Genomic DNA, 72,089 nt, shown 5'->3' with positions numbered 1-72,089 from the left:
GAAAAACTTGGCCAACATCCTTGATCAGTTCAGTCCAGTTAGCACTCATCAACTGAGTTTGAGCACACATTCCAACATTTTGCGAGTAATTGCTTTCACTACCTTGACTAATTTCCAACAGAACCTCATTATGCAGTTGTGCCCGATTAGACAAACATGCTACACTTGATGCCACATCAGCAACACCTCCCTCTCTTTGTTTAACATTCACTTCAACACGATCAATAGACATTTGACGTGCTAACGACAGCATGTAAAACACATCGTCATCATCACACAACACACCCTCCCCATGACCAACAATTGTGTACGTGAGAGATATGGTGTTCCGGTGCAACGTGCCCCATTTGGCCCTTACGAATCTAACCAACTCTTCAAATCCAAAAGAAGTAACACAATTTCTCACACCAAATAATTCTCCAAACCTCATTATTAGTACAATATTTGTAGACATTCTGCAACTAGAAACAAAAAGGTGAAACAAAATAAATAAGTATTGTATATGACTATTGTAACATATATTTAACTACTCTGATATGCAACAGGTCTATGATGTTAAACATGACTACTCTGATATATATCAACACAAATCAAAAAGCATACACATAAAAATCAAAACGACAATTTCAAACACATAAAAAACTCTGAAAAAATCAAAAAACGATATAATATCGAAATGCATCAGCACAAATACATTTGACCAATAAATACCCAAAACTGTACAAAAACACACGAAAATACAAAATCACAATTGTAAATTCAACAAACACCCAATCGCGCATCCTGATCATAAATAAAAAACGAGCTATGAAATCTCCGTAAAAAATAAAAAAAAAACGAACATTAAAACGCTCTATAAAACTGAACATCGACCGTCGCAAATCAAGCTAAATCACCCAAATCCGGCAAATCTGAAACCCTACCCAATCGTATATAACAGCTACTACCCTAATTGAGATGGAGAAAGCGAGAGAGAGAGAGAGCGCCGTGAGAGAAAGGGATAGAGAGAGAAAGAAGGTGCTTCCTTGTAAACCGTTAAGGAATTTCCTTGTTCAATAAAATAGAATAATAAGGGTAAAATAGTCATATCACTTGCCATTAGGGGGGTCTACCTAATTAAGTTCAGAATTTGGGTTTTTGTCTAAGAGAGAAAAAAACATTGGGCCTCCTCATATATATTTTCAAAACTAGGGGTTATCCCATATCTATATATATATATATATATATATATATATATATATATATATATATATATATATATATCACTTAATATGATGGTTGAAGTTAGAGCATATTAAAATGTGAGGAGTTATTTTAGTCTTTTACAAACATCTGAACAATGTGTGAATTTTTTTTGTTTGGACCCTTTATGAATAAGTACACATTGATGCGCTAATTTGTAAAGCGACCTAAATGATACTCTTTTGATTATCAATTGATTAATAATTGAATGGTCGGATTTAGTAAAATTTCAATCTAAATAAGTTTAATCGATATAATTCGGATTATTATTTTCTATTATATATTTTTGCTAAGGTTTGAAAGGCTTATTAAAATTAATTTTGTATCCTTAATCACAACTTATCTTCCCGCAAAACTTAGTCGAACAAAATTTACATTGAGTTAAAAATATTAATTATATAAGTAACAAAATTTTCAAAATTTCGGAAACTGGAATAAACTTTCAATTTCCGAAATTTGGAATGGGAATCCGAAAAATTGAAAAATTTCAAAAACTGTATATATAAATCCCGTCTTGTCTGATCCGCCCTCACTGGAAAACCATCCACCGATTGAACTTGGTGAATCGGCCCATCACTAAAAGTCCAGTCTTTTTTTAGAGTCTTTTAATCATGTTCATTGATATTAAGGGATTAATCTCAACCTTTGATTACATATACTTAAAGTTTCTTTCTCTCTCTCTCACACACACTCCCTAAAAAATTAACCACCACCGCTGCTGTCTTCTCTCTCTCTTTCTGTTCACATGGGAAAGTATTTGTTTTTCTATTGAAGAAAAAATCTGATGCCTTCGACAAATTTAAAATCTGGAAAATATTGATTGAAAATCAAACTAGAAAACGGATAAAAATACTTAAGACAAATAATAGAAATGAATTTTGCAACCTTAAATTCGATTTTCTGTGTTCTGAATCTGGAATTAGAAGGCATAAATCTGTTGTGCATACCCCACAACAAAATGGTGTGGCCGAACAAATGAGCAGAACCCCTCTCGAAAGAGTGAGGGCTATGCTAACTAGTTCTGGACTGCCAAAATTATTTTGGGGTGAAGTAATTTTGACTGCTACTTATTTGATTAATCGTTCTCCTTCTGTGTGGTGTGGTAAGAAAGTAGATTTGTCAAATTTGCATGCCTTTGGTTGCGCTGCTTTTGTTCACCATAAAAGTAATAAACAAGAACCCCGTTCCGTGAATTGTGTTTTCTTAGGTTACCCCAATGGGGTTAAGGGGTATATGCTTTGGTTGAAAGGGGACTTTGATTATAAAATCATAATTAGTAGGGAAGTTATTTTTAATGAATATGAATTTCTATGTCTTGTTGTCCCTAATGTGGTTGTCCTTCAATCTACTCCAAATGAGTGTTTACGATGTAGTGCGTGTTTTTTTTTTCGTGTGTGTTTTTGATGTACTGCGTAGTTATTTATCGAGTGTGTGTTTTCCAATGTAGTTTGTGTGTTTCACGGTGTAGTGCATTTAATTCAATATGTGTTTTGGTGTAGTGCATGTTTTTTTAATGTGTGTGTTTTTGGTGTAGCGCGTGGTTTTTTTCCGAGTGTTTATTTTCTGTTGTAATTATTGTGTAATTCAGTGTATGTTTTCGATGTAGTGAGTATTTTATTTTATATTGTATGTTTTTGGTGTAATATGTGTTCTTTTTCAAGTGTAGGTTTACGGTGTAGTGCGTGTTTTTTTATTCAGTGTGTGTTTTTTATGTACTGCGATATTTTTTTCCAGTGTGTGTTTTCCAGTGTAGTTCTTGTGTAACTCAACCCAAAAAAAATCACACACTACACCAAAAACACACACTTAAAAAAATACGCACTACACAAAAACACACATTGAGTAAAATGCACTACACCGTGAAACACACATTGGAAATTCAGTGTACTTGTGTAAAACACAGACTACATCAAAATCGCACACCCAATTACACAAGAAGTACATTCAATTTCCAGTGTGTGTTTCACGGTGTAGTGCATTTTATTCAATGTGTGTTTTGGTATAGTGCATTTTTTTTAAAGTGTGTGTTTTTGGTGTAGTGCGTGGTTTTTTTTCAGTTGTTTATTTTCTATTTTAATTGTTGTGTAATTTAGTATGTGTTTTCGATATAGTGCGTGTTTTATTTTTCATGTGTGTTTTTGGTGTAGTCTGTGTTTTTTCTCCAATTAAATGTTTACGGTGTAGTGCGTGTTCTTTTTTCGGTGTGTGTTTTTTATGTATAGCGTGGTGTATTTCCAGTGTGTGTTTTCCAGTGTAGTTCTTTTGTAATTCAATGTGTGTTTTTCGATGTAGTGCGTATTTTATTTTTCAATGTGTGTTCTTTGTGCACTATGTATTTGTTTTCAGTGAGTGATTATGGTCTAGTGCTTGTTTTTTTCAATATGTGTTTTTGATGTACTACGTGGTTTTTTTCCAGTGTGTGCTTTCCTGTGTAGTTCTTATGTAATTCAACCCGAAAAAACACCACAAACTACACCAAAAATACACACTTAAAAAAAACACCCACTACACCAAAACACTCATTGAATAAAATGCACTACACCGTGAAACACACACTGGAAATTCACTGTACTTCTTGTGTAAAACACATACTACATCAAAAAAATGCACACTCAATTATACAATAAGTACACTCAATTTCCACTGCGTGTTTCACGGTGTAGTGCGTTTTATTCAATATGTGTTTTGGTGTAGTGCGTGTTTTTTTTAAGTGTGTGTTTTCGGGGTAGTGCGTGATTTTTTTTCGGATGTTTATTTTCTATTGTAATTCTTGTGTAATTCAAGTGTGTTTTCGATGTAGTGCATGTTTTATTTTTCATTGTGTGTTTATAGTGTAGTGTGTGGTTTTTTCCATGTGAGTGTTTACGGTGTAGTGCGTGTTTTTTTTCACTGTGTGTTTTTTGATTTACTACGTGGTTTTTTTTTCCATTGTGTGTTTTCCTGTGTAGTACTTGTGTAATTCAATGTGTATTTTCAATGTAATGCGTATTTTATTATTCTATGTGTGTTTTTGGTGCAATGTGTATTTTTTCCAGTGTGTGTTTATGGTGTAGTGCGTGTTTTTGTAGTATGTGTTTTTGATGTACTGCGTGGTATGTTTTTCCAATTTGTGTTTTCCAATGTAGTTCTTGTGTAATTCACTGTGTGTTTTCGATATAGTGAGTATTTTATTTTTCAATGTGTGTTTTGGTGTAGTGCGTGTTTTTTAAGTGTAAGTACACTGAATTTCCAGAGTGTGTTTCAGGGTGTAGTGCATTTTATTCAATGTGTGTTTTGGTGTAGTGCGTGTTTTTTATAAGTGCGTGTTTTGGGTGTAGTGCGTGCTTTTCTTTTCGGGTGTTTATTTTCTATTGTAATTCTTGTATTATTCAGTGTATGTTTTCGATGTAGTGTGTGTTTTATTTTTCATTGTGTGTTTTTGGGGTAGTTTGTGTTTCTTTCCATGTGAGTGTTTACGGTGTAGTGTGTGTTTTTTATGTACTGTGTGGTTTTTTTCCCAGTGTGTGTTTTCCAGTGTAGTTCTTGCGTAATTCTATGTGTGTTTTCGATGTAGTGCGTATTTTATTTTTCAATATGTTTTTGGTGCAGTGTGCATTTTTCCAGTGTGTGTTTATGGTGCAGTGCCTTTTTTTTTCAGTTTGTGTTTTTGATGTACTGTGTGGTTTTCTTTCCAGTATGTGTTTTCCAGTGTAGTTCTTGTGTAATTCAACACGAAAAAAGACCACACACTACATAAAAAACACACACTAAAAAAAATGCACTACACCAAGACACACATTGAATAAAATTCACTAAACCTTGAAACACATAGTGAAAATTCAGTGTACTTCTTGTGTAAAACACAGACTACATAAAAAATGAACAATAGATTACATAAGAAGTACACTCAATTTCCAGTGAGTGTTTCACGGTGTAGTGCATTTTATTCATGTTTGTTTTGGTGTAGTGCATTTTTTTCTTAAGTGTGCGTTTTTGGTGTAGTGCGTGGTTTTGTTTCGGGTGTCTATTTTCTGTTGTCATTATTGTGCAATTCATTGTGTGTTTTCGATGTAGTGCGTGTTTTATTTTTCATTGTGTGTTTTTTGTGTAGTGTATGGGTTTTTCCAAGTAAGTGTTTACGGTGTAGTGCGTGTTGTTTTTCAGTGTGTGTTTTTCATGTACTCCGTGGTTTGTTTTTTCCAATATGTGTTTTCCAGTGTTGTTCTTGTGTAATTCAATGTGTGTTTTCGATATATATAGTGCGTATTATATATTTCAATGTTTTTTTTTGAGTTGTGTCTATATTTCCCAGTGCGTGTTTATGGTGTAGTGCGTGTTTTTTTAAGTATGTGTTTTTTTATGTACTGCATAGTTCTTGTTCCAATGTAGTTCTTTTGTAATTCAACTCGAAAAAAATCACACACTACACCGAAAACACGCACTACAACAAAACACACATTGAATAAAATGCACTACACTGTGAAACACATACTGGAAATCTAGTGTGCTTGTGTAAAACACATAATACATAAAAAACGCACACTCAATTACAGAAGAATTACACTCAATTTCCAGTGCGTAGTTCACGGTGTAGTGCATTTTATTCAATGTGTGTTTTAGTGTAGTTCGTGTTTTTGTAACTGTGTATTTTTTGTCTAGTAAAGATTGTGTAATTCAGTGTGTGATTTCGATGTAGTGCGTGTTTCATTTTTCATTGTGTGTTTTTAGTGTAGTGTGTGTTTTTTTCCAAGTGAGTGTTTACGGTGTAGTGCGTGTTTTTTTTTTAGTGTGTGTTTTTGATGTACTGCGTGGTTTTTTTTTCAGTTTGTGTTTTCCTGTGTAGTTCTTGTGTAATACAATGTGTGTTTTCAATGTAGTGCGTATTTTATTATTCAATGTGTGTTCTTGGTGCAATAATGTGTATTTTTTCCAGTGTGTGTTTATGGTGCAATGCATGTTTTTTTCAGTATGTGTTTTTGATTTACTGCGTGGTTTTCTTTCTAGTGTGTGTTTTCCAGTGTAGTTCTTGTGTAATTCAACCACCCAAAAAATCAAACACTACACCAAAAACACACACTTAAAAAAAACACGCACTACACCAAAACACACATTGAATAAAATTCACTATACCTTGAAACACACACTGAAAATTCATTGTACTTCCTGTGTAAAATACAGACTACATTAAAAACGCACACTCAATTACACAAGAAGTACACTCAATTTTCATAGTGTGTTTCACGGTGTAGTGCATTTTATTCAATGTGTGTATTGATGTAGTGCGTATTTTTTTTGAAGTGTGTGTTTTTGGTGTAGTGCAGGGTTTTTTTTCAGGTGTTTATTTTCTATTGTAATTCTTGTGTAATTAAGTGTGTGTTTTTTTCCATGTGAGTGTTTACGGTTTAGTACATGTTGTTTTTCGGTATGTGTTTTTTATGTACTGCATGGTTTTTTTTTTCCAGTGTGTGTTTTCCAGTGTAGATCTTATGTAATTCAATGTGCGATTTCGATGTAGTGCGTGTTTTATTTTTCATTGTGTGTTTTTGGTGTAGTCTGTGTTTTTTCCAAGTGTTTAAGGTGTAGTGCGTATTTTTTTTCAGTGTTTGTTTTGATGTACTGCGTGGTATTCTTTTTCCAGAGTGAGTTTTCCAGCGTAGTTCTTGTGTAATTCAACCCGGAAAAAAACCACATGCATATTACAACAAGAACACAGACTAAAAAAAACACGCACTACACCCAAATACACATTGATTAAAATGCACTACACCATGAACCACACAATGGAAATTCAGTGTATTTCTTGTGTAAAACACAGACTACACCAAAATCGCACAATCAATTACACAAGAAGTACACTCAATTTGCAGTGTGTGTTTAATGATGTAGTGCATTTTATTCAATGTGTTTTTTGGTGTAGTGCGTGTTTTTTTTAAGTGTGTGTTATTGGTGTAGTACGTTGTTTTTTTCTTCGGGTGTTTATTTTCTATTGTAATTATTGTGTAATTCATTGTGTGTTTTCGATGTAGTGCGTGTTTTAATTTTCAATGTTTGTTTTTGGTGTAGTCTGTGTTTTTTTTCAATTGAGTGTTTACGGTGTAGTGCTTGTTTTTTTTCATCGTGTGTTTTTGATATACTGCGTGGCTTTTTTTCCAGTGTGAATTTTTCAGTGTAGTTCTTGTGTAATTCAATGTGTGTCTTCGATGTAGTGCGTATTTTATATTTCAATGGGTGTTTTTGGTGCAGTGTGACTTTTTTCTAGTCTGTGTTTAGGGTGTAGTGCATGTTTTTTCCAGTATGTGTTTTTTATGTATTACGTGGTTTTTCTTTTCCACTGTGTGTTTTCCAGTGTAGTTCTTGTGTAATTTCATGATTGTTTTCGGTGTAGTTTGTATTTTATTTTTCAATGTGTGTTTTGGTGTAGTGCGTGTTTTTTTTTAAGTGTAAGTACACTGAATTTCAAGTGTGTGTTTCACGGTGTAGTGCATTTTATTTAATGTGTGTTTTGGTGTAGTGCGTGTTTTTTTTCGTGTAGTGCACTGTTTTATTCGGATGTTTATTTTCTATTGTAATTCTTGTGTAATTCATTGTATGTTTTCGATGTAGTGCGTGTTTTATTTTTCATTCTGTGTTTTTTGTGTAATGTCTTTTTTTTTTCAAATGAGTGTTTACGGTGTTGTACATGTTTTTTTTCAGTGTGTGTTTTTTACGTACTGCGTGGTTTTTTTTCCAATATTTTTTAGTGTGTGTTTTCGGTGAGTGTGTCTAATTTTTTTCTAGTGTGTGTTTTCGATGTATTGTGGGTATAATTTTTAGTGTATTTTTTTGGTGTAGTGTGTGTAATTTTTTTTAGTGTGTGTTCTCGATATCGTGTGTGTATTTTTCTTAGTCTGTGTTTCAGTGTAATGTGTGTATTTTTTTATAGTGTGTGTTTTCGGTGTAGTGTGTGTATTTTTTTAGTGTGTGTTTTCGTTGTGGTGTGTGTAATTTTTTAGTGTGTGTTTTCGATGTAGTGTGTGTATATTTTTTAGTGTGTCTCTCTGCTTTAGTGTTTGTCTATGTTTTTAGTGTGTGTTTTCGGTATAGTGTGTATTTTTTTGGTGTGTGTTTTTGGTGTCGTGTGTGTATTTTTTTTAGTGTATGTTTTCAGTGTCATGTGTGTATTTTTTTTACTGTGTGTTTTCGGTGTAGTGAGTGTATATTTTTTAGTGTGTTTTCGGTAGTGTATGTATATTTTTTAAGTTTGTGTTTTCGGTGTATACAGTTTTCGGTAATTTTGATTGTGAAAAAGTTTTTTGGACATTCGACCAATTTTACTCCAAATCTATGTATTATAGCGTACAGTTTTAAATAATTTTGATCATGAAAATGTTTTTTGGACGTTCCACCAATATTATCCAAAGTCTGTGTACTATAGCATACAATTATTGGTGATTTTGATCGTGAAAAAAGTTTTTGGGACGTTCCACCAATTTTACTCAAAATCTTTGTACAGTATACAGTTTTTGGTGATTTTGACTGTGAAAATATTTTTTAGACGATCCACCAATGTGAATAAAAAATTTGTGTACTATAGCATACAGTGTTTGGTGATTTTGATCATGAAATTTTTTTCGGGACGTTCCACCAATTTTACCCAAAATTTGTGTACTATAGTATACTGCTTTTGGTAATTTTGATCGTTAAATAGTTTTTTGGACGTTCCACCAGTTTTACCCAAAATCAGTGTATGGTATACAGTTTTATGTGATTTTGATTGTGAACATGTTTTTTGGACATTCTACCAATTTTATTGAAAATCTGGGTACTATAGCATACAGTTTTTGGCGATTTTGATCGTGAAATAGTTTTTTGGACGTTCAACCAATTTTACCCAAAATATGTGTACTATAGCATATAGTTTTTGGTGAATTTGATCGTGAAATAGTTTTTTGGACGTTCCACCAATTTTACTCAAAATGTATGTACTATAGCATTGGTGATTTTGATCGTGAAATTTTTTTTAGGACGTTCCACCAATTTTACCCAAAATCTGTGTACAGTGTTTTTTTGATTTTTATCGTGAAATAATTTTTTGGACGTTCCACCAATTTTACCTAAATTTTGTGTACTAGTGTACAGTTTTTGGTGATTTTGATCGTGAAATAGTTTTTTGGATGTTACACCAATTTTAACTAAAATTTGTGTACTATATAGTATACAAGTTTTGGTGATTTTGATCGTGAAATAGTTTTTTAGACATTGCACTAGTTTTTTGTACTATATAGCATACAATTTTTGGTGAGTTGATCGTGAAAAAGTTTTTTGGACGTTCGACCAATTTTACCCAAAATTTGTGTACTATAATAGTATACAATTTTTGGTGATTTGGATCGTGAAAAAATTTTTTGGACGTTGCACCAATTTTATCCAAAATATGTATACTGTAGTATACAATTTTTGGTGATTTTGATCGTGAAATAGTTTTTTGGACGTTGCACCAATTTTAACTAAAAATTTGTGTACTATATATAGTATAAAGTTTTTGGTGATTTTGATCGTGAAAAAGTTTTTTGGACGGTCTACCACTTTTACCCAAAAACTATGTTCTACAGTATACAGTTTTGGGTGATTTTGATCGTGAAATTTTTTTTTGGACGTTCCACCAATTTTATCCAAAATCTGTGTACTTTTAGCGTACAGTTTTAGGTGATTATGATCATAAAATAGATTTTTGAGACGTTCCACCAATTTTACCCAAAATTTGTGTACTATTATACAGTTTTTGGTGATTTTGATCGTAAATTTTTTTTTTTTGGACGATTCACCAATTTTATAAAAAATTTGTGTACTATATAGCATACATTTTTTGGTGATTTTGATCGTGAAAAGGTTTTTGGGACGTTCCACTAATTTTACCCAAAACGTTGTGTACTATAGCATATAGTTTTTTGTGATTTTGATCGTGAAAAAGTTTTTTGGACGTCCCACCAATTTTACCCAAAATTTGTGTACTATAGTATATATAGTTTTTGGTGATTTTGGTCGTGAAAAAGTTTCTTGGACGTTCCACCAATTTTACCCAAAATCTATGTACTATAGTATATAGTTTTTGGTGATTTTGATCGTGAAATATGTTTTTGGACGTTGCGCCAATTTTAACTAAAATTTGTGTACTATAAAGTATACAGTTTTTGGTGATTTTGATTGTGAAAAAGTTTTTTGGACGTTCCACCAATTTTAGCCAAAATTTGTGTACTATTATAGTGTACAGTTTTTTGGGATTTTGATCGTGAAATGGTTGACATTCCACAAATTTTACCAAAAATATGTGTACTAGAGTACATTTTTTGGTGATCTTGATCGTGAAATAATTTTTTGAACGTTCCACCAATTTTATCCAAAATCCATGTACTATAGCATACAGTTTTTTGTGATTTTGATCGTGAAAAAGTTTTTGGGACGTTCGACCAATTCTACCCAAATTTTGTGTACTATTAGCATACAATGTTTGGTGATTTTGATCGTGAAATTGTTTTTTGGACGTTCCACCAATTTTACCCAAAATCTGTTTCCTATTATAGTATATAGTTTTGGTGATTTTGATCGTGAAATAGTTTTTTGGACGTTCCACCAATTTTACCCAAAATCTGTGTACTAGTATACAATTTTTGGTGATTTTGATCGTGAAATAGTTTTTTGGACGTTCCACCAATTTTAACTAAAATTTGTGTAATAGTATACAGTATTATAGCATACAGTTTTTGGTGATTTTGATCGTGAAAAAAGTTTTTTAGACGTTCCACCAATTTTACCCAATGTCTGTGTACTGTATTATACTGTTTTTGGTTATTTTGATCGTAAAATAGATTTTTGGATGTTCACTAATTTTAACTAAAATCTATACGTTTTTTTTAAGATTTTGCTCGACTAATCAAAAATTAGTGAAATCAAATTTAGAAAAATTATTTGTTCACTATTAAAGAATATATATATTTGAGTGTCAAAAACTATTAAAAAAAATTATATTTATGTTATTTCTAGCCATAAACTGATTTGACTTGTTTAATTTAATGTATTGGGTTGAAATTGGGCTAGGAAGACCGGATTTTCAATCCAGAACATAGTTAATGAGATTTTTCATTAGATTCTATGGTCAGTCTATTGAGTTAATGATCTTTTTCCAGATTTTGGGTTTTCTAAGAAAATGGGTCTATTATTTTCAATTTTTCTACAAAATTAAAAAACTCAATAATTCCTGACGATGACAATTTGATTTAATAAAAATGTAATGCTGCTTAATAAGTAACAGGTTCAACCAAAAGAGTGATTGAAAAGCACACATTATTAGGCAATAACTAAAATTCGAACCAAACACCCACAGTAAAGTGTCCAAATGAGAAGCTCAATTAAATTTTGCAAAAAACTTCAAATGAAAAAAATAAAACCACAATTTTTCTCCTCCAGTCAAAATCCTACAATAATAAAAACGACAGATAGAAGAATATAGCAATGGTCCAGGCTCGACGGGATTGAAAAATGCATGCTCCAACAAATTTAAACTAACTTATAGTCATGCAAAGAAGAAAAATAATATTATTATTAAGCAGTTGCCGATTGGGTAGCCAGCCTTATGCTTGTCACGATTCTTGAGTATTCCAACACGGCCTCTGGTCCTACCACCAGTCACCATCACAACATTTCCGACATCGAATTTGATCAAGTCCAAATCCAGTTTGCCTTGATAAGTCATTAAGTGGGTCCGGATAGCGAATGGTCCTTCCATTGTATGTGTTGATGATGTATGGAATACCCTTCTTTCCCAACTGAACTGAGGCGGACTTTGCATAGCTTAAACTGCACATTAATAAAATGAATACAGAAGATCGCATTACTACAGTTCCAACAACGAACAATAAATTCAACATCAAAAATAAATTATATCGACTGAGTTTTATAGCTAATTCTTAGAGTATTATTTTTCAAGAAATAGCAGTGTACTTAGTATACATGTTAATCATCAGAACAATTAGTAAAAGGTGGTAATGATATACAAACCATGGCTTCCTCATCCCTGATCGAGTGTAGCCTGAACCTTCCTTCCCTTAGTGTCATACAGAAGACAAAAGTTCTCACTGGTCTTTGGGATAGAGACAACATCTACGAAAAAATAAGGTATTAAATAAATCTTAACAAAAAATAAGTCCAAAACTACAAAAAATAAAATTTTATGTGATCAGAAAGCAAATAATAATTCACGTCATGAAGATAGCATAGATTTCTACACAAAGTGCAAGTCCACCGTCCATGCAACATAGCTTTGCTAACATAGACTATCTTTATAACAAAATAATCTCGAAAAGAAAATAAGGGCATACCCATAAAACCAGCTGGATAAGTCTTTCCCGTCAACAAGCTAAGGATGTGACGTTGCATCAGAATGGCAATAACCTCACGGTATGTAAATGAGCATATTTCGCGGAAATGAGAATCAAGGGCAAGGCAAGCATTCCCTTGATTTGCATTTCGGAAGAAGGTTCTCTCCAATCAGCATCATCCAGGGGAATTGAACATCCAGAACATGATCACCGTAAATTCAAATACATGAATTTCTTAACACACTGTTGTTGATCTATTACTGTATTACATGAATCCTCTAAACAACTTTCGATTTAAAATTAAAAATATATGTATATATATATATATATATATATATATATATATATATATATATATATATATATATATATATATAATAGGAAGGGAATTTCTGATATATCAAAGCACACGAGAGACGACGCAATCAACACTAGGTCATCCATTTTCAGGTACATATACAATCACGTATACAAGGAAACTAACTACGATTAGGGGTCTAGAATCACTCCAGAGTCAACTTATACAATGTATTTATATCAATTAATAATTCTGTAACACAAATGAAATACAAATTTGCAGTTATTTTTACACCTCAAATGAGAACAAGATTTCACCAACTGGCATAAATATACATACATATATCTTACTTTGCTTGTTCGGATGTTCATACAGAGCAGAGCATAAACATAAACACCAGATATTACAAAAAGAAAAGAAAGTACAAAATAAAAAATAAACCTTAAAACATTTCAACTTCAAGAACCAAATTTGCATTCTAGTCTAACTTCCCAAACAATAAATCAGAATTGAGCATATTTACCCAAATTAGAAAGCCGAATCTAGAGATTGATTCTTCACAGGTTTTATCATCTTCCAAATGGTGTTACAATTATCTTTTGATGGATCCAACTCAAACTTGTCAACAGCTCTCTTATCTCTCACCACGATATCTGAATGAGGGGGTTAACGAAAAAAATTCTTGGGATTTATGAATATATTGTAAATATTGAAATGCTTTATTACGAATAACAAGCAAATATTATTCTGAAATATATATATATATATATGTACGCAAACTAAGAAGGATACGGCCTGATAATTTGGATTCATCGTCCTCCAAGTCTGGAATGGTATTTGTCACAGAAGCATACATTGAAAGCTTCATCCTGCAACACCAAAAGGAAATTGTATAAGCTGCTGCTAGTTAGTAAACACATTACAGAGCCACAATGTAAAGTAGATCATATCGTTGTGTAAATGCATATAATAATTCATTTCATCAAATTGCAGTTAAATCTGCAACAATAGTTGGAATTGAATAATATCGTTATGCATTGCACATAGTTTATCGGCATCGGACAATTTTCTTGATGTGAAAAACTTAAACAAGAAATCAGGTCACCAAGGTCCAAACAATTAATTATTGAAACAAATTGGGGGGTGGGGGGGTTGTGAAGAAATGAAACAGCTAAATAACAGCATGGCTAGAACATGATTTCTAAAAATATGGTGGTCACCATGTTCTAGTAGCAAGAAAGAGATACCACACTAAGTATAACAGAAATGAGAAAAATATTGAAGTTTCGGATGACTTACTGAGCTCTCAGTTCATTTTGATCAACTTTCTTGATTTTTTGAAATTCTTCTTCGGTATAGACCCTCCGACGGTCTAGATCATCAACTCCATTGGTAATTACTGTGTTTTTTCACAAAAGAAGTTGTTAATTTATAATACTGTTGGCCGGAAGATAAATGGCTGAAAACAAACCATAATAATACTTATCTAATATCCTCCCTATGCTTCCGTTCTAATTGATGTTCCTCATCCAATACTTTCTGCAACGAATCTAACACAGCATCTGCTACAGTGTCAGATTCTGTAACTGCCGCTTCTTGCTTGCATGCATTAATCTTCCTCTTATAGTCTGTGATAAGGATAAACTATCAGCATCAATGTAGTCAAAATCGAGTTCTAAATCGTAAGACTTTAAGATTTTACACACTGAAAAGGACTAAGAGAGGACTAAATCGCAAGTGCCTTAAAATCGTGTGAAATCGCGTTCAAAATCGTTAAAAACGCGATTTTAGTGCGATTTTGGTTTTTGTCAAGAATTTGGCTGAAACTTTGGATTATAGCCTCATAAATTCAGTTTTTTAACTAAAAAAATTCAGCCAATTACCAAATAATCCATAATATATAAAGCTCAGCCGAAATTTGCCCTAAAATAACAATCTATCACGACGAGAAGAAAATACTTCTCCTCTGTTAAAAAAAAACATCCAGCGGCTGTGAGTGTCCAGTTTCAGTTATCTCCTAACACAGCTATCTTTAACTAATGTTAAAACATGTTTTTTTAATGTTGGGATGTTATATATTTGTTAGGACATATTTTATGTATATTATGACTTATTTTATTTGTGTTGCGGATGTTTTCTAAGTAGTAAGTACTAAATATATTTATTTTACAATACATGTAAAATCTTACGATTTTTTACGTTTCCGATTTGACTACCCCTCTCCGATTTCACTTAAAATCCCGATTTTAACTACCTTGATCAGCATAGTAAAACTAAGGAATATATGATATCCATTACACCACATTGCCGCAAGTATGTCGCATATATCCAATTCAAGAACAAGGCAGTAGATTAAGAATTTCAAAAAGCTCATTCCTATATCACACAACCGGTGGGATTTTCAAGAATCAAGAACTCTATTATATAACTACAACCGATATACTTACGTCACATTCTGTTTAAGCAACACGATTGCAGATAGCAGATGATCTTTATCTGCCGGGCTGAGTTTATTATTTTTCTAATATTTAGTCAGTAATGACTCCAAACATACAGAAAGTGCTAAACCAAATGGTGAGGGAAAAAAAAAAAAAAATGTTACAGAACCACCACCCAACCCAATTCCTTTTCTCACACGATGTATATAATTTCGTACCAATATCAATATTGCGCAATCCGATGCGGTAAAATAATGCAATGCGAAACATCTTATACACTAGGAATTTCAAAATTTTGCCCACTCATCAAAATAAGATCAACATAAGATATCTAAATGAAGGCTGTCAAAAAAAAAAAAAAAATTCTAACTACTAAGTAAACTTCCACAGCATCAGAAAAATATTCTACAAACAATTTAAAGTCATCTTCTGTAAAAGAGATTAGATTTGAAGGGGAAAAAGGAAAAGACCTTGAATGGAGGTCGCGACTTGGTTGTGATGTTTGGGCCAATGTGACTGAGATGATTCGGTATGGCGCAGAAAATGGTTGAGCACAAAAGCATCCTTCTCCTCTTTCAGAACTTGTATCAGATTGTTGCTGTAATTCATCAGCTCTTCCATATCCAATTTTCGCCATTTCTCTCCCATTCTGTTCTCTTACGATTAAGATTCAATAATCCGCCGAGGGTTTATAGCAGTGGCGGATCCTTCTGCACACCCTTGATTTTGAATAAAAAAATATTCACTATGTATGCATTGAGCTATATAGATTTTGATGTGTGAACTTGTTGTTAGGGTTTATAGCAGTGGCGGATCCTTCTTGCACACCCATGATTTTAAATTAAAAAAATATTCCTTATGGCGTTATATAATTTTTGATGTATGTTGTGTTTCTAACGTTGTTCTTGCTTTAATGGTAAAGTATACATGTCCTTTTTGGAATGTACAGCGTTCGAACCCCTTACTAGGGCACTGCAAGTTTCTTTTTTCTTTTTTTCTTTTTGTAATATTAATGACTTTTTTTAAATATTTATGGCACTATATTTCAAATATACCTTTAAATTCTTAATTTTCATATATATTTATGGTACTAATATTTAAATACATATTTATATTCTTTTATATATATCTATCTATATAATATATAGAATAGAAGTTGAATTCCACACCTAATTGATTGACATTTGTCAATTTCAATTGGTGACATGTATTCAATTTCATCCCATGTTGCAAATTGATTGGTGAAAATAAATCATCAAAAAACATGTCATCATTTTCCAAAATTAAAAAAAAAAAATTAATTATTTTATTATATATTTATATCATACCATTTATAAAATGCTCTAAATATATCAACTTTCTTGGAAACTCTAAATAGTCTTTTTTTAATTTAATTTTAATACGAATTAATTTAATTTAAATTTATCTAAATTCAATTTAAAATCTTCACTTATTATAATTGTATGATTGATGGTGTTACGAAAATTTTGTATTTTAATTCATAAACTTGGATCTATATAAAAAAATTATTGCAGAATAAATCATTTGATATTATACATTTTACATGAACAGGGCCAGATAATATGTTTATCTTTTTTACTAATTTAATATCATATTCGTAATTACCAAAATTTTCCTAATATTTGTTTCCGTCTTACATCGATCCCCGGTATGATTTTTCACGAATTTTTTTTATTACGTGGAATATTCCCCGAAAAATGCAGATTCTACCCTGCACACGACATTTGTTTATGGTATTTTTTAAAGACAAAAATTACCCTGAGGGGGACTTTACACGAAATATTTATTCTTCTTAAATAACATCTTCACAACTTTTTAGTATTATTATTACCTCCCCTAAGGGTAATTTTTGTATATAAAAAATAAGATAAAAAAAATGTCACGTCTGCAAGGGTAGAATCCACAATTTTTTGGATATTACATTGAATAAGAAAGATTCCGTAAAAAATCACACCACAAGGGGGCCGTGTAAGACATAAACAGACATCTGGGGGATTTGGGTAGTTACCGATAAGTGGGGGTGCTTTCCGTAATTTAGCCTAAGTTTCATGAGATTTTCGTAATTTATTCTATTAACAACGATTATTGTTCTTTTCACGTCTTACCGTTTGCTTATACCCTTATATTATTTTTAATAATTTTAATGTCAGTTTGATAATATAATTAAATATTAATTTCTAATATATTTAATATGTGTTTTTTGATGTTTCACGTACCACACATAAGAAATTTGATATAAAAGTTGCGAGATTGAATAGAATTATTTTTTATACAAAATAATAGATAATTGCAAAAACATTGATGCAAAATCAGAATTAGGATTGTGATTAGTATTAGCATTAGAATTATGATTTTGGAATTAGTATTAGTATTAATACTAGGATTAGGATTCGGATTAATATAGTATTATTATTAATATTAGGATTAGGATAATGATTATGATTAATATTAATATTTGAATTATAATTAAGATTGTGATTATTGATGAGTACTACAATTAGTGACATGTATTAGTATTATGATTATGATTAGCATTATGATTAGTAATATGGTTAGAATTAAAATTAGAATTATAATTAGAATTAACATTAGCATTAGCATTAATATTATTAGTAGTAAAATTATTAGGATTATAATTAATGTTAGAAATAGGTTTAGGATTATAATTATGATTAGGATTAGAATCATGATTAGTGTTATGAATATGATTATGAATACGATAAGGATTTGAATAATATTAGTATTACAATTATAATCAGTATAAGCATAGTATAAGCATATCCAGGTTAACATTAACATTAAAATTAGTATTAGCATTAGAATATGTACATTAGCATTAACATTAACAATATTAACATATTAGTATTAGAAATAGTATTAGTATTAGTATTAGTATTAGTATTAGTATTAGTATTAGTATTAGTATTAGTATTAGTATTAGTATTAGTATTAGTATTAGTATTAGTATTAGTATTAGTATTAGTAATAGTATTAGTAATAGTATTAGTATTAATATTAGTATTAATATTAGTGTTAATATTAGTTTTAGTATTAGTATTAGTATTAGTATTAGTATTAGTATTAGTATTAGTATTAGTATTAGTATTAGTATTAGTATTAGTATTAGTATTAATATTAATATTAATATTAATATTAATATTAGTCTACATATCAGTATCAGTATCAATATCAGTATCGGTATCATTATAGGTATCAACATTAGTATCAGCATCAGTATCGGTATCGGCATCGGTATCGGTATCGGCATCGGTATCGGTATCGGTATCGATATCGGTATCAGTATCGGTATGAGTATCAGTATCATTATCAGTATCAATTTCAGTTTCAGTATTCATATCCGTATCAGTATCAGTATTAGTATCAGTATCAGTATTAGTATCAATATCAACATTTGTATCAATATCAGTATCAGTATGAGTATGAGTATCAGTATCAATATCAATATCAATATTAGTATCGATATTAGTATCACTATCAGTATCAGTATTAGTATCAATATCAATATCAATATTAGTATCAGTATTAGTATGAGTATCAATATGATTGTGAATATCAGTATGAGTATGAGTATCAATATTAGTATGAATATCAGTATTAGTATGAGTATCAATATGAGTATCAATATTAATATTACTATGAGTATCAGTATGAGTATCGTTATTAGTATCAATATCAATATCAATATCAGTATTAATATTAGTATTAGTATTAGTATTAGTATTAGTATTAGTATTAGTATTAGTATTAGTATTAGTAATAATATTAATATTAATATTGCTATGAGTATCAATATTAGTGTCAATATCAATATCTGTATTAATATTAGTATTAATATAACATTATTATGAGTATCAGTATGAGTATAAGTATTAGTATCAGTATAAGGATTTTTATTGTTATTAATATCAGTATTAGTCTTAGTATTAATATTAGTATTACTATTAGTGTTATTTTTAGTATCAATATCACTATTAGTATCACTATAAGTATTAGTATTATTATTAGTATTAGTATTAGTATTAGTATTAGTATTAGTATTAGTCTTAGTATTAGTATAACTATCATTATCAATATAAGTATCAGTATTATTATCAGTAGTAGTATCAATATTAGTATTATTCTTAGTATTAATTAGTATTAGTATCAATATGAATATTAGTATTAGTATTAGTATTATTATTAGTATTAATATTAGTATTGGTATGAGTATGAGTATGAGTGTTAGTATTAGTATCAGTATTATTATTAGTATCAGTATTAGTATTAATATTAGTATTAGTATCGGTATTAGTATTGGTATTAGTATCAATATTAGTATTAATACAAATATTAGTATTAATATCAGTATTAATATTAGTATTAGTATTAGTATCAATATTAATATTAATATTTGTATTATTATCAATATTAGTATCGGTATTAGAATTAATATTAGTATTAGTATTAGTATTAATATTAGTATTAATATTAGTATTAGTACCAGTATTAGTACCAATATTAGTATTAGTATCACTATTAGTATTAGTATTAGTATTAATATTATTATTAGTATTAGTATTAGTATTAGTACTAACCGAATTAGTATCACTATTGGTAGCAATATTGGTATTGGTATTGACATTGATATTGGTATCAACATTGGTTTTAGTACTGGTAGTGGCGTATACAACATATCTTTTTTGCAATATTTATAAGTTTTATTGTTTGAGTAATATGCATCACTAATTGAATGCCATTAGTGATAAACTTGCAGATTATTTGAATATCTATTGTGTTACTTCTCTGCTACCGTGTTTGTTGTTACCTTAGTTATTTTGCAGAAGATTCACATGGTGTAGTAGATTGCAATCCAAGAAATAGTGTTATACCATATGTTTTAAATAATTTCACTTAATCTTGATATCGTGTTTTGCGTGCTTCATGTTTTCTTATTTGTAATATTTAACTTAATTTCATATGTTACAACTCTAAATTAAGAGATAAAGTTTATGTTTTTTATTTTCTTCCATTTTGTTTTACTTGAATTGGTATTGTTATAAAGAGATAGTCGTTTACATAAGTTTATTTTTCTCATTTTGAAACTGACCTCCGTGCAACGCACGGGTGAAATACTAGTATTATATATAAACCTAAAATACCCAATTATTTTTTTTCCAATTGAGGAGATTGAGTCCAAATTGTTTAAATAATTTCAAAAAAACCCCACTTACCATAATCACCAATGTTATTAATTAATTGATTTCATATTAAGTTTTCAAATTTTATTTCTCCTACACGTTAAAATACCGTATTTTTATTGGTTAATAAGTTTCCTTTTTTAATCAATTGTTTGATAGTAAATACGTAAATATATAAATGCACATATGACATAATTCTTCTTTTTGGTTAATGAGATTTTATACACAATATTTATATTAATTGCAAAACAACCCCACTTACAAGAATCACCCATATTATTAATGAAATAATTTCATATTATTGGTTTTCAAATTTTATCACTCTTACATGTTAAAATAGTGTCTTTTTATTGGTTAATGAGTTTCCTTTTTACAACCAATATTTTGACTAAAAAAACGTAGGAGCTATATGCAATATTTATAATTTCTCAATTGAGGAAATTTATACACAATATTTATATAAATTGCAAAAAAAAACCACTTGCAATTATCACTCATATTATTAATGAAATAATTTCACATTAGATTGAGGTTCAATACTAATGTGTCGTGTGATGTGATATATGTAGGTAAGTGTTTTTAACTGATTTGAGAGCCTATCCTTTTCTTCAATTGAGATACATGAAAAGTAGGATGAATCATAGAATTCTCTGACATTTCTAGTGTGTAAGCTGTTTCTCTAACCTTCTGAAGAATGTTATAAGGTCCAAAAAAACTGAGAGTTTGCAATATGTGTGAGCTCTCATGGATTGTTGTCTGTGTTGTTGTAGTTTAATGAAGACCATGTGTCATATCCCAAATGATCTATCACTCCTCTTATTATCAGTTTGTACATTCATCCTATTTTGAGCCTTCTCTAGTGTCTGATTATTCTAATGGTAGCTTCTCTATTCTGAAGACTTCTATCCACAAAGTGAAAGACTTTTATTTAATTTTATGCGGAAAACCTTAATCACATAATTTTGAAATCAAATTCATCTTAAGAACATAAACACATAATTGGGATTATCGACATACCGTTCGCCATGGATTTCGATAGAGATGATGAACAAGGATGTTAGCAATCTACAAGCCGAGCCTAGCCAGGCCTCCTTCGAATCTCCTTGAGAACTTTATTCGTAGCACACCTTCTTCTCTCTGTCTCTCTCAAATCACAACTCACGAAGTATTCTGTAAGTGATGGAATTCTCAATTTGCGTCTGATAGTTGAGGAGAAGAGTTGTGGAATTCTTTTATAGACGAGAGAAGAGGGCCACGATTCTTTGTAACGGCAGAAGACAAATCCCACCCATCATGGTCTTTTATTGCCATCAACGTTACAAATCAATTACCATAAAATCACCTTAATACCATAATTTAATTACCCACAATTTAATTAATTAAAATAAAGATTAGTGGACCAAAAAATAAAACGTTAAAAACGTAAAACTAACATTCTCCCACTTAGTCCACTGAATCGATTAAGAAAAATAAGTTTAAAAAATTATTTGACTCAGTGGGTTCTTCATACAAAACATTTGACACGTGATCACGGTTTTAAAAGAAAATTAAGGTGATTACCATAATAGGTAAATAGAGAACTTTAATACTAGAACTAGTTTGAGTTATTAATGTGAGTCATAGCGGTCATATGATTCATTCATCATATTCCCTTCTATGTATCACGCTACTAATAACCCTTTCTATTCTAATTCATAATAGCCCCTTTAATTTTGTCTTGTTAGGACAAATCATGTTAAATTAATTCCAAATATAATATGTGCACACATAATTGGAAACAGGAAAACATAAACATTTGATTAAATAAATTAAGTGTCAATTACAATCATAACTCATCAAATCATAGATTGCTCAAAAGACCTATTCTAATAACATGTTCCTCATATGTCTTTATAGGCAATCCCTTGGTTAATGGATCAGCAACCATAAGAGTTGTACTTAAATTTTCTATTGACACTTGTTGTTTCTGTACTCTTTCTTTAACAACCAAGTACTTAAGATCCATGTGCTTGGATTCACTTGAATACTTTCCATTCTTAGAGAAGAAAACGGACGCGGTGTTATCACAATATATCTTCAAAGGCTTAGCAATTGAGTCAATAGCCTTAAGCCCTAAGATAAAATTTTGCAGCCATAGTGCATGACTTGAGGCCTCAAAACATGCTACAAACTCAGCCTCCATTGTGGAAGAAGCAATAATAATTTGCTTTACACTCTTCCAAGAGATTGCTCCACCAGCTAGTAGAAATACAAAGCCCGATGTGGACTTTCTACTATCTACACAACCAGCAAAATCGGAGTCCGAATAACCAATAACCTCTAATTGGTACGATCTCCTATAAGTAAGTATGTAATCCTTTTTTCCTTGAAGATACCTCATAACCTTCTTTGCTGCTTTCCAATGTTCTATTCCCGGATTACTTTGATATCTACCAAGTACTCTTAGTGCATAACTAATATCTGGTCTAGTACAAGTCTGTGCATACATCAGACTTCCAACTGCTGATACATATGGAATCAACTTCATTTTCTCCTTTTTCAAATCATTATTTGGACATTGCTTTTCATTTAATTTATCACCTTTCGTGATAGGAGCATTAATGGCTGAACAAAACTGCATATTAAATCTTTCAAGAACTCGATTGATATATCCTTTATGAGACAAGCCTAACAATCCTCGAGATCAATCTCTAAAGATCTCTATCCCAATAACATAATTTGCCTCACCCATATCAACCATCTTAAAATTCTTTGAAAGATAATTCTTGCTTTCGTGAAGTAAACCAAGATCACTACTTGCTAGTAAAATATCATCCACATATAAGACTGAAAAGATAAACTTGCTCCCACTGACTTTTAGATATATACACTGATCAACAGTTTTTTTCTTTAACCCAAAGGAAGTAATGGTATCATTGAATTTTATATACCATTGTCTAGAAGCTTGTTTAAGTCCATATATGGATTTCTTTAATTTACAAGCCAAGTGTTCATTTCCTTGTTTTGCAAATCCTTCAGGCTGGTCCATATAGATATCTTCATCTAAATCCCCATTCAGAAAAGCGGTTTTCACGTCCATTTGGTGCAACTCCAAATCATAATGAGCTACAAGAGCCATAACGATTATAAGAGAGTCTTTCTTACATACTAGAGAGAAAGTTTCTCTATAATCAATGCCTTATTTTTGAGTGAAACCTTTGGCCACTAGTCTAGCTTTAAATCTTTCGATATTGCCTTTAGAGTCACGTTTGGTCTTGAAGACCCATCTACAACCGACTTTCTTACTGTTCTCAGGCAATTCGACAAGATCTCAGACACCGTTATAGTCCATTGATTTCAACTCTTCATTCATAGCATCAATCCATTTACTAGAATCTTTACTTTTCATGGCTTGCGAATATGAAACTGGATCATTTTGAATACCAATATCAAAATCAGATTCTTGTAGATACAACACATAATCATCGGATATGGCACATTTCCTTTCCCTTTGAGATTTTCTCAAAGCTACCGGTTGTGGTGATTCTACAGTATTGCCAATGATAACATCTTCATGAAGTGGTGAATGGAGTGGCGAATCATTTGTTTCAACCTGTTGTATAGGTTGAAGAGTAACTTTATCTTGAGCAAAATCAGATGGTAAAATATCCACCCTAATTTCCTCAAGTTCTACCTTTCTTGATTCAATACTCCCACTAACTTCACCATTCTCTAAGAATTTGGCGTTTCCAGTTTCAACTATCCTCGTAGTATGGTTAGGACAATAAAATTTGTACCCTTTAGACTTTAGTGGATAACCAATAAAATATCCAGAAATTGTTCTAGGGTCCAATTTCTTTTCATTTGGATTGTATATTCTAGCCTCTGCTGGATAACCCCAAACATGTAAATGTCTTAAACTAGGTTTCCTACCAGTCCACAACTCGTAGGGAGTTGTTGGGACTGCCTTATTGGGAACCCGGTTTAAGATATACATAGCGGTTATCAAGGCTTCATTCCAAAGTGAAATGGGTACAGTTGAATTACTTAACATACTCCTAACCATATCCATAAGAGTACGATTACGACGTTCAGCAACTCCATTCTGCTGTGGTGTTCCAGGCATTGTGTATTGAGCACAAATACCACGCTTTTCTAAGAATTTATCAAATGGGCTAGGATTTTGTCCCGACTCATCATATCTACCATAGTATTCCCCACCCCGATCTGATCGTATAGCTTTAATTTTTCTATCTAATTGTCTCTCGACTTCCGTAACAAACACCTCAAGCATGTCAACGGCTTGAGATTTTTCATGAATTAGATAGAGATAACCATAACGAGATAGATCATCAATAAAGGTGATAAAATACTTTTCTCCACTAAAACATGGAATAGGTAGTGAGCAGATATCTGTATGGATTAACTCAAGAAGCTCTTTACTTCTTGTGGCACCTCTTTTATTGTGTTTGGTTTGCTTACCCTTAATGCAATCCACACACATTTGAAAATCAGTAAAGTCTAGATTTTCCAAAATTCCAGTTTTTACCAATCTTTCGATTCTTTCCTTTGAGATATGCCCCAAACGTTTATGCCACAAGATAGAAGAATTTTCGTTATTTAGGCTTCGCTTTACGCCAACTTCGGAATGAGTGGTTAATAATGATTGTTCAAACTCATGATTCAAAGATATTTTATATAAACTATCACATAAAATACCGGAGCCAGTTATTATTGAATTAAACATAAAACTGAGTTTTCCACAACCAATTAAAGCTGAATAACCACAAACATCCAGTTTTGACAAAGAAACCAAATTCCTAGAAAACGTAGGTACATAAAAAGTGTTTTCAAGATCCATCTTGTGACCCGTCTCTAATATGAGGCGATAAGTGCCAACAAACGCCACTTTAGATTTGAGACGGTTCCCCATATAGATGTACTTTTCACTTTCCTCCGGTTTCCGAGTTGTAAGAAATCCCTGTAATGAATTTGTGATATGAGTTGTAGCACCAGAATCAAGCCACCAAGTGTAAGAAGGAACTTCAATAAGATTTGATTCATAACATACAAAAGAAAGATGAATACCTTTCTTTTCGAACCAAGCCTTACGTTTCTCACAGTCCTTCTTTACGTGTCCCTTTTTGTTACAAAAGTAACATGTGACAACAAAATCTTTTCCATGACCCTGACTACTTTCACCAGGTTCATATCTTTTGTTTGGTGCAAATTTCTTTCCACTCTTCACAAATTTCCCTTCCTTCTTCATACTTCCATGAGTTACAACCAATGCAAAGTGATTTCCTTCTTGCTTTAATATCACTTCCTCTTGAATACACATACTAGTGAGCTCATTCAAATTCCACTTGTCTTTTTGAGTATTATAGTGGATTTTGAATGGGCCGAACTTTGATGGAAGTGAGTTAAGGACAAATTGCACAAGGAAGGACTCTTCCACTTTCATGCCAAGAGCTCCAAGTTTAGCAGCCTTATCAGTCGTATTCAGGATGTGTTCCTGAATTCCCTTATCACCACCATATTTCATGGTAGTCAATTCAACCATGAGTGTCCCTGCTAACGACTTGTCCGCTGATTTAAAGCGTTCTTTAATAGCCGTTAACGGTTCCATAGCATTGTCAACCTGGGGAAGAGAAGTCTTAATATTATTAGCAACGGTCATTCTAATAAGCATAAGACTAAGCCTATTGGACTTGGTCCAGGCTTCAATTAGGCTAACTTCTTCCTCACTGTTAGCGTCCGTTATTTCCCCAGGTTTTTCAGTAAGCAATGCTAGATCCAAATCCATAACACCCAAGGTGAATTGAATTTGTTCATACCATTCGGAGAAATTTGACCCATTGAGTGTCTTAATACCAGAAGCATGCGAGTACAATGAAGTAGGAATAGCAACTGAAATAAATATAGCAAATATAATAAGGTAAAGATAAAAGGATGCTCACATTAGACATTGAGTCAAATGAGATGAACTATCGATATCACTAGAAGTTCTCCTTTGGGTGAAATATAGTATACCTATTGTTCACTCTATGTTGGTGTAAATGATCTTTTATAACACCTAAATATGGTCTAACATAATTTATCTCACTCGTCAATTAGTAATGTTACCTTTAGGTAAACAATTCTAATTGCTAAGTAATACAAATTATGATACCCTACCCAGTTCATAATTAATTAAAATCGACTATCCTTTAAGCTAGTCTCAATTTCTTAATTATAACTGCAATTTGAGAATATTATAATCTTTAATATCATTTAAATGATTAAACTTTCATATAGTTCTTATATTTATTAGATTTTACTAATTTAGGTCACTTTAGTAACAACAAGATTAGTAAATTTTATAAATATAAAACTAATAATATTCTCATTATTTTATTTCAGTGATAAAACACTTACAGAATACATACAATGCATGTACTTACAATGCATGTACTTCGATAAGAGCAACTCCAATGGGAGTATCAAATGGATTATCAAACCCAATAACTACCTTTTTGATATCCCAAATTAAAAAATTCTACTCCAATGAGAGTATCAAAATGAGTAAGTATTTTGATATTCTACTTCTTTGCATGTAAAAATACATCTTGGAAATTGAGTTATCAAAAAAATAACCACCTAAACATCCAATCACAAAATGACACATGGCAATTACAAATAAAAATTATAAAAAACTTCCAATTGATTATTACTTTTGATGACCATGGTTGGAGTAGATAAATTATTAATGAATATTAAAATATTATCTTAATTATCAAATGAGTATTTGATAATTCAATTTTGATGTTTTGCATTGGAGTTGCTCTAATAACAAAATCAATTCATTCAGAATAAGTATTTAACAAATTGCACATTATTATCGCACAAAATGCATGCTCTCGGCCATACTCATATTTTGTTGTAATGATGCATATGTATTATTATCTTGGTTGTTCATGCAAATCATATCTGATGCATATACGATTTTATATAAAAATTATAAAATAATGACAAATACAAAATTTTGCAATATATTCATATACTATTGCATGCTATACATATAATCTTATATATAAAAGAAAGAAACGCTGGGCAACCCTAAAAAAACCCTAATGGCATATTTGTAATTAATTAAATCTTCTAATTATTAAAATCTCTTTTTCGTTATTTTGTAACTTTCGCTCCTAATTATCCTGCATATTATTTGTAATTGTGTTTTTTAATTTCCATCGCTCATAATTTTCAGCCCTAAAATCTCTAATGCACAACTAATTCCCTAAAATCTCTAATGCGCAACTAATTAAATCTTCTAATTATTAAAATCTCTTTTTCGTTTTTTTGTAACTTTCACTCCTAATTTTCAGCCCTAAAATCTCTAATGCACAACTAATTAAATCTTCTAAATATTAAAATCTCTTTTTTTTGTTTTTTTGTAATTTTTTTATTTTATCTCCAGCATATTTTTTGTATTATTTTATCTCCAGCATATATTTTTTTAACTTTTTATTTGTTTTCGATTTTTATCACATTTTTAATATTATTTTATCTCCAGCATAATTTTTGTAATTTTTTATTTATTTTCCATCTCAATTTTTTTTGTTCCGATTTTTGGGATTCCCAAAGACTTCCAACACTTTCAACTTCTCTCTCCCACTTCAACACGTTTATGTTTTCTCTTCATATTTATATCCGCCCTCTCAACTTCTCAACCCATTCATATTTAGCTAAGCTATTTTGCAAAGTGAAACCAGAAGATACGGTAAGGATTCTACCTTTCACCTTTTTTTCACTCCCTCTGTACATTTTGTTTGCATCTGTATTTTTCTCATGTGTTTGTATTGCACCCTTTCATCTTTTTTATCAATTCGTGGACTTTGATAATCAAGTCAGGTTCGGAGACGTCCTCCGGAAGGTCGATATCGAAAGACTTAATACCCAATTCAACACAGGCTTTCCTTTTCATAATGCTTCAATTGGTGGATTCACAAATAATAAATGAAACAGGGTAAGAAGCTTCGTAAAATTAAGAATTTTAAGCTGCAGGCGGTCGGATATGAAGATAGATAAAGATTGTGGGTGTTGCTGCAATTTACGAAAGTTCTAACAGCAGGGAAGAGTTTTTTCAATAATTACAGTTTGACCCCCGTTGTGGCTATGATGCAATTTCCGGAAGTTTCGTAAACTGGCTGAAGTTGATCTTGACACAAATATATGGAAGGTTAGGAGAAGGGCTTAGTTACGATGCAAGATGAAATAATTTCACATTATATTGAGGTTCAATACTAATGTGTCGTGTGATGTGATATATGTAGGTAACTGTTTTTAACTGATTTGAGAGCCTATCCTTTTCTTCAATTGAGATACATGAAAAGTAGGATGAATCATAGAATTCTCTGACATTTCTAGTGTGTAAGTTGTTTCTCCAACCTTCTGAAGAATGTTATAAGGTCCAAAAAAACTGAGAGTTTGCAATATGTGTGAGCTCTCATGGATTGTTGTCTGTGTTGTTGTAGTTTAATGAAGACCATGTGTCATATCCCAAATGATATATCACTCCTCTTATTATCAGGTACATTCATCCTATTTTGAGCCTTCTCTAGTGTCTGATTATTCTAATGGTAGCTTCTCTATTCTGAAGACTTCTATCCACAAAGTGAAAGACTTTTATTTAATTTTATGCGGAAAACCTTAATCACATAATTTTGAAATCAAATTCATCTTAAGAACATAAACACATAATTGGGATTATCGACATACCGTTCGCCATGGATTTCGATAGAGATGATGAACAAGGATGTTAGCAATCTACAAGCCGAGCCTAGCCAGGCCTCCTTCGAATCTCCTTGAGAACTTTATTCGTAGCACACCTTCTTCTCTCTGTCTCTCTCAAATCACAACTCAAGAAGTATTCTGTAAGTGATGGAATTCTCAATTTGCGTCTGATAGTTGAGGAGAAGAGCTGTGGATAGGGGTGGGCATTCGGGTCGGGTTATTCGGGTATAACCCGACCCGGTCGGGTATTACCCGACCGGATCGGGTAATTTTTGACGTAACCGGGTTTTTCCCGGGTTCGGGTACCCGGTGATCTCAAACCGGGTCGGGTCCGGGTAATAGAAATTCTACCCGGGTACCCGATCGGGTACCCGGTTTAAAAAAAAAATTTTTTTTTTTTTTTTTTTTTTATATATATAAAGATATATATATATATGTCTGTAATACAGACTGTGTATATATATATATATATGTCTATGTTTGTATGTATATATATGTATATGTCTGTGTATATACATATATATATATCAGTATATGTATATGTATATGTCTATATATATATATATATAATATATATATGTATATCAGTATATGTATATGTCTATATATATATTAATATATATAATATATATGTATATCAGTATATGTATATGTATATTTCTATATATATATATATGTCTGTATATATATGTATATCTTAAGTAAATTTAGTTACTATTTATTTTTCAAAAAAAAAAAAAGGAAAATAGCAAAACCCGAACCCGACCCGAACCCGACCCGAAATAACCGGGTACCCGGTTGCCGGGTACCCGGTTATCTCGGGTCGGGTTCGGGTAATTTTTTTTTTGCAAAAAACCCGAATAACCCGACCCGAATAACCCGAATAACCCGACCCGACCCGAATGCCCACCCCTAGCTGTGGAATTCTTTTATAGACGAGAGAAGAGGGCCACGATTCTTTGTAACGGCAGAAGACAAATCCCACCCACTATGGTCTTTTATTGCCATCAACGTTACAAATCAATTACCATAAAATCACCTTAATACCACAATTGAATTACCCACAATTTAATTAATTAAAATAAAAATTAGTGGACCAAAAAATAAAACATTAAAAACGTAAAACTAACACGAAGTCCTTAGAAGAATCCATAGGTAAGTAGGGTAAGTGAACTGGGGGTCACTATCACTCACAGTCACCCTTGGCATGCCATGTAATTTGTACACATTATCTAAGAATGTTTGAGCCGCCAAACTAGATGTATAAGGACGTTTCAAGTCCATGAAATGAGCTCTCTTGCTCAGTATGTCCACCACTACAAAGATAGCCTCTTCTTCCATATGGATGTAAACCTCACTCAAATCCATGGAAATCTCTTTCCAAATTCTATTTGGAGTGGGAAGAGGTTGCAACAAGCCTGGAGAATCTACAGTCTAACCCTTGTTCCTTTGGCATACATCACAATGTTGTATGAAGTGTATACATCGGTTTTCAACCCTTTTCGGTATAATAATTGCTTGGTCCTATGTAGTGTACTGTGAATGCCTGAGTGACCTCTCACAGATGAACTATAGTAGTAGCTTGTGATCTTGTTCTTTAATGGTCCTTGATTTCCTACCATGAGCTTACCCCTTTCACGTAACAACTGATTATCCCAACTATAAGAGGGTTTGGAATTGACATCCTTATGCAAGATTGTAATGATTTTCTGAAGCTTTAGGTCAGTAGGATAAGTTAGTTTAATTTCCTCTAGAAAAGATCATTGAGTTACTATCATTGTTTGTAATGCAACTCCAATATTGATTCTAGAAAGTCCATCTGGCACTACATTTTCTGTTCCTTGCTTGTAATTAACAGTGAATCATACCCTATGTATTTCACTGACCACTTCTATTGAGCTAGAGTAGAACCCTTTGTTCCACTATGGGAAGCTTAAACACAGAATAAGCTTCGAGAATTCTAGCTCCAAACACTGTTCTAAAACTCAAAGAAGACGAAGAAGACGACCTAACCAAATCAGCTGAGAAAAGTTGCAACGTGTACTTTCTCTATTTATAGTTAGGTTACAAGAAGAAAGTGTTGAACCTATCTTAAAACGTGAGAATGATTCTTAACGGTCTTGAGGGTTGTTTGATGTTTTCAATTCATCTCGCCTCCACCACGTGTGACTGTCCTATTGATTGAAATTGAAATAACGTACACTTAAATAAAAGCAATGCTAATGCGACTTTGAGTTTTGTTTTGATTAACATAAAAGAAAATAACATAGTTGCACTTAACATCAATACATCTCATCTCTAACACGAAAATTCCATGGTTGTTTCCACTGCCTTCGGTAGCCGACGGCAAGATCATGTAAGAAGACGGTGGCTGAGGTGTGTTAATGAATTGTTGGTCAATGAATCGACGGCAATGAACACGAGAGCAGGGCTATTTCCGTCACTATAAAAGCTAAAGGACTTTTATCTAATTGGCTAATTAGCCTTGTCATGATTTTATAGGAAATTAGCCTTAGCCATGCTATATTAGTCTCTAGCACAGTAATATTAACACAACAAAAATTATTATTATTGTGTAATGGAGTAATATTAATATGTTGACCGTTCAACAGAGGCAAATATAATAAAAAGCCAAAAGAATTAATATTGATGTGGTTGACAGTAATATTACTGTCATCCACAGTAATATTACTCCCTCTATTCCACAATAACTGTCTCTTTTTAAAAATATTTTTGTTCCATATTATCTGTCACTTTAGATTTCTGTTAAGTGTATATTTATACACTTAATTGTACCTTTTAATTGAAGCTTTTGGTGTGTTTTAATGATAATTGGTGCTTAAAATGGCTATTATTTGTATTTTAGGTGCAAATTGAAGAATTGTCAACTTTTGGGGTGAAAACTGCAAATTCGGAGAAAAAGTGGGCCAAAAGTGAAATAATCAGAATTCTGAAGAACTGAAGACCGCGCGGCCGTGCGGGTTTTAAGCGTATATTTCACACGGCCGTGCGGATGGTCGTGATGGCGCAGTGAAGGAATTTTAATTACACAAGGAAACCCGCCCTATTATATTTTTGCACCCTATTTAAAGGCCAAGAGCACACAATTAGATCTATCTTTTACCTTTCATCTTTATTTTTAGTTTTTATTTTTCATCTTTCTATACGCAATCAAGGAGCACAAGAACGAAGACGAAGACTTGACGACTCTTCATCATAGTTCTCCTCTTTTATTAGCTTTTATGATTTTTCGTATTTTTATTATGCTTTTCGTTACGAACATGAGTAGCTAAGTTTTTATTTTAGGATTTTATTCGAACCCTATGTGGTAATTCGAACCTATTTTTCTACTTTTATGCAAGTTTAATTCTTCGATTATTTCTTCTATCTTGATCTTATTTAGCGCATGAACGTAGCTAATTTATGTTGCTATTTGTTATTGTTAGAATTGATTGACAGATCGTTTTAATAATTAGAACAGGGATAGAAGAGCCTTCGAGTAGTTTTTCACTGAATGCGTGTGTTGATTGCATGTATTATCGTAGACATACAGATAATACCTTAGGTAGCCGTTTACGAGACTTGTTATTTAATGCTTTATTTATACTAGGTTTGCATAGACATATAGTGAATCTTTTATGAATAATAGGTTTATAGCGCAGCGACAGCTGGTTATGAATAATTTCGTGTCTTGGGTTAATAATCGGGAATCGTAACTTGCATGATAGGAGATTAATTGGGTGAAGAATTATCGCATAGGGGGAAGATAAAATCCTAGATCCGTTCTATATTGATATTTTCTCGTGTTTAATTGCTTTCTTAATTAGTTTAATTTATTTAGTTAATTAAATTGACAACCCTGCGTAGGCTGGATAAAAATCACAATTGTTAGGATTTGGTACTTAGGATTAAATAATTTGCGTATTCCCTGTGGGATCGACATCCGACTCTCACGAGTCTACTTTACTACTTGTTTGCGATACGTACACTTGCGTGTTGGTATTTAGCACCCAACAAGTTTTTGGCGCCGTTGCCGGGGAATACGGCTAAATTATTTATTTATCCTAATATTAAATTTGAGCAATTTTTCTTACTTCAGCCAATTTTTTTTATTTTATTTAATTATTATTTTTTTATTTTGTTTTAGGTACTTTTTATGCGAAGAGGACACGACACGAGCCTGCTACCTCTTGATCCCAAAATTGAGCGAACGTTTAGGCAAGCCTGGAGAAATCAACGGTTAGCTCAAAACACTCCGGCAACGATGGAAGACGAGAATAACTGAGGAGAAGGTGACCAAAGGCGCCCACCGAATGTGGCGAGAGAAATCGTCAACGAGCAAGAGCAACGCCAGCTAATTAATCCACCGCCTCGTCAACGAGCACTGCATGAGTACACCGTTCCAACGCTTAATGGGTTTCAATCAAGCATCCAGCAGCCCCCCATTGAAGCCAACAATTTCGAGATTCGAGCGGGACTCCTCACGATGCTCCAAAACAATGGTCTATTCAGCGGATTGGCTCATGAAGATCCACATCTTCACTTGGTCAACTTTCTCGAAACGTGTGACTCGCACAAGATGAACGGAGTAACACCCGAAGCACTGCAACTCCGCCTGTTCAAGCACTCCCTACAAGGAGCAGCCCGAGAATGGTTGCAAACTCGCGCACCGCACTCCATCTCGTCTTGGGCCCAGCTAGCGCAACTTTTCATGAACACATACAACTCCCCAACAAAAACTGAGAGAATCCGGAGAGAAATTCAAAATTTCATACAAGAAGCCGGTGAAGCACTATTCGAGACGTGGGAGCGGTTCAAGCAGCTAGTAAGGAGGTGCCCGAATCACGGACTTCAAGAGTGGCGCCAACTGCAAATATTTTACGATGGATTGCAAGACAACTCGAGAACCGTGCTCGACTCTGCAGCTGGAGGTATGTTCATGAGTTTGACCTACGACGAAGCATACGAGCTCTTGGAACGAATCGCTAGAAATAAATACATGCGGGCATCGGACCGGTCGAATAGCGGAGCAGTCAAGACGGGAGGAATTTTGGAGTTAGACGGAGTCACTGCAATCACGGCCCAATTGGAGAAACTATCGAAGCAAGTAGCGGCTTTACAGGCTCAACAAGTCCACGCAGTCCAAAGTCCCGACCAGCGCGTAGAAGAAACGGAGTCTCTGAATTATGTGCATGATACCAACCGACAACAGAGGAACCCGTACTCCAACACTTACAATCCCGGATGGAAGGATCACCCTAACTTTGGGTGGGGAGGAAATCAGCAAGGACCAAGGCAAGCACCACCTCAAGGTCAACCGCCTAATTATTCACGACCAGCGCCCGGATTCCAAAATCCGCCTCAAGCTCAACCTCAAGGCGGAGATCTCGCAAACATCTTGGCGCAGTTCATGACAACCACCCAAGCCTCCATCCGAAACTTGGAAACACAGATGGGTCAACTTGCAACCCAACTAACAGCGAGGCCATCGGGAGCACTGCCATCAAACACGGAAGATCCTCGGAAGAACAACGTCGAGCAGTGCAACGCTGTGAGTTTAAGGAATGGGAGGCAATTGGAGGAAGCCCCACGAAAAGAGAAGCAAAACACGGTAATCGAGGAGCCGAGCGTGATGGGGGAAAAAGAAGCAACTCACGAAGAACCACTATCATCTCCAGTGAAATCACGAGCCCCTCCAATTCCATATCCTCAGAAGCTAATGAAGAAGAAGCTCGATACCGAGTATCAAAGATTTTTGGACAAGCTGAAGGAAATCCAAATAAATATCCCGTTTATTGAAGCCCTTCAAAAGATGCCAAAGTGGGTGAAGTTCCTCAAGGATCTCGTGACAAAGAGGAAGAAATTGCAAGGGAACGAGATGATCCAACTCACGGAACAATGTAGTGCAATCCTTACACGGCCCCTTCCACAAAAACTCGACGATCCAGGTAAGTTCACTATCCCTTGTACTATAGGAGGTAAAACTTTTAGGTCGCTCATTGATTTAGGTGCTAGCATTAACCTTATGCCTTATTCGACTTATCAAAATCTTGGGTTAGGGGAAATTGAACCTACGGCTATAACTCTTCAATTGGCCGATAGATCTTTAGTTTACCCAAAAGGTATTTTAGAGAATGTGCTAGTAAAAGTGAACAAATTTATCTTCCCTGTTGATTTCGTTATACTTGACATAGATGAAGATAGGGAGATACCTCTTATTTTAGGGAGACCGTTTTTAGCCACGTCAAAAACTCTAATTGATTGTGCTAGTGGTGATCTTTCAATGACGGTGCATGATCAAACGGTCAAATTTAACGTTTTTAGCACTAATAAAAATCCAAGTGATGATAATGATTGTTATGGATCTTGTGGATTTTACAAATCATGACGATTTTGACGCTTTGATCTTAGACCGTGGGAAAGGATCTTTGAGTGCAGGAGATGGTGGCGGAAAAGATAGTCGGACGGAGCAAGTTTATTGTGCGAGCTCAATTTCAACTCCGCCGAGAAACAGTCAAAAGAGTCGGGGTGATAATAATGATGAACGTGCAAGGTGGATGTGGCCACCTAAAGAACCAAACGAGCATTATTGGGGAGAGGAATTCAATCGCCAAGTGACTTTGGTCACGTTAGCTTGAACAAAGAAGCAGACAAAGTCCGGCTGAAAACTGTAAACTTAGCGCTTCTCGGGAGGCAACCCGAGCTTTCGTTTGTTTTTATTTTATGTTATTTTATATTTTTAGTTTTGCTTTTATTTTATTTTATTTTTCAAAAAAAAAAAAAAAAAAAAAATTCAGGGGCACTAATAAGAAGTTTTTATTTTTCAGGGCCTTAATTGCAATTTTTGCAACTATTCACACGGCCGTGCAAGAAAAAGAACTGGAATCTCACACGGCCGTGTGAGATTTTCAATGAGCTACTGGACAAAAACGTGAAACCGCACGGCCGTGCGAAAAAAGAACTGGAATTCCGCACGGCCGTCCGAGACTTGGAGCAGCTTCTGCCCAATTTTGACAATTGGTGCGGCCGTGCGGATATTAAGCCTATATCTCGCACGGCCGTCCGAGGAAAAAAACAGGCAGATTAAATAGGGGTTTTCCAAACCCCAATTTTCACAATTCCAATTCTCCCCTCTCTCCTCATTCGAACCCTAACCCCCCTCTTTTCAAAATTTTCAATTTTCTTGGACCAAATTCACCGAAAATTCACCAATTGCACACACATACTTCTTAATCGTGGTGGTTTCTTGTTGATTTGCGCAGGGGGGATTCAAGAAAGGTGCAATTTTCTCCACAAACCCACTCCACCAAGAACGCCCACAAGGTGTTCGACGAATTGCCCAAGTCAAGTTTGGGGGGAATTTTGCACATCAATTCACGTATAATCCCGACGATGGTCCCGACATTTAAAACAGGTGTTTTCTATCCTTAAACTCCGGGCGAATCACATTGAGGGCGAATCACATTGAGGGCAATTCCGTCACTATAAAAGCTAAAGGACTTTTATCTAATTGGCTAATTAGCCTTGTCATGATTTTATAGGAAATTAGCCTTACTTAGCCTTGCTATATTAGTCTCTAGCACAATAATATTAACACAACAAAAATCATTATTATTGTGTAATGGAGTAATATTAATATGTTGACCGTTCAACAGAGGCAAATATAATAAAAAGCCAAAAGAATTAATATTGATGTGGTTGACAGTAATATTACTGTCATCCACAGTAATATTACTCTCTCTATTCCACAATAACTGTCTCTTTTTAAAAATATTTTTGTTCCATATTATCTGTCACTTTAGATTTCCAATACTGCATTAAATGCATTTTTTCCTGTTTTAACCTTATTAATTCAACTATAAGTATTAACTCTCTCTTATCACATCATTAAATAATTTAAGGTTATTTTAGTCTTTCTAATATATTTTACCTAAAATCAAGACACATTTATTGAGCTTCTTAATCCTTGTGCAAAGCCAAAAACGACACTTAATAGGGAACGGAGGGAGTATTGTGTTTACAGTAATATTACAATAGTAGACAGTATATTATAACGTTAATCGGTCAACAACTCAAACAAAACAAAAAATGTCAAAAAAATAATATTGATGTTGTTGACAGTAATATTATTGTGTTTACAGTAATTTTACCGTCAACGACAGTAATATAATTACGTTGACTTGTGAATAAATCAAACAAAAAAAAGCCAAAAAAATAATAATACTGTCAACGACAGTATAGTTACTGTTAATGACAGTACAATTACGGTCTACGTTCAGCATTGTGCATAAAAAGAACGGATAAAAAATTTAGGGAAAAAACACTGAAAAATGTCAACATTGGAAACCGGCGGCGGAAAAAGCAGACAGGAAAAAAAAAGTCAACGCGGCGAAAGAAGAATTTCAGAAAAAAAAAAAAACGTTTCAAAAAAAAGTCAAAATTGGATTTTTGTGGTCAAAATTTATTAAATTGGGGTACAATTAAGAATTGGGTGTAAAGGGTTGGGGGTAATTTTGTCATATAAATTATTTTTTCCTTTATTTATAATACATATTAAACGAATGGGCTTATTGGCGAAAGAGATAAAACCGATGAACCTAGAATAATAAAGATGGTTGGTCAGTGACTTATGCATAAAAACCCCATAAAAATAAAAATAAGACTTGAGAAATAGTCTATTACGTTTTCCATAGTTCAAATAATTAAACTCGAGTACTTATGGATTGTGCACAAAAAAACTAAATAGATAGAGAACTGACCGCTGCAAAAAAACTCATCTTCCCGCAGAACTTAGTCGAACGAAGTTTAGGTTGAAGAGTTAAAAACATAAATTATATAAGTAGCAAAATTTTCAAAATTTCCGGCATCGGAATAAATTTTCGATTTCCGAAACTGTATTTTGAGATGTGTTATGTCAGATTTCCTCCCTTACTCATCTAAACTTTCATTACAGGAGAAAATACTATATGTATTGGTCATAAAAGTTACATAAAATTACAGAAGTAACAATTAATAATGTATCAAATATACAGTTTGGTAGCTCACATTGCCATGATACAGAAGTTCGATTAACTAAATAAAGTTTAGTGGAGCATTGACTAGAAACGGAATCGCAGTTAGATAAGAATACAAGTCATCGGTTTCAGAGTGCTTACTGTAAAGAATTGTCCTCGTCGTCAGTTTGCCGTGGTGGTGTTGAACTGGCTTCGATAACCTTAAGGTAGTAACGCCACGACAAATTTCTTTCGGTTATGGCTCTTTGCCCGAATGGATTTTGCTCAACGTATTCTTGAACATTTTCTGCCATCGCTAATCCTTCCAAATAAGTGCGTATATCACCTCCAGGCCCTGCAAAAATAAGAAAATTATTACATATATAATCCAAAGTACAAATATGCAATATTATGTCGTGACTCTAGCAACTTCAATCCCGAGATAATATCATGTCGAGTTGACTCCTTAACTCAGCTGTTCACTCGATACTTCACTCTACACTTAAGTCACCTTTTCATCTGAGATATTTTACAACTGAGGTAAGCCTTTATATATATCGTAGCACCCCTAAAGCTTGATTGAGACGTATGTAATGTTACACCTATATCCACCTATTCATTCGGTTTCTATAATATAACGTGACACTACATAATGGAGACCAACAAGACCAGGGTTCGGGTTTTCGGGTTTTCGGGTTTTCGGGTTTCGGGTTTCGGGTTTCGGGGTTTCGGGTTTCGGGACCTAGTTAAGGGTGTCTAGTCCTTTTCGTAGTTGACCTAGTACAAAATGTAAAACAGACAAGCAATATATAATAACGAGGTACTACACATGTAATGATTGAGTCCTCGATTTTCATTTGTAATATATGTTGATGTTTATAGGTATTATTGCAAAATTCCAAATTTAATGAAATTAAACCAGTCAAAATAATAAATTATTTAAGGGGTATCATTTCCGACAAAGTTCGAACTTGTAACTTGCTCGTTTCTCCAAATCATTACCATGACAATGTAGATACTTCAACACGAGAAAAATTTCGCTGAATTAATATTTTAGATACTCCTATATAACCATAACTAAAGATATTTGATATACAATAGACACTTTTATTATATCTAATAGTTTGACTCCATATATAGAGGATGTTTCACATGTAAATGAGTTATACGAAAAGCAGAAATTATAGAACTGACCTAACGAATTGTCTCCTAAATTTCTGAATCGATAACTGTAGGGAAAGATTGCTGTATACCGCTGCAAACATGTATACACAAAAACGTAAGTCTTTTTAACTTATACGTAAAGAAATTGCATGGAACACTTTAACTCTGCTAAAAATGAATGTAACTTAAAACTTACAGGATTAGTTAAGGCCTTATAAGGAGAGTCGTCTAATAAAAGAGTATTCGTTTCATTATATAATCCCCTCTCCCACGGAAGATCGGGATCGAACTTTTCCCACAGCCTTTTAAGTTTCTTCAAGAGAAGAGGCTTATACCTTTTCTCAATAGTATAATAACCTGTATTAGTGCAATGTGATTGGTCCTGCAAATTAAAACGTTATGTTGTAATTAGACGGTGCAAATTGTTAAAAGAATTATCGACATAGAAAATGGCTACAACTCATCATCAATCGAGTACGATTAAAGAATCTTCGCATCCACAAAGAGAGCCAATAACAGCGAGATGATTTGGTAAACATTTCAAGAAATGCGACTTACCCAACAAAAGAGCAATTTGCACTTATCCTTCCCCAAAAGAAAATTGAGAATCGGCTCAACATTTCTTCTGCAAAAGTTCCGTTCGAGCACACGGCAGATTAGAATACATCACTTTCTTTTTAAAAAAAAATGACGGAAAAAATAAGTCGAAGATCGAAGAGTACTTGGTTCTTGAAGACCAGACACCTACATTAAACCTCTCGAAGCAGAACCTCAGAAAATCGTCACAGTACGGCCTCTTAAAAACTGACGAAATTTGAAGTTAGGAAACCAATTTGAAGCATATTAGTATTAGTATTTGAAGTTAGTTATATTCTCACCTGCTTTCTTCAGTATGATTTCGTCAGGGTCGTAATCGTAAGGTACGTACGAATTGATATCGACAAGCAAGCCATTCACATCAAGAACAAGAAGCTTCTTCCCTGCATACGTCGTCACATTTACGCTTCCGTTTACAACTTTTAAACCATTCGGAAAATTACCAATACTTTCTTCTTCACCGTTACCGACGTTTTCCTCAACCTCGTTCGGGTGTTCCTTAACTAGGTTTACTGCAAGCATATCAGCGTCACAAGAACTTGTATTTATCGCCCTGTCATCATTGTCTGTTTGATCGGTCCTACGTTCCTCCAGTTCAAGCACAGCCACGTCAGCATCATCGCAACTTTCACTTGTATTTCCATTTGCCTTGACAATCAGTACTTTTTGTTCATTGTCCGAAAAATTCAAACCCTTGCCTAAATCTTCCTTCAATGACTCCTCGATAATTTCTAGATAAGATTTGGGTCGATCAGACAACAACTCTGTCGTTTTTTGTCTTTTCTTCCTTTGGTATGTAATAATACTCTTGCCCCCTTCAACAAGACCATTTATCCCAACAATGCCTTCATTTTTCTGCATCGAACTTTACACTGTAACTACTCAGATTCTTCTAGGACAGAGTTCACATTACAATTTGAACAATAAACCGAGTAATTATATCACTTGATCTAATAATACCAAAAACTCACATGTATAACACAACTCGTATCCATACTTTCAACAGAACCACGACTGTTCGTTTGCTCGTCAATCGTCTTCACATCCTCGGGAAAACATGCACCTACAACTATTCTTAGAAGGAAAACGTTTAAGTATTTAAAAAAAAAAGAAATTGAAAATCGACAAAGCTTCCCCAAAATTAACTGACCTGTATTCGACACTTGACTCATTATGTTTTCACTAGTCATAGATCGGTCTGCACGTAATGCATTATCTTCTAGAACCGAAACTGAAATAAATAAAAGATGAAAAACATTAAAAACGATAGAGAATGCGTCGACTGTTCTAATACTTACTTCCTACAAACGAAAGCCATCAATCAAAATTTGACCAAATCTCTGTAAAAACTAAAAACAGATACCCACCGCCGAAAAGCGAAGCAAATTCGAAAAGAAGAAAATAATAAAGAGTAAAACAGATCAATCTTGGGTATAATTCATTGCCCTTTTATATGAAATCCACAGGCAAAAAAACCTAATCATGTTCCCTGACAGCTAATTCATTTGAAACTCATAACATTTTCAAATTGCCCTAAAAATATTCAATTATTATTACCCCCACTACTAAAACTAAGCGATAAGCTTCAGTAATACATTGAGGTCAATCTAAATAAAACCCCAATTAATCACAAAATAATTTGACAGATATGCAAGAGATGAGTAGAAAATACCCATACAGAAAGAGACAGAGAAATCGGTCAACCAAGCAGCAAATTTACAATTCAGCAGATCTGCAATTGCTAACACTTGAAAGGAACTGAGAGAGAGAGAGAGAGAGAGAGAGAGAGAGAGAGAGAGAGAGAGAGAGAGAGAGAGAGAGATGCAGAAGGGTGAAGGCCGAGAGAAAGTGAATGAGAAATACCAAGGTGTTTTTGTTTTGCAGCAGAATAACGATACGTACGAATTGCGGTGTTTGGTACGATGATAATAATGTGGGTTCCGACAGATTGAAGAGTGTGTTGTTGCTGTAGTAAAAGCATATTCAATCCAACCATATATATTGCTTTGAAGTGGTAAAAGCTGTAATTTAACAATTTTACCATTTTCTGACACAAAATTGGAAGTACCGTAATTTAGCTCATCGTCTAAAATGAAACATACCTCTATATATAAATGCTCTATAAAGAAGGAAAGAAAAAAGAAAAAAAAAAAAAGAAAAAAGAAAAGGGAAAATCAGTCAGATAATCTCCAATGAGGAATGCCAAAATTGGGATGCTATCTAAATTATACCCCCAACGAATATTGTTTTGCAGGTTACCTTTTATTACATCTACTCCAATCATAGGATGCCCTCAAACTTCGGATAAGTTAAAAATTGGGTAATAGTGACGATTTTTTACACAAATGTGGTGACTAATTGCTCTTGGGAGAGGCGATTTCGACTTATTATGACACTTCAAATCGCCTCTCCGAAGTGCGATTTGAATTCTCTATTCATTTAAAACTGAAATCGCCTCCGACAGCACTGATTTCATTTATTTTATAGATCCGAATTTTCATTATTTTTAACTTCTTTCAACTCTTTAATTTTTTTTTCTAAATTAGAGATTTGAGATTTAATTTCACATATAATTAAAAAACACAAATATAAAAATACATAAAAGTCAAATACACAAATATCAAACACAATAAAACATGTCAAACGCATAGAGTAAAATATGTCAAATACATAAATGTCAAACATTTAAAACAAAATGTATAAAAGATTTCCACGGGTCCCACATACACGAGGACTCATGTTTCTACGTGCTACCCACTAGTTGTTCAGAATGCCATCTTCAATAGTGTCGACAACAAAGTTTTCATTCCTACTCATCGAAGATCCGGTAGAATGATCTTGAGGTGATGGTAGGTGATAGGGAATGGGAGAAACATTAAAATGCATACACGGAGACTCGTCACCATATAAGTATCACTCTAACAATCCAATCCATGAATAGATGTTCATAGCAGGCTGGTATGGAGTTAGTGATGTGCAGTCACAGGAAATGTGGTCGGGATGTAAACATCATCACTAAGATCGAGCTAATTGAATGAAGATTGAAATGTGGAAGGACCGACCTCATCTCGGTATATGGAAGGATCCGCATAATTTCGGTTCGTGGAAGGACCAACTTCATCTCGGTATATGGAAGGACCCGCATAATTTCGCTATGTGGAAGGACCGGTCAAGTCTTCATGTGGAACATGAGGTGCAGAAGAGAAATCGGTCATTTCTCTTTGATTTCTTGTAGACTTTTGAGTGCGGCTATGAGTCCTCTGTCTTCCTCCATCATAGACACCGGCACGAGGCATTCCGATCCTCCGGAGTATATTAATCATAGGATGCATCTCGGCAACATTGGTGCTCATGAAGGCCAACCAATTAGCCTGAAGGAATCATAACATAAGTATAGAAGCAGAGTAATTGTATGTAGTTGAATAAACAAATAAAAGATTACGTACCACAAAATTCATAATCGTCCGATCTCCAGTATGAAAATGAATGTTCCTCAAATCTTCAATCGGTGATATAAAATGACTAGTATGCTCATCATACTACACTTCATAAGCATCTATTGTATGTGGTCCATTGAAATAAGACAGTCTGAAATCTTTGTTGCCATTTAACAATATGTGTAGTCAAATACTTGCTCCAGTCGTGACCCGATCGATCTTGACGACCAAAATCATGTAATTGGCTGGAAAGAAGAACATAGTAGGATGTGATCGGTGGTTGTATCATCCCAAACTTTCGCAATATATTTTCCGGGCAATGCATCTCTGCTCACGAATAACAAATAAGTTGATAATTGGACATCCAATGTAGTGGTGAAACAATCATCGTTCCAAAGACAATTCTTGGTACTCAATGCCAGTGATGTTATATGGGATTCATATGAACTGTAAAAAAATATTAGCACCAGTGATGTTATATGGGATTCATATGAACTGTAAAAAAATATTAGCAACAGACAAAAAAAAAATACAATATGGACCCTATCAAAAATTTCAACAAATGATATGGCCCACTGAATGACTACCAGTGTGAAAATGAGGCAAATGATACAACCAACTACAATGTGTTATGAATACCACATATAATAGAATCATACATTTATTATCGTATTAGTTTAGTGAAAAATTGGAAATTATATGGAGTTGTCTATAGTTAAAGTTTTATCATGCACCATATTAAGGTACTGGATATACATCATCCTCGTTTAGTTTGAGCTCCAAAACTGGATTGTGATCTTCATGTGGTTCTGGTATAGGTGTGTTATATGGTGAATTCTCGTTCATGCCCACAAATGTAGTAGTTGCATCGAATCTCCAATGACATCTCTACTTTGTCCTCGTATTGTCGCCTCGCATCACTCATGATAGAATATCGCCAATGTGGCGCTAATTCAATTATAAGAAAAACTGCATCGAGGTCCTCCAAATGCTTTAGGTACATCAAAGTTATAGCATTGCCAGTACTATCAGGAATCATAATCCCACCAAATGCCATAAATGTTAATGCCCGAGTTTATTGAGTTTTTGTAAATATGAACTAGGCTCATCGACATAATTGTCAACCAATTATTTTGTAAGGGCTAAAACATTTAACTTCCCTCGCCTAAGGTCATCAGACTCAAGGCGAAAACCTAATAATGCTCCACAATAGCTGATCCATTCGTTTGTAGAGTGTACATTATCAGAAATGATGACTAGGTCCTCATCTATAGGTAGGCCTCACAATAATGCAATGTTTGTAGAGTGTACATCATCAGAAATGATGACTAGGTCCTCATCTATAGGTAGGCCTCACAATAATGCAATATCTAATAGTGTAACCGTCGCCTCACCGACACAAAAATGAAAGATGTGTGTCTCTTGTCGCCATTTCTTAACCAAAGCAGTGATGAGGTGAAAAACAAATTTCATGCGTCTATACCAATATACGCCAAAAAAATCCATTTTATATATCAATTGCATCACTCGAGGATGAGGATGTTGACCCGCCGGAAATAAGTTTCATCCACACTAGTAACTTTGTTGGGCTACCAAAACTTCGCAAGATGGATTCTCACAATGTCTTAACCAATATTGCAGAAATATAATTCACGTTCAAATTTTCATGGTTGGTAGAGATTGAGACCATAACACAAGTTTGATATCCTCCCTCATCCAATGGGGCTTGGCTCGTTGTCGCCGCATCATTTCCTCTTTATCAAGCAAATCCTCTAACTCTGCCGTAAACTTTTTAATTTGTTGGTTAATCTCATTCGTAATTGTATTCTTTTGAAGTCTCAAGATTTCATCTTTTAACTTTTTGATCCATTTAGTAACACGGCTAAAAGAATTCTTACTCCAGTTTATCGACCCCTATTTAAATTGCTCCAGATTGCTCCATTGACTTTCCTGCTCGACGGACAATGCATTGGTCACCCAGTGATCTTCATCAACTTTGGAGCAATCAAATGTTTGTTGGGAATCGGACACGTGTACGCAGCGGAAAACAAAATTTTTATGCGAATTTAAACAAATTTAAATCACATAATCACATGCCCGATAATTGTAAACAATTAATTGCGTACCTTTGCGCTTCCAGCGAAATTAAAAACAACATACATGCGAATTATTTAATCGAAAGTAAATCAATTAGCATGCTCGCATTAAATAAATTAACATGCTCGCAGTAAACTACGAATTTCATGTAATCACATATAACATACAAATTCATAAAACATACTACGAAAACGATCATGCATAATTTAATCTAATTAAATTAATTTCGAACAAACACCAGGTTCGAAAGTTTACCTCTTGAAGCGTGAGGTAGGCGCACGAAATGAAGCAAGATTTCCACGGAAACCAATCCGTGCAATCCGGGAGCGGCGATGGCGAAGCGGCGGCGGCGACGGCGTGAGCAACGGCGGCGCGTGAGGATCACGCGCGATCTTCGGGCGGCGCGTGAGAACGCGTGCGTCGTTGGCTCGGGGGCTGCTCCTCGATTCTTCGATCTTCCTCCTCTCGGATTTCACCTCGTATACTTCGATCTACTAAAACGTGGCACTAGACATGCAATAGTTAGAAAAAAACGGAAGAAACGAAAAGAGAAAAGAGCTACCAAGACAATCGGCCAAGGGGAGGCCAATTCCGGCGACTTGACGGCGGCGGTGGCAGCGGTGATGGTCGCGGGAGAGATTGGCCGAGAGAGATATGAGCGGCTAGGATTTTGTGTTTTGAGTTGTGTGTGTGTAAGACCTATAAATCAAGTATTTATAGTGTCTTGCATAAAAGCCCTAACGGGCTTAAGTTGGACCAGACCCAACAACTTAAGTTCGTTAGTTCTTCATTCGCTCGTTTCTCTCAATTCAATGATCGGAAAATTTTAACGATTACATTTTCGGAATCATTATAATGTCCTCGTCATTACGAGTGCCAATGCTCGATTTCCAACTTTCTAAAAGTGGAAACCCTAATTCAGTGCACTTTCTAAATTTGGAAACTTCCCGATTTAGAAAGTCCACTAAGATGTTCACCTATTCTATTCCTTTTCTTATTCTCATTCATAATTCCAAATTACGAATGTTGGACCCAATCATATTGACTTCCAATCATGCAAAGATAAAATATTTTTTATCGCTGAACGTTCATTCAAAGATCTCATGTGCACGAGCAGTGTGACCCTCGATGGTTCAGGTGTAAGCTAGTCGTGGGCCCACAAGCCTTTATGGTCAAAACTCGTCCCTTAGAGTTACGATTAAGATGAAGCTAGTTTCACCTTAATTACCCAACGAATCAAGATTGACGTCTAGCAACTACGCATCATGATTCCCTAGATACAAATGAAGTGCATGCAAGAACCTTTTGATATCGTTAGCATACAGTACGATCCCTTCGATTCATATGTCCCAATTGAACTAGAGGCATTTGTTCATCGAGACCTCCTTAGTAGTTCAATGACTGTGCGGTCGTTCTAAGTGTTGTAATCTTTACGTGCATGACTTAGAGAATCGAATTCTCTAATCATCACTTAGTCAGCTCTGGCCAGAGACTTTAGAGATTACAAACTATGAGAACACACAGGACATCCAAGACTATTCTAGCGATCGAATGCCCGATCACAATGCACAGACCCACTAGATTTCGGACTGCACGAACGTCTGGCCCTTGGGGTGGTCCTCGGTAGAACTCAGGAACAGGTCACGATACAGCTGGTCCTCTAGTGAAGTCACGGTGATGTCTCGGTCATAAGGACTAATGGTGTACAACTATACCATAGATATCTCTACTCGATTATTGAGAACCACTCAGAGATTTCTAGTGTGAGGGAGTTCAATGAACTCGTGAACTTACGAGCACCCACTTATGCATGCCGATATCACAATACCGTTTACTGATGAGATGCAGTACACATACACTAAGTGCTAGTCTCTTAATGGGAAAGGCCGATATCCTCATTGGTGGCGTAGCCCTTCAACTAGGAACACGTTTAACAGTTATAATACTAAAGTAAATATCTCACGATCCTAACGATCAATTACTAGTACTTGTAATAACTATAAGGACTATATCTATGCTTGTGAGAAAGGGACAAAGATATAGAATGCCAAGGTGTTTTATCATTAATACGAAAAATGATTATTTATTACAATAATAAATGGAAAAACCACAGCCACAAGTTGGCTTGTTGGTCACCTACTCTAACAATGTTTTCAACCACATGGTTTCAAATTTAAATCCCCCACGCTTCCGACTATTATTCCCTCAACTGGTTGTCTTAATATCTATTCGTATCGGAAGATGATCCGAGTATAGGGCCTCAAGATGTGTCACACGAAATCCCTAAAACTTATTCTTCCATTACTTGTTTGCGCATGTTCGATCAATCTGCTCCATTGTTGTGTCTGGATGTTTCTTTTTATTCGTCCAAGTGAATGGGAAACCCACAAAACCCAAGTCAGTTAATGATAAGTGTTCATTTTACACGATTTTTACTTATCGAATCTTCGAGTTTTGGTCTTCGTTCGTCTGAGTTTTCGGCTTTATCTGTACATATTATGCGTTTCTTATTTTATTTAAATTTTAGGTAAAGAGAAGCTATTTTTGCCGATTCAAAACAATTTTGGAAGCGAAGCTGAGAACCAAACCAAACACATGCAAAAGTGCATTCTAGCGAACTATAGCAGTGTTCGGTATTTGACGCATAACTCTTTCATACGAACTCCGATTGAGCTGATTCAAAAAAGATTTACAGTGTGGACGCCCGATTTTGGCGTTCGTTTACAGTGTGGACGCCCAGTCTGGGTGTCCGGTCCGGGAATGGGCGCCCGGTTTGGGCGTCCGGGTCCGATTTGGACACCCAGTCTGGGCGTTCTGCAGTGTATTTATTTATTTATTCATTTTTTTTTTCAATTTTACTTATTTCAATATTTTTTTTTTTTTATAATTTCAATTTTACTTATTTCAATATCTTTTTTTTTCATATAATTTCAATATTTTTTTTATAATTTTAATTTTACTTATTTCAATATCTTTTTTTTTATAATTTCAATTTTACTTATTTCTATATTTTTTTTATAATTTCATTTTTACTTATTTCAATATGCTTTTTTTATAATTTCAATTGTACTTATTTTTAATATCTTTTTTTTTTTTTTTATAATTTCAATTTTACTTATTTCAAAAATTTTTTTATAATTTCAATTCTACTTATTTCAATATGTTTTTTTTTTATAATTTCAATGTTAATTATTTCTATATTTTTTTTTTCATTTTTACTTATTTCAATGTTTTTTTTATAATTTCAATTTTACTTATTTCAATATCTCTTATATTTGCAGGATGTCTAATTGGATTAAAAAACTGAAAATGGGAAAATGGAAGGGGCTTATGATTCGTTCCCCTGCGGATCCGGTGGAAGAATCTACTGCTATACGAGAGGGTAGAACACATAACCGAAAGGTTACTAGTTCTACGCAGCATGGCGAAATAACAGTAATTTTTAAACAACCAGAAGCACTTGCGGCGATAGAGGCGGAGGCCGAGGCGGAGATGAATGCACATATGGATCCGCATGAGGCAATGATGATGGAGTAGTACGTTTTCAGGGGCAGTATCATTTTTCGCCTCCTGATTTTCCATTAAATGACGATGACGAGGACGATCCGACTCCGCCTCCTACTTTGACTAGAGCTGCTACTACTCCCGGTGGTTCTACTCCTGTCCAAAATCCTAAATCCCGCCCTGTTCGGAAACCTAAGGTTCCTTCTAGACGTTGGCGGTTCACTGGTCGGGCACCCGGTGGACCTGAGCTGTCTGAGTTGATTCCGAGTTTCAGAGCACACGTTGCCTACGACATCTGGGAGGGAAAGGTAATACTTATTAATTTTATTTAAAGTGTTTATACTTGATTGTGTAATACTTACATATGAATATATATTGAACATGCACGACATATATATGCTTAAGTTGCGATCGCACGGCAAGTCGACTTGGTCGGGCCCCATCGATGCTCGTTCTGTTTCACTACTACAGAATACGGGCTTGTATCAACTGCGTGATTGTTTTCTCCCTCAGCACAATAATCCGCTGATCGAGGCTTTTATTGAGAGGTGGCAACCAAACAATTACTCTCCACAATGTATCACCAACACTTTTTATATGCCGTTCGGAGAGTTGATAATTACTCTTCACGATGTGCATTACATAATGCATTTGCCAGTTAATGGACATCGCCCTAAAACTAACATGAATAAGGCACAGGCGATTGAGGCAGGTGCGAAAGCATTTGGTATTGACGATGCACTTATGGAGTAGTGGTGGTACGCTGGTGGCCCCCGGTTTGATCAGTTGGATGTGATGTACGACAACAATCCTACGTTTCCACCCGAGTTTCGTATACGAGCATATATCGCTTACTTGCTCGGAAAACTTTTGTTCGTCTACCTCGCAGCGCTTCTGTCAAATATGCAACACTATCATTGATGTACCTCTGCCACTGCAAGTCAAATGGAGGAAGTGGATAATTGTCAGTCATCTTCACATACACAAAGTGACTTCCTGCCTCAAGATGCAATATAGTCATCTGATAAGATAGCTGTGTAACATCTTCGGGACCCCAAAGTGGCAAATAAGTCTGATTTCCCAAACTACTAGCCGACAACACCAAAGCATTGTAACATGTTGCTACGACCACGCCCACGTCCGTGACGGTCATCCACTTTTCAATTGGTGCTTGAGCTTTGTCCCAATGGGCGACTTTCGCCAACACTTGATATACATAATTACCACCACCGAAATAATCCTTGAACAACTCCTCGTTTCTTCTCATACAGTGATAAATATCCAATCTAACCTCCAACCAATCATCCTCGTGATCTTTCACTACACACGCAATGCTTCTATAACCACAATTACCATCCCCTCGAATGTCCGTCCATGTCACAAACTCAGGAACACGACAGAAATGAAGATGTCGCAAAAAATCAGGTTGGGGCATTCGTACCATTTCGGGTCCACTCTTAGTCGATGAACGGCTACAGTTTCTGCTAGATCTTTCAGAAGATGCACTACGACCTCTGTTGCCTCGTCCTCGTCCAGTTACGTTATCTTCGTCCGGTGTGGGGTAAGTGGATACTCATGTGCTAAATTATCCCTACGTGTGGAGTCGTTCCGCGGTCTGCCTCTCGGGCGGTCTACTACTGGTGTTTCATTTAATTCCGTCTCCCCAGGATGCATTCGTTCGAAAACTACACCTGCATCAATAATTTCAATTTCAGACCGTTGACGCAGCTCATCAATTAATCCGTCGAGCCGAAAAATAGCCTGTGTCCTGTGATCGGAAACGGAACCAACAATTTTTTCTTGGCTACCATCCACCAAAACTGTTGTCCTCCAAGACAAGTGAACATCCTCCGCATAAAACAAATCACCTCGCGAATTCACCTTAATATCAATTTCATGTTTGCATGGGAGGCCATGAGTTGTCCTCAGAAAATGAGTGCAGCTGTCTAAATCTGTCTCCATCTCAGCGTCCAAAAGCTTCAGAGCGGCATGAGTTACAATTCCACCGGACAAAATTTTAAACACAGGCACATTAATCGTCTTAGCCCGAATCCTCTTTGACTTCGCAAAGTCATTCAGGATCTCATTAAGCTGATCTGTTATTTGTGAATGATACTGTGCCCAAAATGTGTCAAATCCACCTGTGGACGCATCCAACCATCTCTTCAATGCTCTATGGTTACTTTCCACCCTAATATGATTAAATATGTTACGTTTTAGTACACAAAATAGCATTAAGTTACATATTTGTATTTAACAAAAAATAAATACCTGCTAGTCGCTGTATTGCCCAAATGAAAAATATAATCCGTACATGCACGAACAAATTTCTCTTTGTATATGATCCAAGTGTCTTGGAGGTACTCGATCAACTGTGGATAATTTGCGTACTCGTCCATCAAAGTCATGTAATTCCTGTTGAAATCTTCCTCACATAGGGATGTTACAACATTTTGCCATGGGCCACGTACGAATGCAATCCCTCGCGACTTACTATTGCCCAAACATCGTGCAGCACGACGACCCACATTCATGTTAATGTGCCAAAGACATAAAAGATGATCCACGGTCGGAAATACATTCTCTAACGCCTTCAAGAGTCCTAACACTCGATCAGTCACAATTACACTAGGTAGAGTGTCTGGGGGGTAAAGTCTTTTCAGTCTCTACAATACCCAGGTATAATGGTTTTCATTTTCATGGCGCATAAATACTACTCCAACAGTAAAATTACGACCCACAGAAGTAGCACCAACAATCTTCAACAAAGGCATTTTGTATTGATTGGTTTTGTAAGTACTGTCAAGTAGTATAACGTACGGAAACTTACTTAGCAATTCGACAGACTGAGGGTGAGCCCACATCAAATCAATAACTTCATGTGTTGTTTCATCAGTACGAATCCACTTGTAATATTTGTGCTCCTCAAGCAACACAATCAAATGTTGCATCACTGTATGGTCACCCCTAGCTTCTTTTTTGAAATGATCCTTTGCATTGTATATTTGTTTCATATACGCATTGAGACCCAAGCCCATTTGTTTCAAGTGAGCCATAATCTTCTTCGGCGGCACATGACTTTTTGACAAATCTTTAATAATCTCCAACTCCTTTTTAGACAATGGACTCAGCCCATGCCCAGACGTATATACCAGGTAATGATTATGCTTCCCATATAATATTCTCAGCTCCCATCTACCATCAAACCGTTTCACTTCCGCAACCTGAAAACCACAATGAATTTTTTTGCTACCATTCCATCTTCTCTGGCGCGCAGTTGGGTTGGTTGATGGTGTATCTCGTTTCGCCCCAAATAGGTCACAAGTCAGGTACATTTTATTAGGTTTAGGGCCACTTTTTGTAATCAACTTTACAAAAAGATTTCTACCAACGGACTTCGCCGAATCTACCAGCTCGTCATTGGAGTCAAACAATTGATTTATTGTAAAATAATCAGTATGATCGACTTCAACTTCATCCGTATTGTGTTGGTTTCCCTAAAAACACATAAAAGAATTAATTAAAAGGGGGGGGGGGGGGGGGACGCCCAAACCGGGCGCCCGAAGCAGTGTCACACGCCCGGTTTGGGCGTGGAATCCTGTTTTGCACGCCCGGTTTGAGCGTGTGTTGATGGTTTACACGCCCAGCTTGGGCGTGTAAAACAGCTTCGGGCGCCCGGGTTGGGCTTTCGCCCTTTCTGTCCAGATTTTTCGAACGAAATGACGAAATTTTTACCTCGTTGTGATGTGTATCACGATCTTCATCCGATGGGCTCATTTGTGTTCGTATATCAGTTCAACAAAGATGATTTTAGGCCAAATTAGTGACGAGAGTGATTTTTTCTAGAGAGAGAAACAAAAATAAGTATGAGTTGCAAATACCAATTCTAGGAACCCAAACAGTAAGTCCCTTTGCAAGTCCACTATAAATAGGAAGAGCCCTTCATTTCTTCCCCTTCAATTTTCCTCGACTCTTCTTCAGTTTTTCTTCGATTTTTCTTCGTTTTCCGAGAGTTCTCCGTGGCAAGCTTCGACGAGGATTTCGACTCGAGTTTTTCATAATATTTTTCTTTACGTTTAGTTTATGATCTCGTGTTCTTCATTTTGATGTTATTTTTGTAATGAACTGAGCATTTTCTTTTAGGGAAATAAAACCTTGTATATATTGATTTTGATTTCCAGATCTGTGATCTATTTGTCGTTTCTTTGATTATGTTTATGTTTTTCTGTATTAAATGCTTTCAATTGTTTGGCCAACAGTTGAATTGATTGTAAATAGGAATGAACTCGAAAGAGGATTTCTCGTTTGATTTTAGGAAAACATAGATTGGGTTGTGGAAACGGAGACGTGATGCACCTCGGGTAACCCTTAAGGACGTAACGGAGACGTCGGACCTGTGGGTAGACTCTAACTACACTGGAGACGGGGGTTAGAGTATTTTAGCGTCTAGGTTAGCAAATATAGAATAGACATTAGACTCGGATTTGAAGATTTTTATCTATAGTACACTGGTGGATTTTACCCTAGAAGCCATCACACGTCGGAATTCCTTGCTTGTCCTGGCGGACCGTTGTTTTTATTTATTGTTTCTTTGGAGTTTCAATACTCCCATCCATTTTTGATCGTCTAGATAAAGTTTAGAATAGTATAATTATCGTACTTGGTAAATTTTAGAACTTAATACCCTGTGGATCAATATCTGGAATTTACTATTCTACAAAACACAATACTGTAAACTTGCGGTTTTTCATACGTAGGTTTTACGCTTATCAATTAACCAGCATCATTTAAACATGATCGAAACTCATGCATATCACTGAACGGGGTCCTTCGGCCTCCACTTGTTTCAGAACTATTAAGTATGGCATTGAAATTTCCCGCACAAAGCCAAGGTTTATTTGATTAGCAGCTTACTAATTTTCTTAGCAAAAGCAACGACAAATATAACTTGTTTCCCTTCGAATGCCCTTAGAAACTCGTAAATCTCCAAACCTCAACATCGTAAATATGGCATCAATTGGATTCATAGAGAAGCTTTAAAGAACCACAGTGATGTCTTTGGACAATAGAAGACCAAGCTCTCCTGATGAACCTCGTGCTGCAACTACTACACCCTGAAGTCCTAATTATCTCTTGATACACTCAAATTTTCTAATAGATAATTTAGTCTCTGATAGAAAAATGAGGTGGTAATTGTTTACTCGAATTAAATCTCTAAGTTTTCGAAATGTACGAGACACCCTGTAACGGAATTACCCGTTTTTTAATTTTCTTTTATTATGTCTCAAACGGCGTCATTTTAACTTATTAAAACGGGTCTGCGCTTTTATTTTTATTACGTTTTCTTTAAATGGGAGGGGAGAGTCAGACGACGTCGTTTCGAGGAAGCAGCATGGGCAGCATCACATGCACAGCGTGTTCTGAGCTAAGGAGAGAGAGCCGTTGCTTTATTTCTATAAATGGGCAGACAAACACGAGGGGTTGGCAAGCATTATCAGTACTCTAGTCTAGCTTAGTTAATGTAAGATAAGGTAGAGTTTTGGTTCCTTTGTCTCCAAGTTTGTTCTTCTTTTCTTCAAAGATTGTAAACCCTACTTTGCACTTTGAATGAATCAATCTTTCAGCCGAAATTTCAATAATTAATCCGAGAGTTTATTTGTTTATTGAGAGTGATTCGTGACATACCCCAACCTCTATAATTCCGAACAAGACAATTCATGAGGATTAATGGACATCGTGATAAAGAAAGTGAAAGAAAGACGAAATCTAATAATCCTCCAAAAGGAGATGAAGGTGAACGGTCTTTGATCTGGAGAGAAAAAAAAACCTCTCAATAAGAGAGAAAATTCTAGTCTTTATATCTTTAGTTGATACATTTTCTAATGTACCAATAAATTATGTTTGAACATGAGGTTTTAGAATTTTTTAATTTAAAAAATGAATTGAAAATTTTAACAATTAAATGTATAAAAAAATAACAAGAGTAAAAATTATTTGGGAAGCCTAGTAAACATATTATTAAAATTATGAGTTCAATTATGTAATTAAAAATGTATCTACAGTTCTACACTATGTATAATAAATGGGTAATTACAAATGAGCCCATCAATGGGTACTTATTTATAAAGAGATCCAGACAAAAAATTCATTTACCAACAAGTCTACACATGGTTCAGATTTTTGTAAAGGACTAAAATAGCCCCTCATACTTTAATATGCTCCAATTTCATCCTTAACTTTATTTAACCTCAATTTGACCCCAAATTTCACAAATTATTCAATTTTGACCCAAAACTTTTTTTTTCAAAAACTTTTTTTCCCACCGGATTCCGGCGTTGATTTTTTTTTTTGTCCAGATTTTTTCGCCGGTTTCCGGCGTTGACTTTTTCGAATTTTTTTCTTCTTCTTTTCTTTCTTTCTGTGATTTTTTTTTTCGTTTAAACAACAATAATGCTGTGATTGACAGTAATATTAACTATATTACTGTTAAACACAGTAAAATTAACTAAACTACAGTTTAACACAGTAATATTGCTATATTAATCTCTAACACAGTAATATTAACACAACAAAACTCATTATTATTGTATAATAGAGTAATATTACTATGTTGACCGTTCAACAAATCTAAACATAATAAAAAACCAAAAGAATTAATATTACTGTGAGTGACAGTAATATTACTATAACAACAGTAATATTACCGTCAACCACAGTAATATTACAATAATAGAAAATAATATTATTACGTTACTTTGTGAATAACTCAAACAAACAAAAAATCCAAACAAAATAATAATATTGATGTGGTTGACAATAATATTACTATAACAACAATAATATTACCGTCAACCACAGTAATATTATTGTGTTTACAGTAATATTACAATAATAGACAGTAATATTATTACGTTACTCCGTGAATAACTCAAACAAAACAAAAACCCACAAAAAAAATAATATTGATGTTGTTGACAGTAATATTATTGTGTATATAATTATTTTGTCAACGACAGTAATATAATTACGTTGACTTGTCAACAAATCAAACAAAATAAAAAAAAACAACAAAAAATAAAAAATAATAATATTACATTAATTTACTGTCAACGGCAGCACAATTACATAAATGTATTGTCAACGGCAGTACAATTACGTTAATTAACTGTCATTACAGTATAATTACGTTAATTTACTGTCAGTGACAGCACAATTACGGTCAACGTTTAGCGGTGGACGTAAAAAAAAACAAACCAAAAAAAAAAAAAAAACCCAAAAAACACTAAAAAAAATATCAACGCTGGAGAACCCCGGTCAACGCCGGAAACCGGCAAAAAAATTTGGAAAAAAATAAATTCGAAAAGTCAACGCCGGAATCCGGCGGCAAAAAAAAATTTGAAAAAAAAAGTCAAAATTGAATTTTTGTGGTCAAAATTAGATTTTTGTGGACAAAATTGATTAAATTGGGGTTACAATTAAGAATTGAGGATAAATGGTTGGGGATAATATTGACATATACATGAATGTTTCCTTTATTTATAGTAAATATTAAAGGGATGAGCTTATTAGTGAAACAGATATAACCCCTAAAATAATAAAGATACTTGGTCGGGGGCTTATGCACGAAAACCCCTATAATAAATTAATAATATATCGTCCCTTTGTATTTTTGATTCAAACTAATAAATAAGGAAGCGACTCAAACTCTGGTCATTCTCGGAAGCGACATTTACCATCTCAGCTACAACAACAAATTAACCATTTATCACATTTTAACTTATATATGTAATGTGTAAATATATAGGTAATATTTTTTTTGGGGTAAATTACAAACACCTCCCTTAGGTATGATCAAATTACAAAAACCCCCCTCTTGTTTGGATAATTACATCTACCCCTCAACTATGATTTTTTCTTAGACCTCCACCTTTATGGTGCCAAATTCAACATAGTGATCTAGATTCCGTGAAATGTGCTCTAGTTTGTACTCTTTTTGTGTAAAAAATACAGTTTCCGATGCACCACAAACTGATATATACAAGCTAAAAGTCACATATTATGATCATCTTGCTTCATAATGTAGAGTTAAAATAGGATAAAACGGATAAAAAAGTGATAATATTTCATATAATCTCGAAGATTCCACTAAATTTGATGAGTTGAGGGGGTGGTTGTAATTATCCAAACATGAGGGGTGTTTTTGTAATTTGACCATACCTCAGGGGGGTGTTTGTAATTTACCCTTTTTTTTTTTTTATACAAATCAAGGGTGTGAAGTTGTACACCCTTGCACCACAGTGGGCCAAACGCTATAGTTTCGGTAGCGGGTTTTAAACAGAGCGGATATTTATGGATAGCTAACGGATTGGATTTTATTTGCCATCACTATACTTCAATTTTAGTTGAATACATTTTTCTAATGTACCAATAAATCATGTTTGAACATAGAGTTTTTAGAGAAAAAAAAATAATTTTAAAAATGAATTGAAAAATTTTAAAAAATAAATATTTATTATTTAAAAAAATAAAAAAGAGTAAGTTATTTGCGAAGCTTAGCAAACATAGTAAGAAGCGACTAAAATAAATATCATTTTTTTCTTACTTTAATACCATCAACATAAAAATAAAAAAAAAATAGATAAAAAATAGATAATAACATTATTACCCTTAATAAAAATCAAAACTACACTCAAAAGTTGTATGGTATTGATTTTATTAAGAGTATTAATGTCTTTATCTATTTATTATCTATTTATTATAGTGGTGGTATTGAAGTTTAAAAGAAACGGTGGTTAGTATTCAAATTTCAACAAATTACGGGTTCAATTATGTAATTAAAAATGTATTGTCTACACTAGCTACACTACACTCGTATAATAAAGATTAAATATATTGTCCCTTTGTGTTTTTGATTCAACATCATTTGCCCTCACGGGAATATATTCAAATATCTTCTTCTTCTTCACTTTTAGGCGTTTCACTGCTGTCTTTCTCGCTCCTCCTACCTTCTCTCTCCCGCAGATCTGATTTCGACACAGGTCTCTCTCTCTCTCTCTCTCTCTCTCTCTCTCTCTCATGTATTCTCCGTTTCTCTCTTTGTTTATTCTGCTCCTCAACTCTTCTCAGTATAATTCCTGTTTGTTTCGACTGTTGTTTTTGTTTTTATTTCTAGATTTACCGATTTGTGTTCCGATTTTTATGTGCAAACAAAATTTATGGCGATAGCACCCGATCATTTCGTTTTTTTTCCTCTCTTTTTAATGCTGATGGATGTAACCTTTAATTACTGTTTTTTGCATTTGTTGTTTGTGAATATCTTAATTCTTCTCTACTGCTTTTGGATCCGTGCAATTAATAGTTAATCTGATAAAAAATGCAAATCTTTTCGACATTTGGGAGAAAATCGTTTTACTGGTTCACTGTGGGAAAGAGTAGCGGAGAGAAGAGAACCAAAACATTTTTTTCAAATTAGGGTTATCAGAGACTAATTATCTCAAGTTAGTTTTGGTATCAATGAATTGAACCCGTAAATTTTCGAACCAGAAGTACATACATTTGGATTGGATTCCGATTAATTCCGTCCGTTTCCTATGTGTCATTGTAACACAAAAAGTAGATACATGCGTGTATCTGGTAAACAACCTAAGTAAAACCATTCCAATTTCTCTGTGGATTTTTTTTGTATATTTTGTGAAAAATCGGATATAATTGTATGAGAGTTTCTTGATTAAAAGCGTTGTACGATCACAGAAGTTGAGTACAAAGAGAATCCGAGGAGAAAATGGGTCGTGGAGTTAGCAGCGGTGGTGGTCAGAGTTCACTAGGGTACCTTTTTGGAGGCCCCGAAGCTCCTGCAGCAAAACCTGCTCCAAGGAATGTGGAGGCGGCGGCACCTCCTCCTCCTCCGCCTCAGAACGCAGCGCCAGTGGCGGCTCCGGAGAAGCAATCTGCTGGTGCACCACCTCACGGTACTAAACAGATTCCAGCTGGCATCCAGGGCAGCCAAAAGAATAACTATCTCCGAGCTGATGGCCAGAACACTGGCAACTTCCTCACGGTATATTTTTTTTTATACTTGTTTCTTTGTTGTCGTATTATCTAGGTTATGTATTATGCCTATGCTCCACATGCAACTAGTGAATATGGTTATGTTCGGATGCTTCGATTTCTTGTGAAATATATGTTTCCTTAGAATGTTATTGCTATTAGGAGTTCTTTATTCTTTAAGAGGTTTGTGGTTACTTATTTCGTATGGTCCTTTTTTTTCTTATTTATTCAGTGGTTATTTAGGTTTGTTTTGATGGCTATATAACACTGCTAGAAAACCTCCTTTAAGATTGTACCGATTGTTTTTTGCACTGCCGTTTTCCTAGTTTATATCGATAGGATGGGGGGTGCCAATTTTTGTGTCTGTATTCACATCTCATGGAAGGCAGAAAGAAAATAGGAGAATGTTTGTTTACACTTGTGTTGATCACTTCTATTCGAGCTTGTTTACACTAGTAAAAATTCCATTCTTGTTTCGGTTCTTGTGTTTCGTTTGATGGGATTACTTACTTTATCGGCTTTACTTTTTCTTATTGGACTTTTTTAGTGTATCCATTCGATCTGTAATGACGTTGATTCTTTGTTCGTCCTTATATATATATATATTTAATTACGAAGCAAATGGGTAGTCCTTTTTCCCTAGTGTCATTCTACACTTCGTTTTTTTTTTGTTCTTCGTGCAAATGATAAAATGGTAAAAATTTGTATGACAGGATCGACCATCTACGAAGGTCCATGCTGCACCAGGAGGTGGATCCTCCCTTGGATATCTTTTTGGAGACGGCAGCAAGTAAATGTTGGTTACTGTGTTTGTTTAGGTTTCCCTTTTGAAGTTGGGGCCTGACTATATCTTTCATCCTTAATTGCTTCAGACATTGCTGCAAATTGTAATACAATATCCTTTTTCTTGTCCTAAATCGAGCTTGTCAATAGCTGCTGGCTCGGAACATTCGAATGAAGCAGTTACTTCTTGCTTTTCTCAATGCTAATGGAAGATTATTGGTTATACTGTTTTGCTATGGCTATTGTCTAATGTGAATTTATAATAGAGTTATGGAGTATTGTTTTATCTGATGATCAATATTTTCGGCTCCATTAGAGTTATTAACAACGATATCATTAGGGGTGGTAAACGAGCCGAGCCGACTCGTGAGCTCGACGAGCCGGCTCGTAAAAAGCTCGAACTCGGACTCGAGGTTTTCGAGCTCGAGCTTTCTGACGAGCCGAGCTCGAACCGGTTTTTAGTTGTTCATGAGCTCGCGAGCCTTATTTATTATTTATTTTTTATTTATTTATTTATTTTTTATATGTTATTTTTATTTAAATAATGTATAATAATATAAAATACTATAGAAATAAATACAAATATTAAAAAAATATATAATTACAATTTAGTTTTTATTTTGTACTTTTTTTAAATAATTTTTAATAATAAAATAATAATTAAAAAATATTTAAAAAAAAAAAAGAGAGGTTGGGCTCGAGCTCGAGCTTGACAAAATTGACACGAGCTCGAGCTTGAGCCAAAAAAAGAGGAACTCGACGAGCTCGAGCTCGACAAAATAGACTCGAGCTCGAGCCAGCCAAAAGAGGCGAGCTCGGCTCGAGATAACATAAGATGAATGAGTAGAAAAGTGCCGAGATTTATACTTGATCGTTGAAAAAGTATAAGTGTGTTTGTTATAATTCATTATTTTTTTCTACTGGAAGTGTACAAGTGTAAGTGTGTTTGTTATAATTCATAATAGTGTAAGTGATTTTTCAAAAAAAAAAAAAAAAAGCCCTAGAAAAAGGAAAAAAACAATATCTTCAGTTAAATGACGTTTTGTATCTGACAATGACTTCATTAGAACCCTGATAAATTAATAAACTTTCGTAAGTAATAGTTTCTTCTGATTCTGACTTAGTAAAATCCACTAAATTATTAATTCGATAATTTAATATTTCGCTAAATTTATTGTTTCTTTTCAACTCCCTCTATTTATTTTTGGGTAAATTACAAACATCCCCCTGAGGTATGGTCAAATTACAAAAACACCCCTCTTGTTTGGATAATTACAACCACCCCCTCAACTCCTCAAATTTAGTGGAATCTTCTAGATTATATGGAATATTATCACTTTTGTACCCGTTTTATCTCATTCAAACTCTACATTATAAAACAAGATGATCAGAATATGTGATTTTTAACTTGTATATATCAGTTTGTGGTGCATCGGAAACTGTATTTTTACACAAAATGAGTACAAACTAGAGCACATTTCATGGAATCTAGATGATTATGTTGAATTTGGCACCATAGGGGTGGAGGTGTAAGAAAAAATCATAGTTCAGGGGGTAGATGTAATTATCCAAACAAGAGGGGGATTTTTGTAATTTGACCATACCTCAGGGGGCTGTTTGTAATTTACCCTTTATTTTTTAATGTGATATTTAAGATAGATGCACACCAATGAGCAAGTTCGTACTTGAAAACATTACTTTTGTGACCCTTTAATATTTTCTTACATACATTACAGTATAAAACGTGAATCTACAGTCTGGTTGAGAGAGAAACTCAATGGTAAATATCTTCATTTAAGTGATTTAATCAAACAAAAAAAAAAAAAAAACAAAAAAAAAAAAAAAAAAACAAAAAAAAAAAAAAAAAACAAAAGAAAAGAAAAGAAAACTACACAAAAAAACAATATCTTCAATGAAATGATGTTTCTTATTTGACAATGGCTACATTAGAACCTCGATAAATTAATAAACTGTACTAATTAAGAGTTTCTTCTGTTTACGACTCAGTAAAACTTACTAAATTATAATTTCGATAGTCTAATATTTCACTACATTAATATAATTTTGCTAATTCCGACTTTATAGAGGTTTAACTTTATATAAGAACATAAGAGAAGCAAATAGAGCAGTCACATTTTCAACTTAGATGAGATGCAATTAGTGAATATTAATATATATCAAACAACCTAAAAATCTTTTGAATTATAGTGAAAAAGCCAAATAAATATTTAAAATCGTCGAAAACGTCCCCTCTTACTGTGTGCCCATGCTAAGGCAGCAACTGTAGCTCCACCCAAATGAGCAGATCCTGAAACTTGCTGATCTCCCTGATATACCAAACAAACCCAAAAGATAATACAAATTGAAGTGGTGATATTATAGAAAAATAAAATAAAATAATAATAATAGTAATCAAATCAGCATATACCTCCAATAACCTCAAGATATCTTTTCCAATAATAAAGACTCCCTGGCAAAAAATAAGCAAAGCATCGATAATCGACATTTTTTCTTTCATTATATATTTTTTGTAGAATTTAGATAGATGTAACGAAAACCTTACCAGTAAAATAGCAGGAACAGGTATTATAAAGTCGAGATAGAGGGTCTTCGATGGAAACAGAAAAATATCAAGCAACATTATCGCATTCACAGCTCCGCTTGCACCCTAGGAGTACGAACATAATCTTTTGTTACTCAAAATAAAATTCTACACGTTGATGTCATACTTCACTAGATTACATACATACGGAAGGAGAGACAAATTGTAAAAAAAATCACTTTTATTTTTCATTTCACGTTTACGTGAACGTGAGTGTATTCGTGCGAGTGAGGTGTGGTGGGGGGATATATTCACGGCATAATATAATGATTAAATAGAAAAATGGATTAGCAACGCTTACAAGTCCTGGAATTTTTGAAGGGTCGGTAAATAGCATTTGATTGCTCTGCACATAAACAAAACATGGCAATCAATATACATTAATAATTATGTCGAAGTCCCATTAAATAAACTACAGCAGTTGCACAATTTAATTGCTGATGTGGCTCTAGGGTACACAGCAGTCGGAAAACAATCACGTAAAGCGTATTACTATATGTACGTCCACATTATTTTTTGGTTATAATAGTTCAATATACCTAACATAATATGAAGCACATTCATTCTATCAGACTCTCTGTCGTAAGTTAAGTCACGTAAAGAAAATGTTATTAGGAATCATAATCCCGATTTTCAAAGTAGAAAAAGAACGCATAAAAAGGATCATTACCAATTGTACACGAAATTAAAATTCAAAATGAGTTATACTCCGAAGTTTGTTTTAAATAGAAATTGGATTTGAAATTTACCTGGAATAATGGAGCTATGAGAGCATGATATGCCAAATAAAATATCGAGCCGGCAATTGCTCCCGATAGATACAATTTCAGCAAATATTCGGGTCCAAAACTCCTTCCTATCTGCAATAAAAATTGGAGTTGGCAGAAATTACTACCTGTTACTAAAATTCTCCATACAATAAAATATTACATAAGTAACAGATTTGTATAGAAAATTATCTTACACTTGTTCCGAAAAAGTATAGTCCGACCATATTCGAAATAAGATGCCACATGTCTGTATGACTGAATGCAGAGGTTATCAACGTGTGGATCCGTCCACTTGTAAAATTGTCTACAGAAATCTGAGCAGAAAGAAAAATTAATTATAAAAAATAGAGGCAACATAGTATTGTACAGCTTCGTTATAATTGAAATGTAATGAAAAACTTACCATGAAATTGTTGACCATAAATTGAGGGCTTGCAATTCTCCATAATAGGAAAACAGCGACATTCGTAACAATCAAGCCTAACACAACTCTGTCAGTTGTAAGCCTTCTAAAATTTGATCTCCTAGAAAGAGAAACGAAGACTAAATTAGTTTATGGTAACAAATCTAAGATTTATTTCAGATACCAGTTGGGCACATCAATCGTAACGGAAAGGGGAGTAATCAAACAAAACCTTGTACATTCATCTGCTCACATTACATTAATATATATCAAATAGAATTTTACTGAACATTTCTTCTTAGGATTCCGAGAAATATACAACAAATAGTTCAAGTCCAATATTTACTCATCCAAGAACTACGAATCAACACTGCTCAGCATGAATCAAAATATCCTGGAATGCTCCATCGTATGCTTACGTGTCATGTTTATATTAAATAACCTAGAAATACTAACCCCCCCATCCACGTGCAACACTGTCATAGAAGACATAAATATAGCTTAAAATCCAAAACTCCTACAGTATACTAAGTCGTAGGATATGTATCGCAACCTGGGACATCTATTTAAAAACAGCCGTCTTAAATGAATTATGAAAGAAAGTTAGTAACCTCAAAAAAGATACTTCGATTCCACATTTTCTCGTATATCAATGAATATTTGTGCACTTTAAACCTTCATTATGTTTAAAAAATGTATAATATAGCTAGGAAGTTTAACCCGTTCATTAACATTAACCTGTGCAAGCCACTCCAACAAGGCTACTACAACAAGGTTGGACCATTGTCAATGTAGATGAATAACAAGAAAGAAAGGTGTAGAGGAAATGAAATTCAAACAATGACGTAGCTACAGTTCGATCTTAGAGCATATCGAACATGCAAAGGTATAAGTTTCCACTGAGTGCTCGCACCGACAAATAGTTGTCAAAGTTGATAAATAAATGTAGGAAGCAAACACGAAGCATGCAAGAATATTTCTTGATCGAAGTTTTCGATGAACAGATATCTTTGTTTGCAGAAGATTTTTACCACTTGGATCGGATGTCTAAAGGTATTAAGTTTTACATTAAGAACTTTTATTACCTCCAACCTCACAGCATAGTCATCTGATTTTTCAGTGTCCAGCATCTAGATTTATGGCTACACTAATAATATATCAATTCTTTTGCTCAAGAAAGCCCACCCCAGTTCTATACATGTAATGCACATATAATTATATATCCGTAAAATCTCAAACCAAAACAAGATATCAGTACCCAAAAAACAAATTTCATAAAACGAAGTGATTCTTTCGACTAAATTGCAAAAAGCGCTCAACAAATACAATTTTACGAAGTGTCACACATTGCAAACAATTTTAAAGAAAGCAACTATCTCAAGTCTAAAGCCATTAGTTGTCTTGGAGGATTTTTGAATAACCTACACATAAAAAAAAAAAAAAAATGTTCCATACTTGACCATTTCAACAAGCACACATACTATTTCAGAATCTACAGTCTATCTCTACGATGACCTTCGCGTATATTTCCTAAGTGCTGTAGCATTTAGCTGAATTTGGCTCTTAACATAGCGACAATATCAGTTATGTTTGTAGTTGTCAAAGGATTTTATGTCCATAAGTGCTCCCATGGGTACATATGGATTGAACTAGTCCAGCTTATATCGCACGCACTTTTGGTGTTCGTGCAAAAGATCCCTAAAATTGAACGCCGAAATGTAAGCTACAAATATAATGCTCCTTCATCAAACGACTAACTGAAACGTAGGTACTAAAGCACACACATTACCATATACTTCTCATCAATCAACCAAATGTTACTAGGTGATTTTTCTTTTTTCAGCAAACTCCCAATCAAACAAAGATATATTCCAGTAATTCAACGGACCCGTTCAACAAAGGAAAAGGAATTTGCTTGCTTAATTTTCACGCCAACAAGAATCGAAAATTTCCATCAGAATTGAAACAGTTAAAAACCCTAACCGCATCAAAATAAGCGTAAAGACAGAGTAAGAGAAATTACCAGCCACCGTACTGTGAATCAAAGGATCGGAAAAAACTTCTGGTGTGGATTTTATATGTACGATTAACAGGAATTTTGGATCGCCAATTTGCAAAAGAAATTCTGGAAGGAGCTGAGCCCGAGTGGAATCCATTTCGAATCATCGCCGAAACTCCATTGTGGCTGTAGTAGGATTTCCATATATGGCAATGCGGAAGGGTGGAGTGGTGATAAAATGGTGCGAAGATGGAATTTGGGGAAATCGAATTGGTTTTTCCTGAGATTTTAGATAGTAACTTCACGCACAGTTGCCTTTGCATTTTCGGATTTTTTTCTTCTTCTCCACAACCCTCGCCTCGCTTCTCTGCTTCTTCTGCACGCTTATATTAATGGCTGCTAAATACAAGACCTTAATACTTTCTTACACAAGACCGTAATTTTGTTTCCAAAACCATTCGATTACATACATTGATTTAACTTGGGTTAGATTATCACTTATCACACAAAAAACAGTATATTATCAAAATAAATCTAATAATATAACCCGTTTGGTTGTCAAGTAAGTCATGATTAACAGTTGGACTTAATTTGATATTTGATATTCCTAATAAATTGTCGGGTCGACCCCCAAAATTATATAATCATGGCTTATATTGCCTTATCTTGGCTTATATTACCTTCTAGTGATTGGATTTTTTTTTATTAGACGCCGCGAGCTCCAATAAATAATTGGATTTTATTATATGATTTAATCTTATCTTGCCAACCAAACGGAGCCTAAGGGGACAACTAAAATAAACATTGTTTTCTTCTCAGATTAATATCATCACAAGAAATGTTATTAATATCCTTAGGCCCCGTTTAGTTGGCAAGATAAAATTAGTCAAGATAAGATTAAATAATCTAATGTAACACAATTATTAAATTGGAGCTTGCAATGTCCAACAAAAAAGACCTATTAGAAGACAAGAAAAGCCATGATTATATAATTTTGGCGGATCGACCCGACAATTAATTGATGTTACCAAACATCAAATTACAACTATTTAGTTAATAATGGCTTATCTTGACAACCAAACGGGATCTTAATGAAAATCAATAGCACGCAAATACACAAAATATCATTTTTTTTTTGTTTAAGACCACACACAAAACCTACAAACTTCTTTCTTCTTTACTATCCTTCTTCTTCACAAACATATAAGATTCAATTGTAGTATTGTATGTTGTAAGGGGCAATTTTTTTTTTGGTGTTGTTTTAAGTTGTAGTTTTTAAAATGGGGTTGTTTTGGGGAGTATAACCGAATTGGGGTTGAACGCCACCCACCACGGCGGCACCGGCAGGAGACGCCAGCTCCAACGGCGTCTCCGTAGGAGATGCCACCGGTGGTGGCGTCTTCTCTTTAAATATTAATATTTTAATATTATAATATTATAATTATAATATTATAATATTATAATATTTTAATATTTTAAATATTTATATTAATGTTTTATTTTGTAAAAAAATTTAAAAATCAAAAATATTAAAAATATTAATATAAATATTTAAAATATTAAAATATTATAATATTAAAATATTATAGTATTATAATATTATAATATTATAATATTATAATATTAATATTTAAAGAGAAGACGCCACCACCGGTGGCATCTCCTACGGAGACGCCGTTGGAGCTGGCGTCTCCTGCCGGTGTCGCCGTGGTGGGTGGCGTTCAACCCCAATTCGGTTACACCCCCCAAAACAATACTTGCATCAGGCCTTATTTGAGTCCGCTCTTATTTCTCTCCACTACAATACTTGCATCGGGCCTTTTGCACTTTCTCAACATCACAAATAAACTTAATGTAATGATCTCAAACTTGCAATCTAATAGGTACTTGTCTTTTAGATTTCTTTTTATCTCGACCAGAAGCATTTTCGTCATCTAAATCTTCGACCTCATTATGAATATGTAATGGATTAATTTCCGATTACGTAGTCTCCCTTTCATGTTCTCGTTTTGCATGTTGTAGACCTTCACTCGACATATGCACTGCAAGATAAAACATTAAAAATTTATTAGATGTTGCTATACTTGATTACAAATACAAGCAGTAGAGTAAAACGTATTGTTACATACACAGGTTGATAAAAACAAAAGAATTACCAAATTTGTTGCACAAAAATAACTAATCACAAAAAAATAAAAAGAGACAGTGACCAATATTACATAATTAATTAATTATGTAATTAATTAACCAATTAAATACCACAAAAAGTTTTAATTAATTAAACTCAATTTACTCAGTACCAATTAAACACAAAAACCTAAACAGAGTAACAGGTTGAAAACAACTACTCGAATGGGGAAGAACTAATTCGGAGATTCATCTGATTAGTTTACTTTAATCTGATTAGCACGATTATGGGCATTCATCTGATATAGAAAATAGATTGGATATTATTTTTCCTTGCCCTCGAATGGTGAAAAACTAATTCGGAAAAAGAATAAAGACCAAATTGGGGAAAATTAAAGAGTGAAGAACTCACCAATTCAGAGAACTGAGGACCGCCGTTCGGCCTTCAGGGCACCGGAGAAGAAACTGGAAAATTGGAATTGGTGGAGAAGGAGAAGACATTAGAATAACTGAGGAATTCTTTTCTTCAATGGCGTGCCCTATTTTTTCTCGTATGTTTTATGTGTTTTTTATTTTCTTTTACCTTTTTTTTTCTTATAAAATTATATATATAAGATTTTTTACAAAAATAAAACTGGGCTTGGACCGGGCTTAGGTGCAATCGTAAATGGGCTCAATTTGTGAGAATTATTTTTTGAGACGGGTAACCGGGTAGAATTCCTGATACTCGAACCCGACCCGATTTGTGGGCACCCGGTGCCCGAACCCAGAAAAACCCGATTAATTCAAAAATTACTCGATCCGGTTGGGTAAAACTCGACCAGGTCGGGTCATAACCTGAATAAACCGACCTGAATGCCCTCCCCTACTTCTAGCCCTCATTTGAGTAAGGGTTAATTGTGTTCCAGGAGATAGCAAGTCAGGTGGTGTATAACTGTTGCCTTTGATGGGTCCAAGAACTAGAGCTAAATGTGCTATTAATGCAATTAAAACCAAGGTCGTTAAATGGGAGTTAGAATACATTCTTCAGCTTTGTTTGCAAGAAGTGGATTCTTATTTTCAATTTAAGCACGTAGTTCGTCAAAAGAATACGGTGGCAGATCGATTAGCTAATTAGGCGTATAATCACCAATCAAGTCAAGAATATTTTACCCAAATTAGTCTTTCAATGGAGGTTCGGGCTGCTTTGATCAGTGATAGGTTGGGGATTGCTAATTTCCGCCCCTAACTCTACTGTTGATTTGGAGCTATGATTACATGTGGGTTTCTCAATTTAATAAGGGGTCAAATCGCAGTTTTTGTGTTGGTGAGCAGGAATATCAGCTTACATATGGTTCTTGTACGCATTTGCACTTTCATCCACACATGGGGTCCTTGAGCAATTTTCGAAGATTTTCCTTATTAGGCATAGTAATTTTTGTTTATTTATTTTTAACCTATTTTTTGGGATTTTTTGTAATCGATTGTATAGGACTTTGATTGTCCCGTTTTTATTCATTTCAGATTGTAGGGGTACCCTTTTCCTTGTGGAGGCCCATAAGGTTTTTAACGAGGCCCCCTGTACTTTTGCAAGTATTTAATGGAATAAAAACATTTTGGCCCAAAAAAAAAATGTGTAACTTGAGGTGGTGACCAAGCTCCTCTTTGTGGAGTAGGAAAAATTCCAGCAGTCCTGGTAGGAGCCCTAGCCCTTTTTGTGATAGCCTCCACAGTAGCTTCATGCTTCCTAACCATGTCAATATATGCTTAAGTTCTCTGGCCGCAAATAAGGAGAATAACCTTCTGATGTCATAAGGTAACTCATTCATGAAGCAATGGATTAAATATAGTTCATAATATGTCCTGGTATTTAAATGTTGCAGGTAACAACTTAACTCCTGAAACTTTTCAATATAATCCTCTAGGCTAGTGGTAATCTTCAGCTTAAGAAACTCAGTTATCACTTGACCCTTCCTTACTTTCTCAAACCTAGTTGAGACGAGATCTACAAATTTATCCTATTTCAGTTCACCCATCACATGTGAAACCTGACTAAACCAGACAGTTGCCTTCCCATCAAGATGAAAATATGCCATCACTACCCTTTGTTTATCTCGTATGCTAGGGATAAGATGAATGTACCCACTACACTTGAGCAACCAAGCCCTAGGGTTTGTGCCATCAAACCTAGGAAATTCAATCTTGGATGAACGGTTAAAGCCTATATGATACCGCCCTTTATTTTCTATTGTTTCTTTCCACTTTGGTTGCCTAATCTCGGGATGATTTTTTGTAACAGATTAAGAAGATAGGACCAATGAAATGGATCCATTACCTGAAGATAAAGTTGCGATTCCTAGCACAGATTTGTCCCTTTTGTAATGATCTTGCCTCTCAGCCATTACAGACACCTGTATTTGTAAGACTTCCATTGATTTATGCATCTACTAATGCCCCTCACTCAGGGATTTGGCTAATAGATTGACTAGTTCCTTCAGCCATAATTTTAGTATTAGACAAAACCTTGCTCTGGTAGCCAAATGTACGGTTCAATTATATTTTGGTATGTTAATGTAATAGATTTAAGGTTTATAGAGAATTATGGAATAAAAAAGAATGTAGATAGAGAGAGAATAATAGAGAGATAATGAATTGTGGAAAACTTGCTTGCCCTTCTAATTTCATCTGAGTACCAATTATATTTTGGTATGTTAATGTAATAGATTTAAGGTTTATAGAGAATTATGGAATAAAAAAGAATGTAGATAGAGAGAGAATAATAGAGAGATAATGAATTGTGGAAAACTTGCTTGCCCTTCTAATTTCATCTGAGTACTGTTGGGATGTGAAGCCCAGGATTCAATGAAAATTCGCAAGAGGTTATAGATTAGTCGGTTTTAATTTTATTAACATGCTTTGATTAGATTCGTTTAAAGCGGAATAAATCTAATCTAGCAACTTACAGTTTTCGTGAGCAGATCCGTTACTATCTACGGCGCACGAACGAGATCCACACCAAGCCTTCAATCCTCGAAGAACTGCTGTCCAGAAATTTCCAGTCCTCTTCCTTCACCGATATCTCCGCGACCGTTGAACCGATTCAGAAATCCTTCGGACAGATTGTAGATCTAAGGGTTAGGAAGCTACTGTATAAATTTCGAGCCAATCTGACTAACGGTTGATTTATGGTGATTTTCTTCGCATGACTGCTCAGAAAATTCGGAAATTATAGTTTGCTCTAAAAACCTATAGTCTTCTATTGTATATCCCGGATTAATAATTCTTCTACAAGGGTGGGCTTGTACTTGAAGAAATCTAAACCTATAATCGAGAAACTTAGAGAGAAAAGAAGAAGAGAAAAACATTTTCTTTTCTCCCGGAACGTGAATAGGCGTGTCGCCAAAAAACTATCTTCTCATCAACCTAATCTCTATTATATATAGCACAAGGAATTAGAGTCCCACATAGAGAGGATTACATGGGAACAAATCCCACTCCTTCTATAACTCTATATAGTCGAAAATTGCAGGCCAATGAGGACTTATTTTCGGCTATATTAATTCCAATATATAATATTAGTTGAACTTTATTTTCTCGATTAATTAGAAAATCCATTGGGCTACAATAGGGACTAAAGGAGAAAATATAAATCGGGCAATTAATAATTAATTAAATCCAAACTCTTAAAAGAATTCATTTAATTAATCATTAAATAATTATTTATTTTCCACTACCAAATAATTATTGAACTCCCGTTTATATTCTCAAATATTACATTCGAGCTCCGGTCGGTCATTACTTAGATTCTCCCCACATTAAGAAATCTTATAACCACCAAATAATTTATTCACTGCTAAATAAATTAAATGGTTTCTTTTCATGAGTCTTGCCCGCTTAACTTATTTGAGTATGCCGGATACGAAATCCACCTGGCCAGGACTTGGCATAAACAAATCTTATTACTCAAGGGTTATTATCAACTCCATATTTCAGAGATGTGGATTCCTTTTGATAATTAATTTCCACCTATTAATTCTTAATGTCTCTACCCAACGCACCGGGGGCCATTTGACTCAATATAGGAATCTCTCCCATTGTGACATCAATGTAGAGATCATCAATTAAATATGTACGTTAATTATCTAGGGATTAGGAGAGTAAGTAATTTACTGTCAACTACAAATAATACAGTTTCATTTTGAACAGTGATGAAACAATTATTTCACTTTGTCCGGTTCAACACATGCCGGGTGTGCTAGCACAATAAGTCAAAACAATAACTACAAAAGTTATTCTCTGTTTACTG

General features: G+C 34.2%; 5 protein-coding genes and 1 pseudogene across 9 annotated transcripts; 1 reads left to right on the top strand and 5 right to left on the bottom strand.

Annotated features, from left to right (window-relative positions):
- Positions 1–11,581: 11,581 nt before the first annotated feature.
- LOC105973405 (small ribosomal subunit protein eS4z-like) lies at positions 11,582–12,876 on the bottom strand (annotated as a pseudogene). Its single transcript, XR_016031041.1, has 3 exons — positions 12,576–12,876; positions 12,256–12,357; positions 11,582–12,054 (listed from the first exon to the last, which is right to left on the bottom strand). The product of XR_016031041.1 is annotated as a small ribosomal subunit protein eS4z-like (transcript).
- A 308-nt stretch (positions 12,877–13,184) lies between these two features.
- LOC105973578 (kinetochore protein SPC24 homolog) lies at positions 13,185–16,045 on the bottom strand. The gene is made up of 5 exons (XM_012998612.2): positions 15,782–16,045; positions 14,360–14,501; positions 14,173–14,274; positions 13,666–13,742; positions 13,185–13,526 (listed from the first exon to the last, which is right to left on the bottom strand). Exons 1-5 carry the CDS (start codon positions 15,957–15,959, stop codon positions 13,402–13,404), a joined length of 624 nt encoding a protein of 207 aa, XP_012854066.1. The 5' UTR covers positions 15,960–16,045; the 3' UTR covers positions 13,185–13,401.
- A 22,167-nt stretch (positions 16,046–38,212) lies between these two features.
- On the bottom strand, positions 38,213–42,194 carry LOC105973452 (uncharacterized). 4 transcript variants are annotated; one of them, XM_088816887.1, is made up of 10 exons: positions 41,858–42,105; positions 41,708–41,813; positions 41,186–41,266; positions 41,007–41,104; positions 40,317–40,890; positions 40,161–40,242; positions 39,997–40,063; positions 39,635–39,820; positions 39,469–39,529; positions 38,213–38,629 (listed from the first exon to the last, which is right to left on the bottom strand). In XM_088816887.1, exons 1-10 carry the CDS (start codon positions 42,077–42,079, stop codon positions 38,433–38,435), a joined length of 1,674 nt encoding a protein of 557 aa, XP_088673013.1. In that variant the 5' UTR covers positions 42,080–42,105; the 3' UTR covers positions 38,213–38,432. The 4 variants fall into 4 exon arrangements, with proteins under 4 accessions (XP_088673013.1, XP_088673014.1, XP_012853924.2 ...); XM_088816888.1 differs by having other exon boundaries at positions 41,714–41,813; XM_012998470.2 differs by lacking the exon at positions 41,708–41,813 and having other exon boundaries at positions 41,899–42,194.
- A 7,690-nt stretch (positions 42,195–49,884) lies between these two features.
- LOC148771160 (uncharacterized) lies at positions 49,885–50,517 on the bottom strand. Its single transcript, XM_088817518.1, has one exon. It carries the CDS (start codon positions 50,515–50,517, stop codon positions 49,885–49,887), a length of 633 nt encoding a protein of 210 aa, XP_088673644.1.
- Positions 50,518–57,967: 7,450 nt separating this feature from the next.
- Positions 57,968–60,126, top strand: LOC105973455 (protein SPIRAL1-like 1). Its single transcript, XM_012998475.2, has 3 exons — positions 57,968–58,111; positions 58,824–59,130; positions 59,834–60,126. The coding sequence occupies exons 2-3, from the start codon at positions 58,855–58,857 to the stop codon at positions 59,912–59,914; spliced, it is 357 nt and encodes a 118-aa protein (XP_012853929.2). The 5' UTR covers positions 57,968–58,111; positions 58,824–58,854; the 3' UTR covers positions 59,915–60,126.
- Positions 60,127–62,017: 1,891 nt separating this feature from the next.
- On the bottom strand, positions 62,018–66,184 carry LOC105973454 (RHOMBOID-like protein 12, mitochondrial). Its single transcript, XM_012998473.2, has 8 exons — positions 65,702–66,184; positions 63,679–63,799; positions 63,470–63,589; positions 63,255–63,365; positions 62,807–62,851; positions 62,467–62,571; positions 62,332–62,373; positions 62,018–62,230 (listed from the first exon to the last, which is right to left on the bottom strand). The coding sequence occupies exons 1-8, from the start codon at positions 65,998–66,000 to the stop codon at positions 62,132–62,134; spliced, it is 942 nt and encodes a 313-aa protein (XP_012853927.2). The 5' UTR covers positions 66,001–66,184; the 3' UTR covers positions 62,018–62,131.
- Positions 66,185–72,089: the final 5,905 nt, after the last annotated feature.

This window comes from Erythranthe guttata, chromosome 4 (assembly GCF_056151865.1).
Source record: "Erythranthe guttata isolate IM_541 chromosome 4, IM_541, whole genome shotgun sequence".
Lineage (NCBI taxonomy): Eukaryota > Viridiplantae > Streptophyta > Magnoliopsida > Lamiales > Phrymaceae > Erythranthe > Erythranthe guttata.
The sequence above is the reverse complement of the archived record's forward strand: the minus strand, read 5'-3'. Positions and strand labels throughout refer to the sequence as shown.

Bases quoted from the DNA above. Each gene is read 5' to 3' on its own strand.
- LOC105973578 (XM_012998612.2), bottom strand. From the start codon at position 15,959: ATGGGAGAGAAATGGCGAAAATTGGATATGGAAGAGCTGATGAATTAC. The intron at 13,743-14,172 runs GTAAGTCATCCG...TTGGTGTTGCAG, and splicing joins CAAAATGAACTGAGAGCTCA to GATGAAGCTTTCAATGTATG. The intron at 13,527-13,665 runs GTATCCTTCTTA...CCCCTCATTCAG, and splicing joins TGAATCCAAATTATCAGGCC to ATATCGTGGTGAGAGATAAG.
- LOC105973452 (XM_088816887.1), bottom strand. From the start codon at position 42,079: ATGGTAAAATTGTTAAATTACAGCTTTTACCACTTCAAAGCAATATAT. The intron at 40,064-40,160 runs GTACTCTTCGAT...GAACTTTTGCAG, and splicing joins GTCTGGTCTTCAAGAACCAA to AAGAAATGTTGAGCCGATTC. The intron at 39,821-39,996 runs GTAAGTCGCATT...TTTAATTTGCAG, and splicing joins GCAAATTGCTCTTTTGTTGG to GACCAATCACATTGCACTAA.
- LOC148771160 (XM_088817518.1), bottom strand. From the start codon at position 50,517: ATGGTACGAATGCCCCAACCTGATTTTTTGCGACATCTTCATTTCTGT.
- LOC105973455 (XM_012998475.2), top strand. From the start codon at position 58,855: ATGGGTCGTGGAGTTAGCAGCGGTGGTGGTCAGAGTTCACTAGGGTAC. The intron at 59,131-59,833 runs GTATATTTTTTT...TTTGTATGACAG, and splicing joins ACACTGGCAACTTCCTCACG to GATCGACCATCTACGAAGGT.
- LOC105973454 (XM_012998473.2), bottom strand. From the start codon at position 66,000: ATGCAAAGGCAACTGTGCGTGAAGTTACTATCTAAAATCTCAGGAAAA. The intron at 63,800-65,701 runs GTAATTTCTCTT...TTCTCTTTCTAG, and splicing joins GATTCACAGTACGGTGGCTG to GAGATCAAATTTTAGAAGGC. The intron at 62,231-62,331 runs GTATATGCTGAT...TTGGTATATCAG, and splicing joins ATATCTTGAGGTTATTGGAG to GGAGATCAGCAAGTTTCAGG.